Raw genomic sequence first — 72,089 nt, forward strand, 5'->3', positions numbered from 1 at the left:
GTGCGGCCCTGCGCTTAGTAACCCGATATTTACCCTGGTTACAAGTGAACACATCGCTGGATCGGTGTCACACACACCGATCCAGCGATGACAGCGGGTGATCAGCGACGAAATAAAGTTCTGGACTTCTAGCTCCGACCAGCGATATCACAGCGGGATCCAGATCGCTGCTGCGTGTCAAACACAACGAGATCACTATCCAGGACACTGCAACGTCACGGATCGTCGTCGTTTTCTCTGCAAAGTCGCTTAGTGTGAAGGTACCTTTAGAGTCAGTTGGCATTCGATGAAGGATCGCTTCAACAAGGACATGAGAGACAAGATTCGGGTTAAACGTGGTGCTGCTCAAAGGCTAAGGAAATACAAATACCACCGTATCCTTGTTTTTCTGAGGCCTGCGCTTGCTCAGCAAATGTGGCAATCAGGCACTATTGGTAACAGCGGATGTGACCGCACTGTATACCAGCATAGCACATGATGATGGTCTAAGAGCGGTAGATCATTTCCTGAGACGGGAACATCCTTCCTCACAACGCCTTCCTCTTGAGCTTACTTAAATTTGTATTAACACATAATTATTTTGTGTTTGATTTTTCATTTTACAGGCAGGTATCTGGGACCGCGATGGGTGCCCGCTGTGCTCCTTCTCTCGCCAACCTTTTCATGGGTTGGTGGGAGGAGACCAGAGTGTACCCATCGCGGGCCTACAGGGAAAATATTTTGTATTGGTTTCGGTTCATAGATGATGTTTTCTTTATTTGGACGGGCTCGAGGGAGGGTTGTGAGGAATTTCTACAGATGTTGAACAATAACTCATTCAATATTCATCTAACCTTCCAAATGTCCTTGTCTACAGTGGAATTCTTGGACCTAAAACTCGTTCGTCAAGGGGACACCATTTATACAGACCTCTACCGTAAGAGTACGGCCGCTAATGGACTTCAGGATTTTAAAAGCTTTCATCCCCATCACCTGAAGAAAAACCTACCGGTGGGACAGTTTTACAGAATCCGACGCAACGGTACTCGACAAAGTGATTTCTGCTTACAGGCTGAGTCTCTCTCAAAATGCTTACAGGCAAGAGGATACCCTAGATCTATTGTCACACATGCCCTACGGCGCACCAAATCTATCCCGAGAGAAAAATTGCTACAACCAACAAAAAAGCACTCAGATAACAGCCTCAGATTTATTACGACATTCCACAACCATTGGAGTCATGTCTCAGAACTATTCAAACAACACTGGGACATTTTAAAGACAGATCCAAAGGTAACAGATCTTCTACCAGAGCATCCCTTGCTGACGGCAAGACGAGCGCCTAATTTAAGGGACTCCCTTTCCAGGAGCCACTTTACCAGGCCACCAATGAGATTGGATAGAGGGCTTACTTTAAGAGGCACGTACCAATGTGGGGATTGTAACATTTGCCCACTAATCAGTAGGGGCTCCTCTTTCACTAACCCTAGAGATGCATCAGTGTATACTCTTAGGGATTATATGAATTGTAGGACAATGAATTTGGTCTATGTGATTGTATGTTCTTGCCCTAGGATATACGTGGGGCAGACCTCGCAGGAGCTGCGTAAACGTATTCAGCAACATATCTCAAACATTAATTGTGCTAGGCAGGATTTATCTAAGGGCAAAAGTATCTCTACGGTGGCCATGCACTTTTTACAAGTACACTCCAGCAGTACTGATGACCTACGAGTGCAGGGGTTACAAAAGGTTCCGAAGAATCTTCGGAAAACAGATCGACAGGGAGAGCTTCTTAGATTGGAGGCACGCTGGATATATCAGTTGGAATCGGTCTCACCAGAGGCCTCAATGAGGACCTGCTATATACGGGCTTTTTATTGCCTTAAAGGTTATTCTTTATAAAAATGTTTAGGATGTACAATACCGGTGCTAACAATATGAACCCAATTCCTATAGTGGCAGGTAAGTATTGGGGTCGCTGATTGATTCCGACAATTAGTGTGTGTATATACACAAAAAAAGAATGGGGGTTCGCTAAAGTTACGGTTTTGACAATTCTTCTCTACAGTTTACTCATTTGTATATTTGTTTCAATGCTCTGGAAGCTTACAACCATGTATATGCTGCTTTAAATGTATATTCCAGGTGAAAATCTAGTCTGGTTTATCGTCATGCTTTATCTTATTATTATTATTTTTTATTTATAATTAATATATGTAGCATTCAGACTTCTTGGAAAATAATTATGGTGGTTTCTGTAGATTTTTTGGAATGGAGCATGTTTTGAGGATCTGATGGTTAAACCTGTAAGAAATGATGCCCCCCACATAGGGCTGGATATCGGTTATTCCCGGTTGCTGCAAAACAGCGTGCAGTGGCTGATTTGCTATCTCTGTGTGGTGCAGGCAGACTGCCGACCACACGGCGCATGCGCCGTCCTCCTATTCTTAGCCTGGCATAAGTAATCTCAAGGATACCAAGGACTGCAGCACAGCGCACGCGCAGAGGCTGCATGAGGGCGTGAATCTAATGGTGACGCGTCCGGAGTATCCCAGTGTAGGTGCAGAGATTTTTTTGTCTACAAGTGGAGCCGGAACTACATGTGTAGACCGGCCATATAGGCAGACACAGGCTTGGGGGCGGGGTTTTTCTGTGCACAGCAGCCACATTCATTGAAATGACGTACGGCCGGTTGTTTTTCTTGCTGGGAGGCATAGATATTTAAATTACACATGGCTCAGTGCAAACCTTGGCACCGGGCTATAGCTGTTATCCATTTGAATACTTGGACTTGACATGACCTTGACGGACCGTTTCACAGGCTGTTGATTGCCCGACACAGGTGTCGGCAATCACCAGCTAAAGAAGTAAGTGCACTTACTCCTTATATACCCGACATGACCATCGGTTTAACACTTCCCCTGACGAAGCTACCAGGAGTAGCGACACGCGTTGGGAGCTAGCGGGCTCCATTTCTTTCAGTGAGTATAAGTGCTTGCCAATCTCATTATGTGCTTTGGGTAGTGCATGTAGTAGGTTTCTGGTGGAAGCACCCTCATTACTAATACATAGGACTATGGACTTCATAACTTATGCTAATAGAAACCTCAGCTTCAATCTTGTGCAATAGCCGCCATTATACATATAGTCTATAGTAATTCTATCCTTTGGCCTATGCGGCAACAGTTATGATTTTTATGCAGATAATCCATTCAGTATTTTCAATTCATTTATGATATTAGTTACATTACCGGTTGCCTGTATAACTATATCCTATAAATAGTGTTTCATCTAAGGGAAGGCATGACACCAGAGCCTACAACAGATGCACGTGCTATTTCTAACAATGTCATGCAAATTATTGTGTTTTACTCACTTCTAGGGGTTATTCTCCCCTGTGTAGCCTGCTATATTTCTTCATTTCCTCGTACCAAGAGGATATTGATTGTTGTATGTTTGGGTATGTTTTACATGTTTTTAAATGTTTTTATGTTTATGAGCACTTTTGTATTGGTCTCAATAAAGCTTTTTCACATTGAATATAAAAGGCTCTGTGTGCACCTCTGTTGCGCTTCTTTGCTTCTTCTCTTTTCTTCTTCACACATGTAGTTAAAGTGCATTGGTAGCACCCGGCTAGTGATATCTATATTACTGTAGTGGTGCCCGCTCAAATTTCTATCTCTACAGTTGAAAGTGTGTCACCGGGCTGTAAGTAGGGGGCCTGGTACAGCTACTTACAGCAAGACCCCCGGACTCAAGGGCCCCAAGACTGATGCCTTGGTTCCCTACACAAAATGAATCATTTTTATTGGTGGACAAACACACATACTAACATATTTACACTCACAGACTACAAACTCAAAATGTTGTAAAAAAAAAACTTACACTGTCACTGACAGCAAGCAAAAAAATCTTAAAAATGGTGAACATGAACAATTGAAATGTAAAGCAAATCAGAAGAAGCATAATATGCATATAACCTGGGAAATCCTCTTACAGAGCTGAGGAGGAAAACAACACAACCAGGAAGCATTATCTACAAAAAGGAGAGAACAGCACTCAAACCAATCAAATGACTAGTGTGAACACCATGAGATTGCTGTGGATTTGGTTTTGTGCCTCTGCTGTGTGTTTTGCCTCATCCAGTTTCAATTTTCATGGGTAACTTTTCTACAGTATTTCTAAATGTTGATGGAACCAGGAAAACTTCACAAAGTAATCTCCAAAATTCATTCCAGACACAAGGTGATCCAGATTGAGCTGGAGACGGAAGAACATGTGAAGATTATTAAAAGTATGGACAAGGAATTTAATGTAAGTAGTCATATTGAGAAAAGTATATGAGAAGCTTTGGTGAGGTCTTATTAAAAAAATATTTTCTGACAGTACATTTCATGATTCTGCTTTTTCAATTGCTTCCAAGTAGCAGTAAAATCAAACATCTAGAACTGTTTTTTTTTTTTTTTTTGTAAGCTAGTAGATTATGTAATATTATGTTACCATTTTAACCAAATAGCGATTATGGGGGGCTTTTCTTAGCAATATTGTCCTTTTAGTGTGTGAAAAAAAAATGAAATAACTATTTTCACGTTCAATATTTTTTTTAAATAAAGTGAAATAAAAATCCTAAAATTAAATGTGTGCTTTTTTTCCTTATTGTGAGACAATTATTATGATATATTATATATGCTCTAGTTAAAGTCACTGTGTCTGTGCCATGGGTTTGTTTGTCATTGGCAGATGGGTTTTATGATTTAGATGTTTCAGTACCACCGCTGCTTCTTTTTATGCATTGTGCTCATATGAATAATGTCTCTAGAAAGATAATGCAAAAATTCCACTTATGCCTTGTTCTATTTGAGGCTGACTGCTTCCGACATCCTGGCACCTAACCCAACCTTGTACAATCTCCTGGCAGCCATTATGGCACCTAACCCAACCTTGTACAATCTCCTGTGCAGCCATTATGGCACCTAACCCAACCTTGTACAATCTCCTGTGCAGCCATTATGGCACCTAGCACAACCTTGTACAATCTCCTGGCAGCTATTATGGCACCTAGCACAACCTTGTACAATCTCCTGTGCAGCCATTATGGCACCTAACCCAACCTTGTACAATCTCCTGTGCAGCCATTATGGCACCTAACCCAACCTTGTACAATCTCCTGTGCAGCCATTATGGCACCTAACCCAACCTTGTACAATCTCCTGGCAGCCATTATGGCACCTAGCACAACCTTGTACAATCTCCTGTGCAGCCATTATGGCACCTAACCCAACCTTGTACAATCTCCTGTGCAGCCATTATGGCACCTAACCCAACCTTGTACAATCTCCTGTGCAGCCATTATGGCACCTAACCCAACCTTGTACAATCTCCTGTGCAGCCATTATGGCACCTAGCACAACCTTGTACAATCTCCTGGCAGCTATTATGGCACCTAGCACAACCTTGTACAATCTCCTGGCAGCTATTATGGCACCTAGCACAACCTTGTACAATCTCCTGTGCAGCCATTATGGCACCTAACCCAACCTTGTACAATCTCCTGTGCAGCCATTATGGCACCTAGCACAACCTTGTACAATCTCCTGGCAGCTATTATGGCACCTAGCACAACCTTGTACAATCTCCTGGCAGCTATTATGGCACCTAGCACAACCTTGTACAATCTCCTGTGCAGCCATTATGGCACCTAACCCAACCTTGTACAATCTCCTGTGCAGCCATTATGGCACCTAACCCAACCTTGTACAATCTCCTGTGCAACCATTATGGCACCTAACCCAACCTTATACTGTGCAGCCATTATGGCACCTAACACAATCTTGTACAATCTCCTGTGCAGCCAATATGGCACCTAACCCAACCTTGTACAATCTCCTGGCAGCCATTATGGCACCTAGCACAACCTTGTACAATCTCCTGGCAGCCATTATGGCACCTAGCACAACCTTGTACCATCTCCTGTGCAGCCATTATGGCACCTAACACAACCTTGTACAATCTCCTGTGCAGCCATTATGGCACCTAACCCAACCTTATACAATCTGCGCAGCCATTATGGCACCTAACCCAAGCTTGTACAATCTCCTGTGCAGACATTATTCTATAGCATCACAGAAACACACCGCTCTGGTGCTCTAGAGAAAAGCCATGGCTGGCAGCAGCTTTGTTGTAGAGATCAAAGATGCGCTTGGCAGAGCGAGCGCTCCTGTGTATGAGAGAGCTGGGCAAGATAGCAGATACTTAAGGTGTATGGGGGGCTTTACATTAGCTTTATCTCCACAGTTTGCATCACTAACCATATTGTTTTTTGTATGTTTTTTAAAAGTTCGATTTTTGGAGCCCAGATTCATCATCGCGCATTGCCCCAGGGATGACCGTGGATTTCCATATTCATGCCAATCAGACTGAAACTGTCCTTCATCTTTTGAAGCAGAATTCCATACACCATGAGTAGGTGTCATTATATGATCAGCAGATATTTAATTATTTAATTCTAAACATTTAATTTTACTTATTAAATGGGACAAAAAATATTTAATCCAAGCAGTAAATATGTTGTTGCTCTTATAGGGGGTCTATCAGAAGGATTTCGCCCCCAAACTATTTATATCTATTCTAAACGCTGCTGCCCGACTAATCCACCTGTCCCTCCACTATTCCCCGGCCTCTCCCCTCTGTCAATCCCTTCACTGGCTCCCCATTGCCCAGAGACTCCAGTGCAAAACCCTAACCATGACATACAAAGCCATCCACAACCTGTCTCCTCCATACATCTGTGACCTCGTCTCCCGGTACTTACCTACATGCAACCTCCGATCCTCACAAGATCTCCTTCTCTACTCCCCTCTTATCTCCTCTTCCTACAATCGTATACAAGATTTCTCTCGCGTATCACCCCTACTCTGGAACCCTCTACCACAACACATCAGACTCTCGCCCACCATCGAAACCTTCAAAAAGAGCCTGAAGACCCACCTCTTCCGACAAGCCTACAACCTGCAGTAACCACCGATCAACCAAACCGCTGCACGACCAGCTCTATCCTCACCTACTGTATCCTCACCCTTCCCTTGTAGATTGTGAGCCTTCGCGGGCAGGGTCCTCTCTCCTCCTGTACCAGTTATGACTTGTATTGTTTAAGATTATTGTACATGTTTTTATTATGTATACCCCTCCTCACATGTAAAGCGCCATGGAATAAATGGCGCTATAACAATAAATAATAATAATAATAATATGCACCAGTGGCTCTTTCAAAGACAAGTTCAATGATACATTTGCATGGCCAGTCCGTTATGTTGTTACTGAGAAATCAGAGTTTGAATGAATATGCAAATAAGGCTGAAGATCTGAAACCTCTGTCACTCCAGCTCTATTCACCGCTCAAAGCTGCCTCCTCTGCTTGAGTGACGGCTCCTTTGCTTGAAGTCACACAACATAAAGGCTGTCAGTCAAGCAGAGAGAAATGGTGACAGGTGGGGAATAGAGCTGGAGTGACAGAGACTTCAGAACTACACCTTCATTTGCATATTAATTCAAATGCTGATTTTTCAATAACAGAGGGACAGACTGGCCATGTAAAAATATTGCTGGACTTGTTTTTAAAAGAACTACATGCATATAACAATAGTTTGGGGGCAAATCCCGCTGACAGATTCCTTTTAAATATCTTTCATGTAGATATTCAGTGCTGGAGAGCTGAACTACAGTATAAAGTGAGCGGGGTGATATGTTTCTTGACTAGAATAGATCACTAGACTAGAGGCGAACTTGGCCCTCCTTATTATCTGCTGTGGAACCCTATTAAAAGTTATTATTAGTTACCGTAACAATTATTTTTCTTTGTCCCTTCCAGTTTCAGAATTGTGATGTTATAGGGTTTGTGCACACGATCCAGAGTTGCTGTGGGTTGGATGCTGTGTACTTGTGCAGCATCAAACCCACTTCAGCCAGATGTTACAGCATAGTAGATGGGATTTCAAGAAATCCAGTGTCCACTATATGTCCACAGAGGCCCATGGATCACCCCCGGAGATGGACATGTGGCGCCTCTCCAGACCGCAGCATGTCTATTTCTCTTGCGGAGACCAGTGTCTGTGTCCAAAACGCTGCTACTTCCACATCATGTGCAACTGGTGCATATGTATGTATAGAAAACATATATTAAGAGTATCTGAATTACAGTAAATGCAATGTAGGGGAATAAATTAGGCAATGACAATTGGAAAGTAACATACATCGCTTATTCCTTTTTTATTAGGGTTTTATTCCATGACCTCCAAGCAGGAATTGAAGCTCAGCGGGATAATTCTAGGCATCAGACATCTAGGAAGCATAAATACAATAAGTACAATGATTGGGAAACTGTAAGAACCTTAATATATTGCATACAGATGTTTGGTGTCTGGCTTTGCAATGACTGAATGTTATTTATTTTTTCTGCTTATTTTAGTAGTATATTGAGAATTTCACTATCACCTTCCTTCAGCATGTGAGTGTTGAAAATAGCAAATCCAGCAATACTTATCCTTCACCTGATTTAGCGATGCCTCTCCGTCGTCTCTTACAGTCATTGTTTAAAGGCTGCAGGGGCGACATCACGATTACAAGTAGTAACCACTCCAGCCGCTCACTAGACCAGACCCCAGAATTAGTACAAGCTCCAGACAAGCGCCAAAAATAAAAACAGACCTAGAAGATCCCCAAAACAGGTACCTCAAACCACTTCAAAATACAGAAAGAAATTAATTTAAAGACCAAAATCCCAAAAATAAAACTGCACCCAGACCAGATTCCTATAATAAGTAAAGACCCCAATCCACACCCTAGAATAAATAAAGACCCAAACACACCACATACACAGACAATTAACACACTAAATCACTCACTTGGTCTAGGTATAACCTGTATATAGATAACACAGGATTCACCATGCACAGCAGCGGCTGGTCACAGCTGACCTCCTCCCTCAGTCCAATCACCTGTGCTCAGATCAGAGCATCCGTGCCAACTGTCACTCAGAAGTCTATGGATCAGAACCAATCTCTTTTGACTATGGTCTTCTCCAAACACTGTTAGCAGAAGCTCAGGCCAAATTCCCCTTCCCCCATAATTATGCACAAGAAATAGAATTTAATAAAATCTAAAATAAATTAGATTAAAAAGAATAAATGTTTCACCAACTGGATGTAACTAGTAAACAAATATAGGTAATGCATTTCTTTATAAGCAAAACTCCAAAAATGCAAAATGTAAATATTATGCTTAGAGCAAAACATGAGGAGGCAGCGCACCACTGACAGACCATGTACTACATCTACCTCAGGATTAATCCTTTAAAGGGACCCTGTCACTATTTTTTTGTGTCTGAACAAATGCCTCCAACGTTTCCATCTCCTGTACTGCATTCCACAAATGTGTCTATTGTTTTCTGACACTCCCTGTATACCCCCTAAAAATACCTTTTGAAATGCTCCCGCGCTGTATGTAAATCAGATGATCAGGTCCAATGGTCGTCATTGCTGCAGTATCTGTGCCTCCTCTCTGCTCCTAATGGCCAATGGCCGTCCTCCAGCTTTGATTGATGTGGATGACATGTCCTGCATCATCCAAGCCCAACAAAATCTCTCGCCTGCACAGTAGCATCGCCAGCTTGTGCAGGCGCAGTTTGCTCTGCTTTACTACGGGCAACGCATAAAACATAACTGCGCGTATGTGAAGATACGTCTGTCACAGTGTTACCACAACAATGTGGAGCCAGAAGACCGCAGCGTCTGATTGCTTCTACTACTCCAGCGCTGAGAAGAAGCACTTCTCCTTCTTTTTAAAGGTGTTTATTTCTTCTGGCAGAACAAGGGTTAATCGTTGGTGTTGGAAATCCCTGTGATAACCACTGAGCTCGATTAGCCACTCCCTTCCACTTTATAATCTGGGCTCTGTTACAAATCTTTGTCAGAGCTAGTATTTGCTGCATGGCTAACGGTGGGAGAGGAGTTCATATGAGAAGGAGAGTTGGAGGAGTTATCAGTGACTGTTGCTGGGTTTTAATGTGTGGTAATACCTTATGCTTTTCTGTTTTTGTTTATTCCCCTACCTTCACACCACGGTGCACTCCTCTGTTATCTGTAAGTGAATATTTTTTATTCCTGGAGTTTTCTATTAACCGTTGTCCGTGTTGCCTTGTTTGTCGGGTTGTTGTACTACGGTGCACAGTAGTGCCCCCTCTTCCCTGGGTGGGGGAAGAGAACAGACAGAGGGCTAACTCAGGAGATAAGACATCTTCGCCATCTGAAGTATCTCGGGGAGCAGGGCGAGCTAGGGTGCCCCTAGTGTTAGGGACAGGGAAGGAGCCCCTGGTCCCAGGTCATCAACAGCTGTGTCATGACAACGTCATTCCAGCTCCTATGTACCAGAACCAGTAGGGAAGAGCAAAATGCGCCTGCGCGAGACGGCGATGCTACTGCGCAGGTGTGTGATTTCGCTGCGCTACATGGATGACGCAGGACATGTCATCGACATCAATCAAAGCTGGAGGACAGCATTTAGGAGCAGAGAGGAGGCACAGACACTGCAGGAATGACACCCTTTGGACCAGACCAATTGATTTGCATACAGCACTGGAGCAATACAAAAGGTATTTTGGGGGGTATACAGGGAGAGTCAGGAGACAATAGGCAAGTTTGCTGTACAGGAGATATAAAAGCTGGAGGCATTTGTTCAGACACTAAGAAGTGGTCACAGGTTCCATTTAAATCCTCTGAAGGCCTTTGACATAGAACAAAATGTTTTACCTACAGGTATGTTAGTGGCAGGTTCAGCCTAAAATCTTCACTCCTTCTTAATTTTCAGACCCGCCTGAAATGCAGTTTGCAGCCTAACCTAATTTTCAAATTTTTCTCTTGCGGGAGTGTCTCTCCCTGTAATACAGGCTGATGGGAGTTCTGTGTGTAGCCAGAGTGCTGGTGTCTTCATTTGCAGCACCAAAAAGGAGCACATCTTTAATGGAAAATATTTAGAAAGCTTCTTAACTTTGTATTTTGAAAGCACATGAACAATGACAAAAATCTGTGCAAAGGTATAGAAAGCATTTAGTAATTTTGGCACATTCACTCCTAAATGTTAGTTTGTTTTATTCTACATGTGTATTAGGTCATATTTAGAAAGTTTCCTTTATTGATGCTAAATACCTCTCTTCCTTTACATGTTTGATCCAGATTGTTCAGTGGATGGGCGAGATGACTACTAAACATTCAGATCTTGTCGGACGCATTAGAATTGGTAAAACCTATGAAGGCCGTACAATGTATGTTCTTAGGGTGAGAAAATATTAAAAATATGACTTATTCTGGAAATTTCTATAGCCCTGTATGAAAATGGAATAACGGAGTTATCCACCTCTTACCAACGCCTCCTTATAGGGGGTTGCCAACACTTTTATATTGAAGCCTATCATTAGGATAGGCCACCGATATTCAGTTGGGGTTTGCGACAACTGGCAGCTGTTACTGGTGGCAATGGCCAGAAGCTTTCAGATGCTGACGGAACACAGCAGCTCCACCATTTCTATAGTGGCCATGGCAAGGTACTGCAGGTCCACCCCCTATTCAAATTGCTGGAGTTGTTTTGATGGAGCTGTTGTGTTCCAGCAGTATCTGAGAAATTCCTTCCCAACAGGGTGACTAACCCCTCTAACTCTACTCATCTCATATATTTAGCAGATAGCAGGGTTGATTTAGAGGTCAGATGCTTTTGACCATTTTAAAGGGGTTGTCCACTTTATATGGTATTTATATTAAAAAAAATGTGTTGTGGACATAATTTTGTGAGACGTAGTTTCAAAGTAATACAGGTTTTCATACTTTCTGAATTACCTCATTGTTAATACAGCCTACCTGTGTAAGGAGGTGGACAGATTGCCCAACATTAGTCCTTGAAGAACACATGTAATGTTATGTTGTGTAATGTGAATTATGACCTGTGTTAATGAGGTTAATGTTGTGTGCTGCCTGACAGTATAGAAAGTGAGAGTTAATGGTTGGGACTAGCCCAGAGTGGGAAGGGTTAAGCTAAGGGGACAGAGGTAGTTTTATGTAAGAATGTTCGAAAGGGTTTATAGTGCATAGCAAGAGGACCTAAGGTTAGATGTGAGCAGTGCTGCATGATGTGGGTGTCTCTAACTAGAGAGGAGACAGACAAAAGATAGCAAGATCCTAGAGGAGAGAAGTGACTTGTGGCGTGGGTGGGGTTATAAGGAGATCAGCATCTGCTAAATCTACAAGACAGAAAACTGAGATTCTATTATAACTGCTGCACCCAGTAAACTAAGTGATACATCTGGGGAATCACAGTCTCTGACCCATTATTATACTGCTGTCAGATTACATAGCTAAAGCCTGCTGATATATTCACTTGAAGCTCCATAATATGAGCGGTATTGACTGATTAAATATTTCAGAATCATATAATCATTATAGGATATGGATCTATTTCAGTAATTCAGTATTTTACCTTCTAAATCAGTAAAGCGGCTTCCAAGACACGACTTGGCGCTATTATTTTCAGACCACACTTAATGCACAGCTAGTTCATTTGCTGCATTATGAATAACACTATTATTTAGCGGACATTTTTAATCCTGGAAATAATTTAAATTATTCAAATTGTGTAATTGAAAGCAGGGAAAACAATCAAGAGATTGATGGATAACAAAGGGCTTTTGTGCTAAGTAATCAGTCCAATAATGCTACAAAAATTCAACATCTGCTTGTTAAGTAAATCCTGTGTTAGGCCGGTTTCACACTGGCGTTTGGAGCAGCTGCGGAGGGCTGCGGACTTCCTCCGTGAAGCCCCGCCCTCCGACGCTAGCTCCGCCTACTTCTGCATGCGGCCGGCATGCGGCCTGTGTACCTATATTTAACATTAGGTACGCAGGTCGTGCGGCTGTATGCGGAGGCTGCCGCATGCGTCGTTTTGACTCTGCGGCGGCCAGCGTAGGACGCAGCCTGTAGCATTTTTTTATCTGCAGCGTCAAAACGACGCATGCGGCAGCCTCCGCATATAGCCGCACGACCTGCGTACCTAATGTTAAATATAGGTACACAGGCCGCATGCCGGCCGCATGCAGAAGTAGGCGGAGCTAGCGGCGGAGGGCGGGGCTTCACAGAGGAAGTCCGCAGTCCTCCGCAGCTGCTCCAAACGCCAGTGTGAAACCGGCCTTACAGATTCTGAAACAAAGGTTTAGAAACGATAACAATAGAAAATGCTTGTCATGTTCTGTACAGTATAATACAATGTGTATTTATTGTCTGGAAAGGTTGGGAAATCAAGCATCGAAGGCCCGGCCATCTTCATGGATTGTGGTATACATGCCAGAGAATGGATCTCACCTGCCTTCTGTCAGTGGTTTGTTAGAGAGGTTAGTAGAAGTAGAAGTATCCAAAGGCACAGTGGCTCATACATTACAAGGTAGTGCACTACGTTCTCCTTGCAATACAGGGGTCTTTCCAATGTGAATTTCCAATATTGATAAAAATAAGGACCTTTTTCTAGAAACAGTGACATTTTAATCCACAGGCTGTCTGCTATCAAGGTGTACTATCAGATGAATTCATGATTGTATGTGGTGATGTTTCATGAAAATATAACTTTTTTCATCATCTCAGACAATCCCTTTAACAGGTTGTTTTAACACAGCAATATTTTATTACAGCATATAATCATCTGAGAGGGTTACCCTACTCAAGACCTCGTCTATAAGACACAGGAGAGCCACTAAAATATTAATATTGTATTTCTCCTGTCCAGGCCACCACAGAGAGAATGTGTGGCTGTATAGGCTCAATCAACAGGGCGTCCTCTACATATAAGGCCTTCTTTACACGTCTGATATTTCCGGTGCTGCAAAACAGTAGCTTGTGCTTTCCATGTCCATTTGTCCGTGTGCCATCTGTCTGCACCATCCATGTGACACATATTGGAATGGAATGCAGAATAGAAATGAGAGATGTGTTAGATGTGCAAAGATAGAGATGATAGATAGACAGATAGATATCCGTGATTTATAATTAGTGCTTTGCGTGTATAGTTTACTGTACTTGTATTTAGCTAATAAAAAATCAAAAACATGTGGTCCCCCTAATTTTCATAAACAGTCAAGGTAAAGCAGAAAGCTACTGGTTCATATTATCAGGATGGGAAGGTCCCTAGTTAATGGGCCCTTGTGAGCCTAAAAATTTTGGCTCTTTGCCCGCCTCTTTCCTATTGCACTGATGCAGTGGCAGTCGGGGTTGTGGGTGATGACAGCTGTCATTTGTTAAAAATCAAAGCTGCCATCAACTCTTGCTGTTAATAATGGAGAAGTGTTAGACACCCCCATTACTAAGCCTGTAGTAAAAAATAAAAACACAATCACAAAAAACACTTTATTTGAATAAACACTCCCACACTCTATCTCTCACCAATTTATTAAAAAACAAAAGTTAAAAATCCCATACAGGTCCGCAGTAAACCACCGAATCCGAAGTAGTCCTGTTATGGTATAGGATATGGTTCATGTTCTGCTCTCCCAGGGTTAATATTGCTGGCCTCTCTTTGGATCTGGGAGGAGTATTTATACACACTCCAGACTAGGATTCCCTGTCAGCTATACTTTAGTTTAGTCTGTGTGTCTGACCCCTTGAGTGTGTGCTCGGTTTGCAATTGCGTGCTTTGCTCTCCGTACTTTTCTCTGCTTGTTTGTTCTTTTGGCTTTCTGATCTTTGGCTCCCTTTCTGACTATCCCTCCATCTCAGCCATTGGTTACCTCGTTATCTCCTGGTTTTGATTTTGGCACGTTTTACTACTCTCCAGTATATATCGTCTCCTCTTCACCCCGGTGTCTGGCGCCGTCCTCGACCACCTCTTTTCCTGGTCAGGTCCTGTTTGCAACCCGTGAGTTCCCCGACGCTCTGCTCTCAGCTCCCTTGCTGCAGCGCACAGCTCTCCACGCAGCAGTAATACCTGGGAGTCTTGACAGTCCAGAAAAGGATACCTGAAAACATAAAAAGACAGAAATAGACACAAGAGACATTCACCAATTTATCATTCAATATATTCCCATGAATCTGGCTCTGACAGGTGTGAAGAGCCATAAAGTAACCGCTATTCACAGGTGCTGGGTAGTGACATTAACGCTCATCACCATTGCTTGGTCTCTCTGAGCGCAGCAAGACTCGGCGGCTCTGAGGAACTTTGTAGTCAGTACCTGTGTGAGCTGGTGACTTTGATGAGTGGTGACATCAGTAGACAGCGACTGTGAATAGCAGTAAGATTACCAGGGACTGATTCGGAGAACGCTGGACTATGTCGTGGGTACGTGGGTACATTCTTTCTAATAAATTGGTGTGTTTTTCAGGTATCCATGGGATTTTTTTAAAATAAATTGGTGAACCAAGGGAACTATCAACTCCAAACTCCAATGCCCCGATTTCCAATGAGCCAGGGCAATTGGAAAGAGCTAAGGCAAAGCAATTGCCCTGGTTGCATGTGATACGCCACTTCTGTGGTGGCTGCAGGCTAGTATTTTTAGGCTGGGAAGGGCCCAATAACCAGGCACCTTCACCCTGGGTGGGAAAGAGAACAGACGGAGGGCTGATTCAGGAGATAAGGCAAGGGTGGCGGCCCCAGCATCTTCACCTTTAGAAGTGTCTCGGGGAATAGGGCAAGCTAGGGCGCCCCCTAGTAGTAGGGACAGGGAAGGTGCACCTGGTCCCAGGTCACCCAACAGCTGGGTTGTGACAGAGACAACCTGTTATGGTGATTATAAAGGTAATACAACTTTTAACAATTTAATTACAAATAACTGTCAATGGCAATCAATATGTTCATAGCAGTTAACCAATTAATGATGATAGATGGAAATTTTATTTACAAAAATGTATAGAATTTCTCTCAAAATGTCCACAGGTGAAACCACCATCATCACATAGAAACCCATTCTTACTCTTTTAGGGATATTTTTATGATATATTAATGTAAAACAATTAATGGACCATTCAAATTTGCCGAGATCTTTTGATTTTTTTCCCCTAAAATTAGGTTTGCATCAGATCAATTCACCCTAAATCCCAATATGGAAAAGCCTTGAATCATCCTGTTAAGATAGGTGTAACACTGTGAAGTCTCCTCAACAAACTAGGGATAGAGGGCACCATCTAGCTAATATTTCACGATGTTCAACCCACAGCATGTCAAACACATACAATATACCAAAAAGAAAGAGACATGCATAACTGCAGGGATCATCAAAATCTATCAAATTTTATTAAGTCATAGTCCTAAAAACCACACCACTAGAATTTTTAAAAAACATTTAAAAACACATTACATACAGAATCTACCCAAAAGGATAGTGGGAAGACAGTTTTTATACACGCAGGTATAGACCCTTTATCCAGATACCTCCATACTCAAAAATACAACAGATTATTCTCTATGAAAAAAGCTACAATAAAGCTGGATTGGTACCCAATATATAGAAATTCAATAAATATATATGAGAACAATCATGTTTTGACCGTATAAAACATTAGCATAGTGCCTAAGCTAAGTGCATAAGAGGCTCCACAGATGACCCAACTATAAGGCAAGATAAAAAATCTAGAAGCAAGCACTACTTATGGCAAACCATATATACGTTCCTAATGGACATGCTCATACCACAAATGCGGCCATGGAGGCTGAAATGAAAAAGGAGAAGGGACCGGCTCCTGCGTGGTCAACCCGACGCGTGTCGTCACCGGAGTGACTTCATCAGGGGTGAGAATGGTATGGTGACTCAAGGACCCCAATATATAGTACTCACAATTTGTCATCTTCGATACAGCTGCAGCAAAAGGACGCGCTGACACACACACTGGCTTTCTCGGCGTCCCGGAAGTCGCTACTGCGCATGGTTTAGGCGTTGCCAGGAATACCCTGTGATGCGTATTTCACTGCGCAGGCGCTTCCACTTAGACACTTCCCTACAGGTAGCCTGCTAGTGCGCATGACCAAATAAATACGATGTATAACAATAGTCACCTCTAGTACGCGCGTGCAATGGCTTAAGCGGCACCGCCAGTGAATTTACTGAATACCTAAGGGCAGGTACATGGTAACACGTAATCAATTCTTATCATAAATATTCTCTATACTATGACCCGCACCTCAGTAAGAAAAGCCATAACAAGCCAAAAACAGCGTTATCATGCACTATATGGTTCACTAAATTATCAAAGAAAAAAGGGATATTAACATGGTGGAGTGCAACAATATTTTTGATAGAGAATACTTATAGTATACACAACCTAAGAATAAGTTGTTTGCAAATTCATTTCAAATTTGTTAGAAAATCCTCAAGTACATGCAGCACTTCAAGAGGAACCACAGGGGAGAAAATCGCCAACAACCTCCCAAAGAATCCGACATATAAAATCTAAACTTATGGACAATATGCTTTACCAAAGGCCAATATGCTTTACCAAGTTTCGGATACCTTAGGAGAGTAGACAATTTATTAAAAAGTAAACGCTTATTGAGACCAGACAGCAAAATATATTAAGAATACATACAAAAGGCTATATTGGGTACCAATCGCATGAGGAAGAATTATAACTGTTTATAAAAGCCGGTAAAGAGGAGTTCTTCATTAAGCCCAACCGGTGTAAGACTCCGTAGTTTATAAATCCATTTGGACTCACATCTTAACAATTGGTTGGTTAAATTGCCTCCTCTGATGGTTTCATTTATACCCTCCAGTCCAATAATTTTTAAGCCTCTGGTGTTACTGTTATGTACTTGAAGAAAATGTGCCGCTACTGAGGTTAATGTCTTCCCCTTTTCCCGATCTCTTTTGGCCAAATTTATGTTGGAAAGATGTTGTTGGCACCTCTTCCTCAGCTCCTGCGATGTCTGGCCCACATAGAGCTTGGGGCAATCGCATAGAATTGCATAGACGAGATTTCTCGACCTACAGTTAAAAAAAGATTCCGATTTTATTGGGAAAGGTAATAAGGTGATAGACACTTCCTCCTGTGCAACTAGAAATTGACATATATTGCACCCCCCACAGGGATAAGTGCCACGAGTCCTTTTACCGATTCTCAATTCCCTCTTTGGTCTCTGATAGTGGCTGTGGCAAAGTTGGTCCTTCAAGTTCTTAGCTCTTCTTGCCACCACTTTAGGGGTAGGTGCAATAAGTGAAGAGAGTTTTGGCTCACATAACAAGATGTTCCAATTTTTATTCAAAATCCCATATAAATCCGTCCATTGGTTGTTATATGTGGTAATAAGGGACAAGGGTCGATCTACATCACGCACCTGTTTAGTGAAGAGGCTTTGTCTCTCCCTTTGCTCAGCTTCTTGAAAGGCTCTTGACACAATTTTCCTGGGATACTGTCTGTTGGTAAAACGGGTAGTTAGATCTTTCGCTAGTCTATGAAAGTCCGCCGTTGAGCTACAGTTTCTACGGAGTCTCAAAAACTGACCTTTTGGTATTCCGTTCTTCAAATGAGTCGGGTGGAAACTGGAGTAATGTAAAAGATTATTTGTTGCTGTCTTTTTCCGATAGAGGCAGGAGGAGACCCGATTCTCTTCAACCGTTAACTTGATGTCCAAGAAATCCACAGTCGATTTTGATATGGTGGAGGTCAGATGGATATTCAAAGAATTGTCATTCAAATCAGCCACAAACTTTTCGCATTCTTCAAAAGTTCCTGTCCACAAAAACAGAACATCGTCTATATAACGTCGCCAAGTGGCTATTTTACTGGAAAACATTATATGTTGATAGACGACCAACTCCTCCCACCAACCCAAAAACAGGTTTGCGTATGAGGGCGCACAACGCGCCCCCATAGCAGTCCCAGTAATTTGCCTGTAAAATTTCCTATCGAAGGTGAAATAATTTTTATCAAGGACAAAATGAAGCAACTCCAACAAGAAGAGGTTATGCTCACCATTATTTTGCTGTCTTTCCAGAAAAAATGCAACCACTTGAATTCCTTGATTATGGGCAATGCTCGTATATAAAGACTCCACATCGAGACTAACCAACAAAGTTTCCTCTGGGACTTCCAATTCTTCTAAGTGCATCATTAGATGTGCCGAGTCTCTTATATAGGAGTCGAGGGAAAGGGCTATTGGTTGAAGAAAATGATCCAAGTATAAACATGGCCGTTCCATAACACTTCCAATACCAGACACTATTGGTCTTCCTGGAGGCGACGTAAGTGACTTATGCACTTTAGGCAGAATATAGAAAGTAGGGACTACCGGATGATGAGTAACCAAAAAGTCAGCCTCTTTTTTATTGAGGATACCTTCATAGGTTGCATTTCGTATCAAACGGTCCAACTTATCTTTAAACACCCCCGTAGGGTCTGAAGGAAGAATATGATAATTGTTAGTATTACTCAGTTGCCGCAATACCTCCTCAATATACATCTCATGTGGCCACAAGACCACGTTCCCTCCTTTGTCGGCTTCCCAGATTACAAATTGTTTGTTATTGCGAAGCCCAAGTAAAGCTTTTTTCTCCCCGGCACTCAAATTGTTGCCCTTGTTGAGGGTCTATTTTTAAAGCCTCAATATCTTTACAGACACTTTCAAAAAAGATTTGTACCGCAGGAAAAAGTGAGAGAGAAGGGGTCACCTGTGATGGAGATCTCCTGGTAAATCTTGTTTTATCAGATGCTCTCTCATTCTCCTGTAGAAGTTCCAGAAGGTCACGGAAAGTCTGTTTATCATTTTCCGGAAGTGAGTCCACCAAGGAAGGTTTATGATACAGTAGCTTAAATGTCATCTGTCGGCAAAACAAATATACATCTTTAACCAATGTGAATTTATCCAGGGGGTTCATGGGTGAAAAAGACAGGCCTCTCATCAATACAGATTTTTCGAGATCTGATAGGGTATAAGAAGAGAGGTTCAACACTTGTAGTTCCTCAGTTAATGGTTGTGACGACATACCCAATCCGTTTAACGTTTCCGGTTGAATCTGGTCTCCCTCATATGTGTTGGTGACCAATTCCGATAACCCTTCCCTCTTCTCTTGTTTGTTGTTTGTCTTACGTCTCCCCCTCCTCCTCCGCCTCGTGTGGCTCCCTCCTGGTCGCTTTGGTCCGTAGATAAAAAATCACTAGAAGATAGCTCATGTCTTAACGGTAATGTATTAGGGTTGCCACTAGAGTTAGGTTGATCACTCCTAGTATAACGTCTGTTACCATGATGTACCCATTTAAAGGCTTGACCCCTATTGAAGTCCACCTTATCCCTCTGAAATTTACTCCGTTTTCCGTTAATAATGTCTTTTTCAAATTGGTCTATTGTAATTTTTAATTTGAAAGGAAAGGGATGACCAATGTTTCCTTATCAAAAGACCCCAAATTGGCCTCACTAGTTTTTATATCCTCCCTGATTTTAAACAAAAGAGCCTGATCGTGTTCAATGAGCATGTCCATTAGGATACCCGAGCACTTCAACAGACCAGTATCCCATGTTTGTTTGAAAACTCCCGTAGCCTCCCATGCTGGAAAGATCTGCACTCTGAGACCTCTTGGCACAAAGCCTGCCTTTTTATACTCCTCTAGGCTTCTCACGTTCCACCAAACCCGAGTCAACGTCTTATGTAGATTAGTAACCTCTGTAGATACAGTGTGAAAATCTGGATTTGTCATTGCTAATACTCCACTGTCACTTGAAGCCGAAAAAATACCATGTGCTTGCTGACTCCAAGCGCTTTCTCTAGCTGCAAGATCCATAATATCTGTACAATATTATACTAATAGCGATGTGCCAACACTCAAGAATAAGTGGTAAAGAACCACCTTTAAACAATTATCAACAAACTAGGGATAGAGGGCACCATCTAGCTAATATTTCACGATGTTCAACCCACAGCATGTCAAACACATACAATATACCAAAAAGAAAGAGACATGCATAACTGCAGGGATCATCAAAATCTATCAAATTTTATTAAGTCATAGTCCTAAAAACCACACCACTAGAATTTTTAAAAAACATTTAAAAACACATTACATACAGAATCTACCCAAAAGGATAGTGGGAAGACAGTTTTTATACACGCAGGTATAGACCCTTTATCCAGATACCTCCATACTCAAAAATACAACAGATTATTGTCTATGAAAAAAGCTACAATAAAGCTGGATTGGTACCCAATATATAGAAATTCAATAAATATATATGAGAACAATCATGTTTTGACCGTATAAAACATTAGCATAGTGCCTAAGCTAAGTGCATAAGAGGCTCCACAGATGACCCAACTATAAGGCAAGATAAAAAATCTAGAAGCAAGCACTACTTATGGCAAACCATATATACGTTCCTAATGGACATGCTCATACCACAAATGCGGCCATGGAGGCTGAAATGAAAAAGGAGAAGGGACCGGCTCCTGCGTGGTCAACCCGACGCGTGTCGTCACCGGAGTGACTTCATCAGGGGTGAGAATGGTATGGTGACTCAAGGACCCCAATATATAGTACTCACAATTTGTCATCTTCGATACAGCTGCAGCAAAAGGACACGCTGACACGCACACTGGCTTTCTCGGCGTCCCGGAAGTCGCTACTGCGCATGGTTTAGGCGTTGCCAGGAATACCCTGTGATGCGTATTTCACTGCGCAGGCGCTTCCACTTAGACACTTCCCTACAGGTAGCCTGCTAGTGCGCATGACCAAATAAATACGATGTATAACAATAGTCACCTCTAGTACGCGCGTGCAATGGCTTAAGCGGCACCGCCAGTGAATTTACTGAATACCTAAGGGCAGGTACATGGTAACACGTAATCAATTCTTATCATAAATATTCTCTATACTATGACCCGCACCTCAGTAAGAAAAGCCATAACAAGCCAAAAACAGCGTTATCATGCACTATATGGTTCACTAAATTATCAAAGAAAAAAGGGATATTAACATGGTGGAGTGCAACAATATTTTTGATAGAGAATACTTATAGTATACACAACCTAAGAATAAGTTGTTTGCAAATTCATTTCAAATTTGTTAGAAAATCCTCAAGTACATGCAGCACTTCAAGAGGAACCACAGGGGAGAAAATCGCCAACAACCTCCCAAAGAATCCGACATATAAAATCTAAACTTATGGACAATATGCTTTACCAAAGGCCAATATGCTTTACCAAGTTTCGGATACCTTAGGAGAGTAGAGAGTGAAGTCTCCTAGAACTGTTTCTAACCCTCCACAAGCTCTTTAACACCAACACAGCCAAAGTAATGTCAGAATGACCTCACTAAACAGCTGGATGGTAACTAGTAGTGACCAACAACCCAATTAATAACACAACACACTGACAGACATTTCATGTTTTGTTTTTTTAAATTAACATACAGTACAAAAATTATTTTCTTAGTCATGTGTGATTAGACAGACCATAACTCAAACAATAACTCAAACTGACTGCGTCGCTATCAGAGGTAACATCTTCTGTGATTGAGATGAGTGATATGCCATATATTCCTTAACATCCTATGCTTCCCCCCCACTAATGCACTTGCTGGGGGTAAAGGAGGACAATTATGGCATGCATAGGTAGTTCTACAGCCCAAATTACTATTGCAATTGGTTGTAATGGCGATTCTGCCTCTGGTGGCTCACACATTCTTTTACTATACATTTTATACGACAATATAATGAACTTTTTTATTTTTTTTAACCTTAGTTATTCAGCCCTTGCCAAAAAGGATACAATAAGAAATGTTAGTTAGGTACACATATTAAATTAAAATGTGTCAAGAAGCCACAATATAGGTGTAGCGCATATGATTATTAAATTTTTTAACAAAATTCACCCCTTTCACAAAAAATGATATGATAAGAACTGCTAGGTAGATACATTTCCAAAAAGCTAGCACCTACAACAGGGCACTGTATTGGTGTGGTGGACACAAATTTAAAAAATGACCAGTAAAACAGACGTACAAAAAAGTCTTGGGAAAAACACACTTTGTGAGGTAAACAGTTGCAGTTCAATTTTGGAGAAAATTGTTATTGCTTTAAAAAAAAAAAAATCCCCCCCCTTTAATATAATGCATTACATAAGAAATTAGAAATATTGTGACTATCGAGAACACCATTTCTGACTAATCCTGATTCTATTTTTTCTCTAAAAAATATTGTGTTGGCTTGCTGCTACTGCTACTTTGCAGTGTATTATGAGTTAATAAAAAAAATGTAACAGTAATTCAAATGCAGATACAGTAGATGCCACCTACACCAACTCACTGGTCAATCACTGGAACCCCTCCTATTTCTCTCCCCATATCAACTGAGTCTCTATTTTGTTTGCAGACAATTACTCTCTTCTTTTGAGTGCCATACTTGTACTGCATATTACTGGAGGATTTGTCTAATGTTTTAGGACTTTCTCTTCCTGTCTCCATGGAGGTTGTCTCACTATCCTAAATCAACCTAAAATGGTTATACAAGCTATGATAGTCCTTCCTGATTGGCTGTGATATACCATGTGATATGATAGCTGCAATGCCTTACAGGGAAACCTGCACAGCTAAGGCTCAGGTCATGTCTGCAATGTGTAAAACATTAATAATTTGCGTGAACTGAATTGCAAATTACTCAAATTTGCTGGTACCTTCACAATTAAAGGATACCTGTCAGTAGGATCAACCTTCCTAAGCCATCTATATGGGCATGCAGGTCATAGAAAGCTAAATAAAAAAATACCAGTGAACTAAGGACCAGGAGGTGCTAGAGTGGTAGTCATGGCCGACAGTAATCCTTGTATGACTCCCTGGTCCCTTCCCCATAAAAGTTCACAATTCTCTGCTGCGTTACCTCTGTGCTGGCTTTCTGCATCATCTGGACTTGCCCGGTATGGAGATGGTTTCCTCACAGACGGCTCCAGAATAAAAGAGACACACTCCGGGTTAACTTCAGTGATAACTTCTTTACTTAACACAACTTGATCAATTACATGCACTTCGGGTAATGCATACAACACATTCTTCTCTGTCCCTGGCCTGTCCTTCCCTTCTTTGCATTCAGCCCCACGTCGAACCGCTTCTCTCGGTCCCCCAGAGTCTATTCCATCTGCAATTTTTGCCTCACATGGGCGAGTCCTATACCGTTTCACCCTGGTTCTAAGTAAGGTCTGCCACATCTCGTGTTTAATGACCGTGGCAACCTGTCTTCTTGCTCTATAGGGACAGATTTCCTTCAGCTGCATCAGCAGCACTTCTGTTCTCTTTTCCTCCTAGAGGAATCCTTTCCTTGTAACTCTTCTATGCTGAGCCCCTTCTTAAACGTTGCGGGGCACAGCAACTTCTGGCTAGGCAGCCCTGTGAGCTGCACGGGTGCTCAGGCCTTGACTCCAACTAACTAAAAGCAGGAAGCTCTCACTAACTTATGCACTGTGCCCCTCCTACTCTAACTACATACTACAGAGCCCCTTCTAGTGGCCAATTACGGACACTACGCCCCTGACACTAAACTGGGCCCGGGGACAAACTTTCCCTAACAAATGTGTAGACATGGCATACACAATATGCATGGAGTAATACACAGGAGGTGTAGCAGTACTCTGGTACACGGTGTTAATACACTTTATGTGTAGCAGTACCACCGTGTACGAACACATTAGTCATATTTACATTCTTAAAGGGGTTGGGGAGAAAAGGGAGCATCATGTATTTCACATCCCCTACACCTTGATAGCTGCTTATCCAATGTATTATTACAGAGAAATCCATGTTTTTCTTATTTGTAAATGAGCTGTTCAGGACTACGGGCTGCATGAGAATCTTCCTCCAGAGATTATGGATCACCCCCACGCAAGGGCAATGGGGTACTCGGCACCGGGTCCCTTGGTTCGGTGGATGTCACGGTGGCCCGACCCGGCCCGTGGCCCTTTTAGGGGCGTCCAGTATTGACAGGACAAAAGTTTATAGAATTAATGTTCGTGACGCCACCTGTGGTATTCGGTCAGGGTGACCGACGCTGCTTAGGGGTCCGCTGGGGTGATGTTATGGCAGCTTGATGGTAGTGCACATATAATCCCTTTAAAACTTAACTTTTAATATTAAAATTGTAAAACCCTGACCCAAAACAAACTTGGTTAAATACCATACATAATATAAATGCCACAGATTAGGTCACCTGTTGAGGTACTACACTACGACCTACCGCTCTCACCTGCCTTGCTGTGGAGGTTGGCACCCTAAGAAACGATTTATTGGCGCCCCCACTCAACACAGGCTATCCCTCACTTCCCTACGATATCCCTCTCAATGTAGGTGGGAAAACAATATAGTGAAGAGCAGTGGTGAAAAAAGGGTTAAACAAATATATAGATACAATTAGTACCCCCAAAAACAAAAACTCAGCAGGCACCCCCAAATAACAAAATGATGATCCAACACATCACTAAACGATAAATAAATTGTCAAAAATTAATATTCTGTCCAGCCATTAGCCGTATATGTTCCATGTCCATCATGGACGAAACATTGTTGCTCACCATATCCAAAAAGGGACCAGCCCAGAAGACCAGAATATAATAAATGACGATAAAGGATAACTTAGCGTGTGCTGGAATCGCCCCGACGCGTTTTTTCCCGTTAGCACGGTTCATCAGGAGGGAATCGTGTGGTCATCAATACCGCCGGATGCCATGGAGATGAATAGCATAAGCCCGCGGTGGTAGTGTGCGAGCATAAGCATAGCTTGATGGTATACCTTCCCACAGGTGAAGTGTATCCCCAGGGCTTCCCAGAGTGTAGATGGTGATGGTGGATGGTGTGATGCGCAGTGAATAACGAGGACACAAGGTTGCAGTCTCTTTACCTTTTATTGAAGGATTCAGTGTCCGCAGTCCAGGGCACCGGATCACAGGGTTGGCAGAGTCCGGACGGTCTAAATGCAAATCCAGAGTCTCCTTGTCCAGGTGGAATGCAATAGCCTTCCTATGCACCCAGTAACACAATAGGTCCTCACTTGCTTAAGCTCTAATGAAGTCCTCACTGTTATCACTCTTCTCTCTCTGTTCCCCGTGGTTGGATAGAACAAAACCCGTATGACTGATGGCCTGAGGCTTGTTTATAGGGACCCTAGAGACGCCCCGACCCCCACAATTTGCCACCTTGTCTTCTTAGGTAATAAGGTCGGGCAGCCAACTTGGAATTGACTGTCCTGCCAGTCTCTGAAGCAATGGCGTAGAGCACTTTACTCCCTCGGTATTCTGGCTACCGGAACGCGTACCAGAAGGATGCAGCTCCTCTCGTCTACTATCCTCTCTGGTATTCACTTGTTGCTATGCCTTCGTTTCTCACTCACTACAACACACTTCTTTTCAATGTCTCTCTCTTTGGGATGCTGCTGCACGTGGGGCAGGCGCAGTTCCGTGGACCCTCGTTCTCCACAGACTGCAGTCTGGATCTGGCTGGAACCCACTCCTGCCAGCTTCTGCCAAACTCCGTCGGGATCTGACTGTCTCTGCGAAGCCCAGTCAGCTTCTGTCTAACTTCCTAACCAACCCACCAGTTTTACCTATCTGTGAGGAGTGGCCTAATAGATAGAACCTTTGCTCCCCCTGGTGGACTGGAGTGTGAAGTGTGTGGCGTGGTTGTGATACCTGGACAGAAGATCTCCTTTATTGCCATCAGATGTAATATTGCTCCCCCTGGTGGAAGAACAACATTCCTGCAACGACCAGAACTCTGGGGCGCTGCAATTATTTTACAAAAAGGGCAGTTACCATGTGTAATGGTTACCAGTGTGACATGTAATGGCTGCTCTCTACTCTCGTTCTCTCGCTGCAGAGCTGTGTGTGAATATACCTTGCAAAAAGACAAATTTTATTTATCCTATTCTTTGTTAATTACATATCTCACACTGGTAACCCCTTTTTATTTAAAACAAGATCTAGAGTCAGATTCTCAGAGAGATCAGTGTTCGGCCCATAGTCATAAACAGCTCATTTACATATTAAGAAAATCATGGATTTCTCTAAAATAAGACATCGGATCACAGGTATCAAGTTATCATTTTATTCAGCTTCCTATGAAGTACATGCCCATATAGACGGCTTAGAAGGGTTGATCCTACTGACAGATTCCTTTTCATAGAATTTTGCTCAAATTCAATTTGTATAAAATACATTTGCTTATTTTGGCCAAACCCTCTCAACTCTTATTTGCTTCAAGTCTTCAGATCTGTATTCCACAAATATTTTGTCATGATAATAGAAATACTTTTTTGATCTTCTTTGCTGCTGCAATGTTTGTCCTGGTATATTGTCAGTAAATAACAGCACATGTGCCAAGTCATATTAGATTACATTCTGCAAAAATGATTATTGCTCAACGAAAATGCAAAGCACAAACACAACACTTACCTACATTACACTTCCATAAGTGAAAAGATTTGTTGGATATGTGTTACTCTTATTCAGAAGATACTAGCTTGATCATGGACAATGCTTTCTAACATATTGATGGAATGTCAACTGTCCTTCCAATAAACCATGGTCAAGGTCTTGAGAGAATCTGCTAGAATCTACTTACGGGTAATTCCCAAAGTAATGTAATATCCCTTATCTATGGTATAGGGAATACTTTACTGATCGCTAGGGATCGAAACTCATGGACACCCAGCAGTTCTGAGATTAAGCCTCTTGAACCCCAAGAACAGCCCTGTACTTCATGGTGTGGAGGTGCTCATGCTCGGCCTCCAATGCATCCATTGTCAGTGGTGACTGCTGGAAATAGCCAAGTACTGCACTCAGCAGTCCCATAGACCATAATGAATTGTTGGGGGTTCCACAGGTAAGACTTCAGAGATTAGTGAGTTATCCCCTACCAAATGGTTAGGTGATAACTTGTTTTTTAGGGAGAATAATTGCTGAGGGTCCCTGAATCCCCGATCAAATGGATAGGGAATAACTTGTTCATTTTTTGGGGGGGAGGATAACTGACTAAATGTATTTCTAAAGTACTGATCTCATAATTGCTGAAGAGTCCAAAGGTCAGACCCCAACAATTGGCAAGAACACCCCCTACCAAATGGAGAGGGGATAACTTTTTTAACAACTCCCGTGTTCTATTAAAATTCCTCTGGACCTGCTGTTCTTTAGACTTCCATATTATTAAAGGATGAGATAAAATATAATAAATGTGGAATAAATTAGTTACACTCTTCTCTTCAACGATAATATTCTACAGAATTTGTACAGCTTGTGCATGTTCAAACCTGCATTTAGTTTAGTCATAAAGATAAAAAGCGTATTAGATTAATGTCTGAATCCACTGATTTTCATGCATCAGACAACTGTTTAGCATGCCTTAACATTCCTGGCGCTTCCTGTCTGACAGCTGTGTGATTGGATGACATCAGCATTCAGCACGCGCCTGTGTCAGATAGAAAGCTGCCAGTGACAAAGATGCTGCGGCTGTGGGGAATGTGCAGAGAGGTGAGTGGTGGTGTGTGTGTAGGCAATGTTGGGGGTGGTGATGGATGTGGGGTAGATGGCAATGATGGAGGTGGTGGAGAAGGCAATGATGGAGGTGGCAAAGAAAGCAATGATGGAGGTGGTGGGAGAGAACAATGATTAGAGTGGTGGAGAGGGTAATGATGGAGGTGGAGGAGAGGGCAATGATGTAGGTGGTGGGTGAGGACAATAATTGGGGTGGTTGGGAGAACAATGATTAAGGTGATGGGGAGAACAATGATTAAGGTGGTGGAGAGGGCAATGATGGAAGTGATGGGGAGGGCAATGATTGGGATGGTGGAGAGGACAATGATTGGAGGAGTGCATAGGGGAATGGTGGAAGTGATGGGGAGGGCAATGATAGAGGTGATGGGGAGGGTAATGATGAAGGTGACGGGGAAGGGCAACGATGGGGGTGGTGGAGAGGGCAATGATGGGGTGGTGGAGAGGGCAAAGATGGGGGTGGTGGAGAGGACAATGATGCAATCCGGGGGTAAGAGGACAAAGAGAGATGTAGGAGATTAGGATGGGAGGAAGGGGGACCTTAGATATGGATGTAAAATGAATTGGGTGGTGGAAGAGGGTGCTAAATCTCTGATAGTGTCCTCCTCCATCTCACAATTCATTGTGATGCTCTCGGGGGACTTAAAATTTATTGGGGAGTGGGAAAGGAGGCAAAAAGGTGCATAGGACCCTTTATAATGAATTGAAAGTTGGGAGAAGACCCTGTCAAGGACTTGTAATGAATTGGGAGGTGGCAGAGGATGTTCAGTACCTGATGGTGTCTTCTCCCACCCCCAAATTCATTATGATGCTATCAAGGACCTATAATGAATGGAGGGATACAAGACCGGGACTAAGGCTATGCGCACACGTTCAAGATTTGCAGGAGAAAATTCTGCTGCATATCCTAATGTGTTGGCAGGAAGAAAGTTGCTTAAAAAATACTTTTTTTTTCCACGTTTCCCATGCTTTACGTATTTTCTCCCATTAGTACGGGTGAAATACACTGCATGAATTGATATTTTGAAGATTTTAATCTGCTGCAAATCTGCAAGGAAAAAATAAGCGACGTGTGCATGAGACTTCAGGGATCTCATTCACTTCACTTGTACTGTAAAACCTTGCATATTTTCCATGTGCACATAGCCTTACAGTAAATTGGGGAGTAATTTATATTATTGGGGGGTCAAACATTATGTTTAATTATTGACACAGTGCTGCTTATCACTTTATATTTTTAATGGTGGGGTACAAATCTGTATTCAGGGGGAGACACATGTATGTATACAATGTATGTGACCTTGTTATTTTCAAGGCTGTGATGATCATCGCGACAAGATGAGTTGTGGCTGGGATATGTTAACATGAAGGTCTGACCAGATGGAGAAGAAACAGGAGAATGCAGCTCTAATCAGAGATAAATGCCTCGATGTAAATATTATTCTGTATCTGCACTGTGTGAATTGGAGTGATAATGTTATTTGTAAAATCCCTTATTCTACATTCTCACATTTGTACGAAATGTCCATATGCTTCCAGGTTTTTTTATTGGATGGCACACGGGCTCGTAGAGTTTTATAGGTCCATTCACACATACATGAAAATCACAGATCTGAGAATGAGATCCATGAGGGTCTGAGAATGTTCTGTTGTGATCCAATTTTGGGGATCAGAACAGGACATCAAGACATCTTCAATGCATCTGTAAAAGCTCACTGCACACTGACACTGCATACAGATACATGTATGTAGCCTCATTACGTATAGCAAAATCTCTTAGTATATAGTGTACTCGCCTCCCCCTCACGCGACTTTCGCCTCTCCAGTCTATCCTTAATGCAGCAGCCAGGGTCGTCCATCTGGCTAATCGTTACTCGGACGTGTCCGCTCTTCGCCAGTCATTACACTGGCTGCCCATTCATTACAGGATACAATTCAAAGTACTTGTTCTCACCCACAAAGCTCTCCATAGTGCGGCACCCCCTTACATCTCGTCCCTCATTTCGGTCTATCGGCCTAGCCGACCGCTGCGCTCTGCAAACGACTTTCGACTAACCTCTGCACTAATCCGTACCTCCCACTCCCGACTCCAAGACTTCTCCCGTGCTGCGCCAATCCTCTGGAATGCTCTACCCCAAGATATTAGGACCATCCACAACTTGCATAGCTTTAGGCGCTCACTCAAAACTCATTTGTTCAGAGCGGCCTATCACGTTCCCTAATCAGTCATTTTATGTTTGTGTGTGTGTGTAGCCCATTCACTATCTCATCTACCCCCCACCCCCTGAAGATGGCTGGACCATCATTGTAAATACATCATTGTAAATACACACCTGTACTTTGTATCTCCCCACCTCATTGTAGATTGTAAGCTCTCACGAGCAGGGTCGTCTTATTTTGCTTTATTGCTGTATTGTTAACATTGTTACCTATGACTGTTGTGTTTGAAACTGTTAAACTGTAAAGCGCTGCGGAATATGTTGGCGCTATATAAATAAAGATTATTATTATTATTATTATTATTACTCACTTATTATGTATAGCACAGTCCCTTAGTATATAGTGTACTCACTTATTATGTATAGCACAGTCTCTAAGTATATAGTGTAGTCACTTATTATGTATGGCACAGTCTCTTAGTATGTAGTGTACTCACTTATAATGTATAGCAAAGGTACTTAGTATATAGTGTAATCACTTATTGTGTATAATACCGTCCTTAGTTACATAGTTTCTTCTTTTATTATGTATAACACCATCCCTTATTACGTACCTTCCTCTCTATTTATACAACCCCTTGGAGGATGTTCATTCAGTTGTTTAATTTTGTAGGAAAAAAGCAGATCACAGACATGGCACAAAACTAAAGTCATTTCAAATGGCAACTTTCTGGCTTTAAGAAACACTAAAAGAAATCAAGAACAAAAAATGTGGTAGTCAGTAATGGTTACTTTTTTTAACCAAGCATAAGGGAAAAATTATGGAATCACTCAATTCTGAGGAAAAAATTATGGAAACACCCTGTAAATTTTAATACCCAAAAACAACACCTGCATCAAATTAGATCTACTCGTTAGTCTGCATCTAAAAAGGAGTGATTATACCTTGGAGAGCTGTTGCACCAAGTGGACTGACAGGAATCATGGCTCCAACATGAGAGATGTCAACTGAAACAAAGGAGAGGATTATCAAACTCTTAAAAGAGGGTAAATCATCATGCAATGTTGCAAAAAATGTTGGTTGTTCACAGTCAGCCGCGTCTAAAATCTGGACCAAATTCAAACAACATGGGAAGGTTGTTAAAGGCAAACATACTGGTAGACCAAGGAGGACATCAAAGCGCCAAGACCGGAAACTTAAAGCAATATGTTTCAAAAACAGGAAATGCACAACAAAACAAATGAGGAACGAATGGGTGGAAACTGGAGTCAACGTCTGTGACCAAACTGTAAGAAACCACCTAAAGGAAATGGGATTTACAACAGAAAAGCTAAACAAAAGCCATCATTAACACCTAAAGAAGAAAAAAACAAGGTTACAAAGGGATAAGGAAAAGCAATCATGGACTGTGGATGACTGGATGAAAGTCATATTCAGTGATGAATCGCGAATCTGCATTGGGCAAGGTGATGATGCTGGAACTTTTGTTTGGTGCCGTTCCAATGAGATTTATAAAGATGACTGCCTGAAGAGAACATGCAAATTTCCACAGTCATTGATGATATGTGGCTGCATGTCAGGTAAAGGCACTGGGGAGATGGCTGTCATTACATCTTCAATAAATGCACAAGTTTATGTTGATATTTTGGACACTTTTCTTGTCCCATCAATTGAAAGGATGTTTGGGGATGATGAAATCATTTTTCAAGATGATAATGCATCCTGCCATAGAGCAAAAACTGTGCACACATTCCTTGAAAAAAGACACATAAGGTCAATGTCATGGCCTGCAAATAGTCCGGATCTCAATCCAATTGAAAATCTTTGGTGGAAGTTGAAGAAAATGGTCCATGACAAGGCTCCAACCTGCAAAGCTGATCTGGCAACAGCAATCAGAGAAAGTTGGAGCCAGATTGATGAAGAGTACTGTGTGACACTCATTAAGTCCATGCCTCAGAGACTGCAGGCTGTTATAAAAGCCAGAGGTAGTGCAACAAAATACTAGTGATGTGTTGAAGTGTTTTTTTTGCTTGGTTTTAATGATTCCATAATTTTTTCCTCAGAATTTAGTGACTCCATATTTTTTCCCCTATGCTTGCTTAAAAAAAAGTAACCATTACTGACTACCACATTTTTTGTTCTTGATTTCTTTTAGTGTTTCTGAAAGCCAGAAAGTTGCCATTTGAAATTACTTTAGTTTTGTGCCATGTCTGTGATCACATTTTTTTCTACAAAATTAAACAATTGAATGAACATCTTCCAAGGCCGGTGATTTCATAATTTTTGCCAGGGGTTGTATATGGTGCCATCCCTTATTATATAGCTTCCTCTGCTGTTATGTACAGTGCTGTCTCTTACATAGTGTATTCTTATTTTTCTTATTCACAGTGCCTTCTTTTATTAAATAGTCCCCTCTCTAATTAGAAATAAAATGACTGCTGATGGAGCAGCCGGTGACCAGACGACCAGTCCATCAGCTCCTCCATTAGAAAATAACCTTTCACATGCTCCATCAGCCATCATTGAATTGCAATATATATCTAACAAGACAGGACGGTATGTAATAAAGGGGGCACTCTAAATACCCAATATGTAAAGGACACTGCTGTACATAACAAGAGAGGGTACTGTGTAATAAGAGACGGCAATATGCATAATAAAGGAGTGTGGGTGTGTGTGTGGGTGTGCTTATATATATATATATATATATATATATATATACACACATATATATATATATATATATATATATATATATATATATATATATATACTGTATATATATATATATATATGTAGCTTTGTCTCCATAAAAGGAGGAGGGCCCAGACAGATTTCTTGCACAGGGGCCCCAAGCTGTCAGTGTCCACCCCTGGGTGAGAGAACCTGTGGCAGATGTTGATGCCTTAATAATAATAATCACCTGTGCAATATTAAGGAAATCCTGAAAACATGACGTGCTATGGGCCATGAGGACTGGAGTTTTGGATACCCTCGTCTGGAGGAACAACTGTTGGCCAAATTAGCATCCGTCCAAGCAAGCTCAAGCAGCAACTCATCTACATTGTGCAATGTGTTCTGGACTCAGCTTCACCTACTCACTGTGCATTGGATAGAAATGGAGCTGGCTTGTAATGCCAAGAAATAATTTTTTTTTTCCTCCATGCTCAGAGGCTCATTTTGGATAGAGAATAGGAGACATCTTTAGAGAGCAACTACTAACTTGTATAACAGTATGGTGGCAGGAGAGGGTCAGTCTGTTTCATAGCAGGTTCCCTTTAATTCTTGAATTCATTCTTATCCTGCTGGTCAAAAGTGAGAGTTATATCCTGTGCAAATATATTTAAAACTCCTATTTAATCAAAACACTATAAAGTCACTTAATGATCATTCACCATCAATATACTTCTAATTGTGCATTTATCCTGGTTAGTATGAAGGGTACATTCCCACGTTTAGAATTTTCTGCGGTATTGACGCCGCATATTTATGCAGGGTGAAAACCACAGCTGCCAGATGTTCCAGCATAGTGGATGGGATTTGTAGAGACCCCATGCCCACTGTGTGTCTATGTGCACCTGCAGATCACCCACGGAAATTGACATGCGGCGCGTCTTTTAGATCCACAGCATGTCATTGCGTGTCCGCAACAGAAATTTCCACATCAGAATGTATTGGACGCGGTAAATCCACATGGTTCAGAATACGCCGTTTCCAAAATGCTGCTACTACCGGATCATGAGCACATAGCTTCATGAGAATGTTTCATGTATGTAGGTTGGTTTACCAAAATGTATTGAGTTGTGGTTAGATATCTAGGAAAAATTTTAACAAGCTTATGACTGTGTAAATCATTCCTCTTCAGCTTGTTTCAGGTTATTCCAAAGATGAAGGAATAAAGAAACTATTGACAAACTTGAACTTCTACATTCTCCCTGTAATTAACATAGATGGTTATATTTACACCTGGACAGAGGTAATAACGTCTTATAACTAATGTTAAGATCACATACAATGGCCCTCGACCAACACAAACTTAAAATCTGTAAAAACAAAATACGGTACGTTTTATAGGATCGTATGTGGAGAAAGAATCGCTCACCAGCATCAGATGGACCCTGTGTTGGCACAGACCTCAACAGGAACTTTAACATTTCATGGTGCGGTAAGTAAGCAATATATAATTCATACCAAATTTCTCAATTATTTGTATGGGCAACGAGAGACACTTATGGTCACATCTATGCACTTAAACAGCTTTTTGTCTGCACTTCAGCACAAAAATCATCTGAATTTAGAGATATTTATTGTTAAAATGTCTACAAATCAAAATATAATATACTCTTTGGATTATAATATATAGATATAAACCAAGCAAATGCTTTCTGTAGAGATGATACATTTCTTAATGTAAATCTAATAATCAAGTAAAAAAAGTGACAATTTGGAAGCAAAGATGAATGGAGCAATCAGCATCAAAAGTAGGAACTAGAGATGAGCAGAGCAATTCGCAGAAACCTGTTCCAGCAGCCAGGTCAAAACTTTGTGGCCATTGGAAGGAGCCCTGCAAACCCCCTCCAACCTGATGGAACTGTGGATCCTCTTTTGATTAGCCTGCCTGGCACAATGTCATCGTCAAGAAGCACAGAGAACTTCGTGCAAGACAGCTAATCGAAAGAGGATGCCTGAAGATGAGGTAGTTCCCAGGGCTCCCGTGCAATGGCCATGGAATACCCACCTGGTTGCTGGACCAGAGTGTGGACAGTTTCTCCAAAGCAGCAACTTGGGAGGTATGAACAGTGTAATGCATAATTTGACACTGTACAAAGTTTTACTTATCATTTAGAAAGAATCACAATCACATAACAAATATTTCCAGAATGGCAAATGCTTTCTTGAATATCAAGTCAGCGGGCATGTAGGGTCCGGTAAGGAAACAGAGATGTTCACTGTTATGCTGGCCACCCTGAGAGAATAGACAAGCTGATAATTCCCCTTTGATCAATACAGTTTTCCAACTTAAAGGAAACCTGTCACCGGTTTTTTTACTTAGAAACTACAGTAGGTGAAATAAGTATTTGATCCCTTGTTGATTTCGTAAGTTTGCCCACTGACAAAGACATGAACAGTCTATAATTTTAAGGGTAGGTTAATTTTAGAGATAGGATGTCAAAAATAAAATTCAGAAAATCACATTGTATAAATTATATAAATTAAAAAAACACAACACAAAAATTGAGCTTGGATTAAGTTGGTATACATGCAGCACATAAACGCATGTTCACATTGGCCATAAAGCACACAAAACCTGCAAGAAACAAAATGAGCAAAAAAGCTGCTGTAACTATAGAAGTACTACCGTACTATAAACTATCATATATACTCGAGTATAAGCTGACCTGAGTATAAGCCGAGGCACCTAATTTTGCCATGGAAAACTGGGTAAGCTTATTGACTTGAGTATAAGCAGGGTATGCATTATCCCCTCATTCCTGTCTCATGCATGGCTCCTCTGTCCTTGTCCTGGTATGCATGGCTCCCCATGGCTGTCCTGGTATGCGTGGCTCCCCGGTTCCTGTCATTGTATACATGGCTCCCCGGTCCTTGTTCTGCTATGCATGGCTCCTTGGTCCCTGTCATTGTATGCATGGCTCCCCCATCCTGTCCTGCTATGCATGGCTCCTCCATCCCATCCTGGTATGCATGTCTCCTTATCCCCTATCCTACTCACCCTCCAGTGTGCCCTCGCAGCGTCTCGTTGGTCCCGGTGCCTTTGCAGCATCTCAATCATTCCGGCTTCCTGCATCTCTTCCTGTGCTGAGCGATCACATGGTGCCACTCATTAAGGTAATGAATATGGCCTCCACGCCTATGGGAATGGATATGCATGCAAATTCATTACCTTAATGAGTGGCACCATGTGATCACGCCAGAAGAGCTGCTGGAAGCCGGGACCATGGAGATGCTGCGAGGGCATCCTGGTGAGTGAGTGGGATGTCATCTGGAAGCCGGCGGTGTCACTGTGCGGGCACAGTTACAGCCACAGCTGCCGGCTTCTTCCTCTGTGACCCGCTGCTCCGCCGCTCCCCCTCCCCTGGCGGCTTTCTGGACAATTGACTCGTGTATAAACTGAGGGGGGCGTTTTCAGCACAAAAAAATGTGCTGAAAAACTTGGCTTATACACAAGTATATATGGTAAGTAAAAAGCAAGTGCATTTAAATAATTCAGGGTTCTTAGAATCTATGGACACCAGTCTGGGGAAGCTTTTAAATGTAATTATCAGCTCAGAAAAGGGAGGCCACGCCCCGGCTTGCACAAAATGCAAAAATACAAAGAAAAACACAAGAATTGGGCTTGGATTAAGTTGGTTATACATGTGAGTCGCCCTATCAGGGCAGCGGGGTACTCGGTACCGGGTCCGGTCGCTATTAGAGGGGATGTCACAGTGGCTGCGACCCGGTCCATGGCCCTGGGCGCCCAATTAAAGGGGAAAGGTCTTTTAAGGGAAATTGTGATAAAGTCTGTTGTGACGCCATCTGTGGAGTTCAGTCAATAGGGGGACCGACGCTGCTTTAAAGGGGACCTCTGGGGGATGTTGTTGCAGCAATGATAGTAACACTTCCCACAGGTGAAGCGGGGTCCCCAGGGCTCCTAAGGTGTGTGGCAAGGTGGTGTATGCTGATGAATAAGTGGAGAACACAGGTTGTAGTCTTTACCTGGTTTACTGAAGATGTAGTAGTCCACAGTCCAGGGTACCAGACACAGGTGTCCTTTGGTCCAGCCAGCTCAGAGGCAATGGGAGAAGCTCCTTCTCAGTTGATGTCCGTGAGCCTTTCCTACTTGCGCTTTTGTATGAGGTCCCTGCTGCTTTGAAGCTTACTGGCAAAGTCCTCTGTTCCCCTGTCCTTGAACAGGTACCTGCATGATGGGCAGTTTGAGCCTTTTTATACAGTAGGTACTCTATCATGCCCTGGGCTCTTCAGGTGCTGTTGTGTCTCAGGTGTGGTGCGCGCTAGTGACTTAAAGTTCTTAGTCCTCAGGTTCTGCCAAGTGTCCTAGAGTCCCACTATAGCCTCGGGCTCCAGTACCCGGTTTCTGCGCTCTGGCTCTGAGGGTGCCCGGTAACAGTTCCCCTCTGAGCCCTGTTTGTCTCTCCTCTGCGCCTTTCCTCTGTAGCTCCACCACATTCAACCCCTCGGGTTATCTGTCCTTCCTGGAGCTGCCTGACCTGATAAAGAGAAATCCATTGCCTCCAAGCATGATATTGCCCTCCCTGAAAGGAAGGCAACATCACTACAACAACCGGTTAACGCATGTTCACATTCTGTAATGCTGTAGATAAGCCCCCGATGTATCCTAAAAGATGAGAAAAATAGGTTAGATTATACTCACCCAGGGGCGGTCCCGGTCCCGGTCCGGTCTGATAGGTGTCGCGGTCCGATCCGGTGCCTCCTATCTTCATCAGATGACATCCTCTTCTTGTCTTCAAGCTGCAGCTCCGGCACATGCGTACTTTGTCTGCCCTGTTGAGGGCAGAGCAAAGTACTGCAGTTCGCAGGCGCCAGGCCTCTCTGACCTTTCCTGACACCTGCGCATTGCAGTACTTTGCTCTGCCCTCAACAGTATGCCTGCGCCAGAGCCACAGCATGAAGACAAGAAGAGGACGTCATCGTAAGAAGATGGGAGGCCCCGGACCGGACTGCGACGCCCATCGTACCTGGACCGTCCCTGGGTGAGTATAATCTAACCTCTTTTTCTCATCTTTTAGGATACATCGGGGGCTTATCTACAGCATTACAGAATGCTGTAGATAAGCCCCTGATGCCAGTGGGCTTAGTTCACCTTCAATTTTGGGGGTGACAGATTACCTTTAACTTAAACTAAAAGACTTTGTAGTAATAAAGAATGGTAAAAGTACTTGATACTAGTTAGCCTGAGCTAGTTGAAGATGGAAGAAGAGCTCCAGCTGAAGAGATGCTGATTGTTTAAGCTGTTTGATTTCTTGCAAGAGACCCTCAAACAGTTAGTTAAAATAAGGTTGTTGTTGTTAATTTTTAAAAATGTAATGCCAAAATAACAATGTTCAACATGTACACAGGGTTACACAACTTTCATTGCCTTTCCCAAAAGGGCAGTTACAGGGGAAAACAGTTGTCAGAACCAGTGATACTGAAACCTTGGGTGAGGTAGACATCCCACAAAGAGGAAAAATTATCCTAAGCTCCTAAGGGCTGGTTAGACCAACCAGAACTAAGAGGAGTGTCAGGGAAGACATTAAATTAGTAGGGAAGAGTGTGACAAGTAGAAGCTGCATTTATGATTTAGAATTATCCAGCAACTAGAGGGGGGAAAGTGGTTACAGGAGCTGGGAGTGTTTAGGACAGCCCTGGGGTATTCTGGGAAAGATGTTGTGGACCTGCCTGAAGAAGCATTGTGAGAGTCTCCTGTCAGACTGAGCTATGATAAGCTGAGAAAACCAGTTCTGTCAGGGAAGTGACTGCAGTCAGGACAGCCAGGAGCCATCATTGTTGCTTCAAGATAAGGGTGTGAGATAGTAGACACCGGACTCATCCACCCCCTCCACCTCACTGCATGATGAATATATGCAGTAATGGTTTTCTGTATATAGACACTGTGTGTGAAGAGAATTTGTCCGTGAAGAGAATTTCATATATGGTTGCTGGAAGCATTGTACGAAGAGAAGTGATTCTGTGTAATGGAAAGAAGCTTGATTAAAACCTCATAATGAACCTCTGCCTAGAAACGTTTACCTTCCATCAACTGTGAATGATTCTGGTTAATGGTAGCCTTGAGTAAAAACCCTTTGAAATTCCAAAGAAACCATGTTTCTTTGTCCTGTCTCCATATACTAAGTGCGGACATACAACAGCATTATTCAAGGTTTACTGTCAACTGTGCTACATGAGAAAACCCCACACAGTAGTTTTGAACAACTGGCCCGGCTAATCCAGCATTGATGATCATGTCTCATTCTAAGTTTGTAAGATTGTTTGATTTTCCCATGCTAATTCATACTGAAGCTGATCCACAGAAATCTTGCTCACTTGATTTTATGTTGCCCTCCTGCGGTCACATATTCAATTTCCATAGAGGAAATCTCCAATAGTGAAACACCAGGTGCCTCTAATAAAGTGGCTAAATTGCTCAAAATATATTTCAAATTATCCAAAATATTAACTGAAGTTCACTTATGTCTTGTAGAGATTGGATCATCAGATTATCCCTGCACTGAAATCTACTGTGGAAAGTCACCAGGGTCTGAGGAAGAAACAAAGAATGTAGTCAATTTTATCTCCAACCGCCTAAAGTCAATCAAAGCCTACATAAGTATCCATGCATACTCCCAGTTGTTGCTGTACCCCTACTCCCACACATTTAACCCAGCCCCAAATTCGCAGGAACTGGTAAGTAAACTGTTAACATAACTAACTTCATTCTGGAGCCAGAGTTATGGAAAAAAAACCTAGGGAAGAATCATTTTCCATTGTCTATACTTATATCTATAGTGATGAGCGAATGTGACAACATTTATCTGTTCACTTGAATTTTGTAACAAATTTATTCTGTATGAATCAAATTGATATTATTATTCTTGGAGGTCTCTCCAGTGTACTAATCCGGTCCTTACCTCTCCCACCGCGCAGCCCTACCTCGGTCTTGCCCTTTTCTTTAACTGCAATGATATTGCATGGCATTCGAAACATAATGTTATGACATTGTTGGGTAGAATGTAGTGATGAGCGAATATACTCGTTGCTCTGGTCTCCCCGAGCATGCTCGAATGGTCTCTGAGTATTTTGGCGTGCTCCGAGATTTAGTTTTCATTGCCTTAGGCTAGGTTCACACATGCGTTAACGGGCTGCTGTTGACGCAAGTGCCGGTATGGCATCGCGCTAGCGCAGATAGAGCTAGCAGATGCTCTATCTGCGCTAGCAGTGACGGACTCGGAAACGCTGCAGCCCGCGTCCCAGGATCCATCACTCAATGACGGCACATCACTAGCGCACCCCCACAATGGGCGTCAGATTATCCGACATTGAACTAAATGGCGGCGTTAACAGACTACGTTACACCGCGTTATGCCGCGGTGTAACGTAGTCCGTCTAACGGACGACTAAAATGTAATGTGAACCTGGCCTTAGCTGCATGATATATGGCTATTAGACAGGCTGAATACATGTGAGGAATGCCTGTTTGTTAGGGAATTCCCACATGTATTCAGCCTGTCCAGCTGCCGTAAATCATGCAGCTGAGGCAACAAAAGCTAAATCTCCGAGCACGCCAAAATACTCGGAGACCACCTGAACATGCTCGGGGAGACCCAAGCAACAATGCTATTCGCTCATCACTAGTAGGAAGCACAAGAGATTTCATATTTACCAAGCACCAGAAAATGTCAAAGATGGCCAAGTGAAGATCGCACCTGTGACTAGGACAAAATAGAAAGATAAGATCCTGGAATCTAGGAAAATAACATCATTTTCGTGGGTTTGTGCAAATTAAGACTATGTTCACACGTTGCATTTTTGCTCCTTTTTTATGCAAATTTTAAGCTGCAGTACAGTACCTTCAAAGCCTATGAGATCTCCGAAATCTCATGCGCACATTGGTTTTCCTGACTCATTTGGAAAACTGCTGCAATTTAAAAAACTGCAGCATTTCACTTCTTTCAGCGATTTTGCAGTATTTTTTCACCCAGGAGACAACAAAAACTCAGCAAATACACTGTAAAACCTGCGGGTTTTTTTAGTAGCTTCCAGAACATTTTGAATGCAGAAACAAAAATGCAGCTTGTGAATATAGCCTAAATTTTAAAAAATTTGGATTCTTGGAAAAGACAAAAAAAAATAGTGAAATTCAAGGCTAATTGAATCTCATTCAAAGCAATTCACTCATCTCTACATATCTGTTTATCTGACAATAAATCCATACATAGCAATACATTGATGTTCCAGTAATGGATCCCTGACTGATGTTATTACTCCATTGGATAACTTTACACTTTACAATAACTTCTGCACTGAGACGACAGACCACCCCACCATTTATGTGGTAGAAAGGCACCACAAAACGCTAATGATCTGAAAATATTTCACTGTTTTATTTATTACCATAGTAAAGAAAATGTTCTGTTTTTACTCAGGATGAGATAGCTAAAGGAGCCATAGAAAAATTATCCAGTCTTTATAAAACATTATACTTCTACGGACCCTCCGCATCCACCATTTGTAAGCCACTCACTTTCTAATTTTTGTATTTTAATGAATATTGCTTTTATATTTGTTCTCCATTGCTTTTAGTACTAAGAGAAATTAGAGGAAAATGGCTTCATTTCTGTAATATCATATAATAGTAATAAACATTAGTAACATAGGAATATATAGTACATAGTAACATATGATAGACTGTCAATGCCACAGAATAACTCTGGAAATAATATTATCATCCTAGTTTACAAGGTGCCAACATTAAAAGCAGATTTGCAAATTCTATAAGATAATATATTTGTCATAAGACATACAGAAAATGGACAAGAGTGCACAAGAGTTTCCTTTCTACATAAAGAAGAGAGCCAAGATGCGATATTATAAGGGGTTAAGCCGATGTGACAAATTGTAACAAGATAATACTAATCAAGGTGAATAGGAAATATTGAGGAAGTCGGAGTTTCTTGGACTTTATTAAAGGGATCCTGTCACCCCCAAAATCGAAAGTGAGCTAAGACCACCGGCATCAGGGGCTTATCTACAGCATTCTGTAATGCTGTAGATAAGCCCCCGATGTATCCTGAAAGATAAGAAAAATAAGTTAGATTATACTCACCCAGGGGCTGTCCTGCTGCGGTCCGGTCCGATGGTACTGCAGTGCGCAGGCATGGGGAAAGGTCAGAGAGGCCCGGTGCCTGCGCACTGCAGTACTTTGCTCTGCCCTCAACAGGGCAGACAAAGTACGCCTGCGCCGGAGCCGCAGAGTGAAGACAAGAAGAGGACCTCATCCTATGAAGACCGGACCGCGACGCCCATCGGATCGGACCTCCTGCCCCTGGGTGAGTATAATCTAACCTCTTTTTCTCATCTTTCAGGATACATCGGGGGCTTATCTACAGCATTCCAGAATGCTGTAGATAAGCCCCTGATGCCGGTGGGCTTAGCTAACTTTCGATTTTGGGGGTGACAGGTTCCCTTTAAACAAGATAAATGAGATAATGCTGCTATTTTAAGAACGAGTTTTACAGGATAGGTGCAGCACAAGAGAAGACATATAATTGTGTGTGGAGAAGGTTATAAAAGGAAATAAATAGAACATGACAGGAGTGAAGAAAATAGGGGAGCTGTTATGGCTAAATAGATTGTCTACCTTTTCTTATTTAAATGCAACTAATTGGGGCTAAAAATAACTTTAGTAACTGGGTTTATGTCACGATTCCTCCGCTCAGTGAGCAATTGTTATGCTGTCTTATGGAAACTGGGTCACACTGAGTTGTCAGTGTTTTGATTGATGGCTTGGCTGTCCAACCTTGTGATGGGTGTGGTGAGCTGTTTGTGCTTTGATTGGCAGCTCGGCTATCCAATCTGTGACTGGGAGGTGCTGGACTTTCTCCAGGTGTTCAGTGTTCTTCAGACTGTCCAAGCTATTTAACTGAGCAGTCTGCCCCTGATCCCTGGAGCTTATATGTCTTTTTCTGAGCTCCCATAAGCTGATTTATGACTACGACCACATCAAAGTTGATGCAAAGAAGCTGTAAAAGCAAAACGGTGCAACATTTTTAATAAAACACAGTTACAAAAATATTTTTTTTGCCACACATACATGTATTTAAGTCTTAAGATAAATTAATTAATTAATAAATTTAAAAAAAAAAGTCCCTAAAGGTAGACAACCCTTTTATGGTGTGACATGTAGGGGTGTAAGTGACCTTTATAGCATCTTAAACTAACAGTATATAAAGAGTGATTGGGAAATAAAAAGGTGTGGAGGCAGAGATCTTTATAGACTGTAAATTGTAGAGATCAGACAGGAGAATATTTAATTAATAAATGGCCGTAAACATCAGTGTGAGTAAAAACGATAGGAATCTAGAAAGTTGATATTTTGAAGTGATAAAAGAATATTCCAATCTACAAAAATGATCACCTATCTATTGGATAGGTTATAATTGTAAGATTGCTGGGACTGGGACCCTCACTGATCACGTGATTTGAGATCTTCTGTTCATTTTTTTCCCCTTGTTTTCTTCAGGCTGCAAACTGGAGTTAATTTGAGCCGCGGATTGTACGTGTGCCATAGACATGAAGATAGCCCAGTAGATTTTTTATGAATTGGCAGGGCTTATGCATGACCTGCTGCTTCATTCAACTGTTTCAGGCCACAGTCTTGTAGTAAGGGAAGAATAGGGACAAAAGTCCCTGGTATTGGCCATCAGTGGGTATCTCAGCAATGGGTATCACACAGATCTAACAATTACCCCTATCCAGCAGGTAGGTGTAAACCAGACCTCTCCTTCATGCAAGTGGAAACAGAAACAGCACATTAAAAGACATTGTAGAAAAGAGGAAAAGAAAGGGTGGGCTAAGTGAATGGCTAAACAGATATTGCTGACCTGTGAAGGAATTCAGCAAGTGCATTTCTAGTTAAGGTCACGTAGGCTGTTTTTCTTCTGGAAGTGACTTCTATTTATGGCAAATGAAGCAAAAAAAAAAGTTTTAAAAAATTACAACATAAAGAGACAATACTATTAGTGAATATAATACAATTAATGCAGTGAAATTACATCTTCTAGATCCCACTTCTGGATCGTCAGATGACTGGGCCTATTCACAAGGAATCCAGTATGCCTTCACCTTCGAGCTGCGGGACACGGGCAAACATGGCTTCCTCCTCCCTGAGTCTAAGATAAAAGCAACCTGTAAAGAAACTACACTGGCCGTCCAATACATCGCCAATTATGTTCTGTCGCACATTTCCTAACAAGTCTTGTCACAGTTATTGTATTCTTCACTGAGCATAAATCATAAAAATAAATGGCTTATCAGCAGCTTTGTCATTGGGAGATACTTATTTATAAGGTATGTACAGGTATTGGAACGATGAGGGGTTTTTCTTACTACTGGAAAATTTAATATGGCTCCTGCTGTGTTGGTGATTAGTCCTATATTATATGAAGAACCGTAAATAATATAATTAGATATCATAAAGGAAATCGAATATAATACATGACACTCAAAACTATATGAATATTCTTATAAGCACAGTTTTTATTTATAAAGACGATGTACCATAAATTGAATTATTACATTTTCTTGTTAAATTGGGAAAAACAGAAACACTTTTAATATGGTATCATGTGAAATGCATGGACTGAGAGACGTTGATGCAGTGGAACTGGACTTGCCACATGGTACATGGCCAACAGACCACGATATATAAGATGGCATGTGGATCAGTGGAGCTGGAAGTACAAGATTTAGCAGAGACCAATGTGCAGACAGCGCCTTGATGCAGGAGTAAGAATGACACATGGGAGCAGCAGAGTTGATTTGGAAATCAGGTACCTTGTTAAAAGAGTGCAGATAGCAGTAAGGAACAGCAGAGTTGAGTAGGAAATCAGCACACAGGAACAGCAGACTTATATAGGAAATCAGCACACATGGAACAGCAGAGTTGTATAAGAAATCAGCACACAGGAGCAGCAGAGTTGAGTATGAAATAAGCACACAGGAGCAGCAGAGTTGTAGAGGAAATCAGCACACAGGAGCAGCAGAGTTGTAGAGGAAATCAGCACACAGGAACAGCAGAGTTGTATAGGAAATCAGCACACAGGAACAGCAGAGTTGTATAGGAAATCAGCACACAGGAGCAGCAGAGTTGAGTAGGAAATCAGCACACAGGAACAGCAGAGTTAAGTAGGAAATCAGCATGCAGGAACAGCAGAGTTGTATAGGAAATCAGCACACAGGAACAGCAGAGTTGTATAGGAAATCAGCACACAGGAGCAGCAGTGTTGAGTGGGAAATCAGCACACAGGAGCAGCAGAGTTGAGTAGGAAATCAGCACACAGGAACAGTAGACTTATATAGGAAATCAGCACACAGGAACAGCAGAGTTGTATAGGAAATCAGCACACAGGAGCAGCAGAGTTGTATAGGAAATAAGCAGACAGGAACAGCAGAGTTGTATAGAAAATCAGCACACAGGAACAGCAGAGTTGAGTAGGAAATCAGCACACAGGAGCAGCAGAGTTGAGTAGGAAATAAGCACACAGGAGCAGCAGAGTTGTATAGGAAATCAGCACACAGGAACAGCAGAGTTGTAAAGGAAATCAGCACACAGGAACAGCAGAGTTGTATAGGAAATCAGCACACAGGAGCAGCAGAGTTGAGTAGGAAATCAGCACACAGGAGCAGCAGAGTTGAGTAGGAAATCAGCACACAGGAACAGCAGAGTTGTATAGGAAATCAGCACACAGGAACAGCAGAGTTGTATAGGAAATCAGCACACAGGAGCAGCAGAGTTGAGTAGGAAATCAGCACGCAGGAGCAGCAGAGTTGAGTAGGAAATCAGCACACAGGAGCAGCAGAGTTATAAAGGAAATCAGCACACAGGAACAGCAGATTTGTATAGGAAATCAGCACACAGGAACAGCAGACTTATATAGGAAATCAGCACACAGGAACAGCAGAGTTGTATAGGAAATCAACACACAGGAGCAGCAGAGTTGTATAGGAAATCAGCACACAGGAACAGCAGAGTTGTATAGGAAATCAGCACACAGGAACAGCAGAGTTGAGTAGGAAATCAGCACACAGGAGCAACAGAGTTGAGTAGGAAATCAGCACACAGGAGCAGCAGAGTTGTATAGGAAATCAGCACACAGGAACAGCAGAGTTGTATAGGAAATCAGCACACAGGAACAGCAGAGTTGTATAGGATATCAGCACACAGGAGCAGCAGTGTTGTATAGGAAATCAGCACACAGGAGCAGCAGAGTTGAGTAGGAAATCAGCACACAGGAGCAGCAGAGTTGAGTAGGAAATCAGCACACAGGAACAGCAGAGTTGTATAGGAAATCAGCACACAGGAGCAGCAGAGTTGAGTAGGAAATCAGCACACAGGAGCAGCAGAGTTGAGTAGGAAATCAGCACACAGGAGCAGCAGAGTTGTAAAGGAAATCAGCACACAGGAACAGCAGAGTTGTATAGGAAATCAGCACACAGGAGAAGCAGAGTTGAGTGGGAAATCAGCACACAGGAGCAGCAGAGTTGAGTAGGAAATCAGCACACAGGAGCAGCAGAGTTGAGTAGGAAATCAGCACACAGGAACATGTTGTGAATTCCGCTTTTGGGCTCCCTCCGGTGGTTGTAAGTAGCACTTTTGTGAATTCTGCTCTTGGGCTCCCTCCTGTGGTTTTGAGTGGTATAGCTGCTTCTTGGATTTAGCATCAGCAGCTGCTTCCACTGATCGTCTTTCTGGCTCGGCTATTTTAGTCTGGCCTTATCCCTCAATCAATGCCAGTTGTCAATTGTTCCTGCTTGGAGCCACTGCTCTTTTGGATTTCCCTGACACTCTGTCCAGTTCTCAAAGATAAGTCCTTGTTTGTTCTTTTGCAGTCCACTTGTTGTGGACTTATTGTTCAGCTCATTCTATGTTTTGCTCATTTGTCCAGCTTATCAGTATGGATCTATTTAGCTAAGCTGGAAGCTCTGGGCTGCAGATTTTGCCCTCCACACCTTTAGTCAGGTGTGGAGATTTTTTGCATATCTCTGCGGTGGACTTTTTCTAGTTTTTATTACTGACTGCACAGTGTCCTTTCCTTACTGTCTATCTAGCTAGAAGTGGCCTCCTTTGCTAAATCTTGTTTCATACTACGTATGTCATTTCCTTCTCCTCTCACAGTCAATATTTGTGCAGGGCTGTCCTATCCTTTGGGGATTTTCTCTGAGGCAAGATAGCTTTCATTTTTCTACCTTTAGGGGTAGCTAGTTCTCCGGCTGTGACGAGGTGTCCAGGGAGTGACAGGAACATCCCACGGCTACTGCTAGTGTTGTGTTAAGATCAGGAACTGCGGTCTGTATAGTTACCACCTGCTCAGAGCTAGTCGCATGTCGCTCCTAAATTACCAGTCCATAAAAGTACAACTGGCCAAAAATGAGTTGAATGCATCTCAAAGGAAGGAAAAGAAAAAGAGTTCTGAGCCATTTTTTTTTTCTTTAGTCTGTTTTGTCTTTTTCCTTCCTCTTAATCTCTGGGTGGATTTGGGCGCGGACATGGATGTTCAGGGTTTGTTTTCTCGTGTTGATCTGCTTGCTGCAAGAGTTCAGAGTATCCAAGATTATGTTGTTCAGACTCCAGCATTAGAGCCTAGAATTCCTACTCCAGATTTGTTTTACAGGGATAGATCTAAGTTTTTGAACTTTAAAAATAACTGCAAATTGTTTTTTGCTCTGAAACCCTGTTCCTCTGGTGACCCCACTCAGCAAGTTAAAATAGTTATTTCTCTGCTGCGTGGTGACCCTCAGGACTTGGCATTCTCCCTTGAGTCAGGGGATCCGGCATTGCTTAATGTAGATGCATTTTTTCAATCGCTCGGATTATTGTATGACGAACCTAACTCTGTGGATCATGCAGAAAAAACCTTGTAGGCTCTGTGCCAGGGTCAGGAAGCGGCAGAATTATACTGCCAGAAATTTAGAAAATGGTCTGTGCTCACTAAATGGAATGAGGACACTCTGGCAGCAATTTTCAGAAAGGGTCTTTCTGAAGCCCTTAAGGATGTTATGGTGGGGTTCCCCACGCCTGTTGGTCTGAGCGAATCTATGTCTCTAGCCATTCAGATCGATCGGCGCCTGCGCGAGCGCAAAGTGGTGCACCTTATGGCAGCATCCTCTGAACAGAGTCCTGAGCCTATGCAATGTGATAGGATTCTGACTAGAGCGGAACAGAGGGGATACAGACGTCAGAATGGGCTGTGTTTTTACTGTGGTGATTCAGCTCATACTATCTCTGATTGCCCTAAGCGTATTAAGAGGGTCGCTAGATCTGTTACCATTAGTACTGTACAGCCTAAGTTTCTCCTGTCTGTGACACTGATTTGCTCACTGTCATCTTTCTCTGTCATGGCATTTGTAGATTCAGGCGCTGCCCTGAACTTAATGGACTTGGAATTTGCCAGGCGCTGTGGTTTTTCTTTGCAGCCTTTGCAGAGCCCTATTCCTTTGAGGGGTATTGATGCTACACCGTTGGCCAAGAATAAACCTCAGTATTGGACTCAGCTGACTATGTGCATGGCTCCAGCACATCAGGAAGATTGTCGTTTTCTGGTGTTGCATAATTTACATGATGTTGTTGTACTGGGTTTTCCATGGTTACAAGTACACAATCCAGTGTTGGATTGGAAATCGATGTCTGTGACTAGTTGGGGTTGTCAAGGGGTACATAGTCACGTTCCTTTAATGTCAATTTCCTCTTCCCCCTCTTCTGATGTTCCTGAATTTTTGTCAGATTTCCAGGATGTATTCAATGAGCCCAAGTCCAGTTCCCTTCCTCCACATAGGGACTGTGATTGTGCTATTGACTTGATTCCAGGCTCTAAGTTCCCTAAGGGCCGACTTTTCAACCTGTCTGTGCCAGAACATACCGCTATGCGGAGCTATGTTAAGGAGTCCTTGGAGAAGGGGCATATTCGGATGTCTTCATCACCATTGGGAGCGGGATTCTTTTTTGTTGCCAAGAAGGATGGCTCCTTGAGACCCTGTATTGATTATCGCCTTCTTAATAAGATCACGGTCAAATTCCAATACCCTTTACCTTTGCTCTCTGATTTGTTTGCTCGGATTAAGGGGGCTAGTTGGTTTACCAAGATTGACCTTCGAGGGGCATATAATCTTGTTCGTATTAAACAGGGTGACGAATGGAAAACTGCATTTAATACGCCCGAAGGCCATTTTGAATACCTGGTGATGCCTTTCGGGCTTTCTAATGCTCCTTCTGTATTTCAGTCCTTCATGCATGACATTTTCCGCAATTATCTTGATAAATTCTTGATTGTGTATTTGGATGATATTTTGATTTTTTCCAATGATTGGGAGTCTCATGTGAAGCGGGTCAGGATGGTATTCCAGATCCTTCGTGATAATGCTCTATTTGTGAAGGGGTCTAAGTGCCTATTTGGAGTTCAGAAGGTCTCTTTTTTGGGGTTTATTTTTTCTCCTTCGTCTATAGAAATGGATCCTGTTAAGGTCCAAGCTATTCATGACTGGATTCAACCCACATCTGTGAAGAGCCTTCAGAAATTTTTGGGCTTTGCTAATTTTTATCGCCGTTTCATTGCCAACTTCTCTAGTGTGGTTAAGCCTCTGACCGATTTGACGAAGAAAGGCGCTGATGTGACAAATTGGTCCTCTGAGGCTGTTGAGGCCTTTCAGGAGCTTAAGCGCCGATTTACTTCTGCCCCTGTCTTGCGTCAGCCGGATGTGTCTCTTCCTTTTCAGGTTGAGGTTGACGCTTCTGAGATTGGGGCAGGGGCCGTTTTGTCACAGAGGAATTCTGATGGTTCCTTGATGAAACCATGTGCCTTCTTTTCCCGAAAGTTTTCGCCTGCGGAACGCAATTATGATGTCAGCAATCAGGAGTTGTTGGCTATGAAGTGGGCATTTGAGGAGTGGCGACATTGGCTTGAGGGAGCCAAGCACCGCGTTGTGGTCTTGACCGATCATAAGAATTTGATTTACCTCGAGTCGGCCAAGCGGCTGAACCCTAGACAGGCTCGATGGTCCCTGTTTTTCTCCCGTTTCAATTTTGTGGTTTCATATCTTCCGGAATCTAAGAATGTTAAAGCGGATGCCCTCTCTAGGAGTTTTTTGCCTGATTCTCCTGGAGTTCTTGAGCCGGTTGGCATTCTTAGGGAAGGGGTGATTCTTTCTGCCATCTCCCCTGATTTACGGCGGGTGCTTCAGGAATTTCAGGCTGATAAACCTGACCGCTGTCCTGTGGGGAAGCTGTTTGTTCCTGATAGTTGGACAAGTAAGGTAATTTCTGAGGTCCATTGTTCGGTGTTGGCCGGTCATCCTGGGATTTTTGGTACCAGATATTTGGTGGCTAGGTCCTTTTGGTGGCCTTCCTTGTCGCGGGATGTGCGTTCTTTTGTGCAGTCCTGTGGGACTTGTGCCCGGGCTAAGCCTTGCTGTTCCCGCGCTAGTGGGTTGCTTTTGCCTTTGCCTGTCCCTGAGAGGCCCTGGACGCATATTTCCATGGATTTTATTTCGGATCTTCCTGTGTCCCAGAGGATGTCTGTTATCTGGGTGGTTTGTGACCGGTTCTCTAAAATGGTCCATTTGGTACCTTTGCCTAAATTGCCTTCCTCCTCTGATTTGGTTCCATTGTTCTTTCAGCATGTGGTTCGTTTGCATGGCATTCCGGAAAATATTGTGTCTGACAGAGGTTCCCAGCTTGTTTCCAGGTTTTGGCGGGCCTTTTGTGCTAGGATGGGCATTAATTTGTCTTTTTCTTCCGCGTTCCATCCTCAGACAAATGGCCAAACTGAGCAAACTAATCAAACCTTGGAAACCTATTTGAGATGCTTTGTGTCTGCTGATCAGGATGATTGGGTGGCTTTCTTGCCGTTGGCCGAGTTTGCCCTTAATAATCGGGCCAGTTCGGCTACTTTGGTTTCGCCTTTTTTTTGTAATTTTGGTTTCCATCCCCGTTTTTTCTTCTGGGCAGGTTGAGCCTTCTGATTGTGCTGGTGTAGATTCTGTGATGGACAGGTTACAGCAGATTTGGACTCATGTGGTAGACAATTTGACGTTGTCTCAGGAAAAGGCTCAGCGTTTTGCTAACCGCCGTCGGTGTGTTGGTCCTCGGCTTCGTGTGGGGGATTTAGTCTGGTTATCTTCTCGTCATGTTCCTATGAAGGTTTCTTCCCCTAAGTTCAAGCCTCGGTTTATTGGTCCTTATAAGATCTCTGAGATTATCAATCCAGTGTCTTTTCGTTTGGCCCTTCTGTAGGGGACAGGGACCTGGTGAGCTGTGCAGACGGGTGGAACCATTGTTGCCGGGAGTCGGGGTTCCGGGGGACGGATTTGAGGGGTGCATGGGAAGCCAGGCTCATGTGACAGGAGGAAGAGTGACGCAGGGAGAGGAGAGGATAAAAAGCAAAACGCGCGAAAGAGAAAGAGAAGCGCGGGAAATCTCTGAGGAGAGGAAACTGCAGCGCAGTTGTTGTGAGTGTGCAGGCCGCAGTGAGACTTGCTGGAAGCAGGGGGAAAACGTGCAACAGACACTGCGGGCAACTACCAGAGCCCCCAAAAAGAGGCGCATTCGTCGTCAGCGACCCCCCAGGCAGAGGGGTAGTGCTGACCAGCTCAGGGACAGTATTACCGCGCTCCCTGAGAGCACCTTGCCAGAGAGTGCTACGGACTCGCATGGTTTCGTCTCAGCTGTGACTGATACTGATTATTCTCCTAATTCTCCTCAAAAAGACTCTTCTCTGGACTGGGAGGCTGTTACCTCAGATCAACGTCCGCCTGCAGGAGGGAACGCAGCACCGCAAAAGACATTCTGGACTCAACTCTACGCCTGGGCCCGTCGCCAGAAGACACCTCCTTCCTCCGCCATCAGGACTACGGCGTTGTCGGAGCCTCACCGTCAGGACTACATCGCTGAACCAGCACTGATAAGTGACCGTTGTTGACTTTATCTTAGTAGGGAGTCACTAGTGAGGCGCTGCCGCGTTCTACGGGTATAGTTCAGGGCGGTCATATAGTAATTAGGATTTACTGCGAGATTGTGTTCTTGTATATAAGTTCCCTGCGTGGAAAAACGTTTGTCATCTTTTTGGTTGGAAGTTAAAAAGAAAGTTAAAAACGCTATTTGCTTTCTGGCTCCTATTTGTCCCTACATCCTTCTTTACCTGCGGTCCCTACATTTGGCGTAGTCGGCAGGATGCAGGATCCAAAGAAGGAGCCAGAAGATACGGAGGATGGGGCTGGGCCTAGAGCTTCTCTCTCATTGGGGGCCATGTTAAACAATTTGCCCAAGTTTAATGGGAGCAACATGTTGTTGTGGAGCTGGACTGAAAGGATGAGGGGGCTGTTGAGAATGCATCCTATGACCCCAGCCCTGGAAGCAGAGGTGGCCATTATGGCCTTAGACGGAGAGGCTCGGGATTCAGTGATGTTGAGACCCCCCACAGAGCGGAATACTTTTACCGGGGTGTTACATGTGTTAGAGGGGACACACGGGGATCCCACCGACGTGGGAGAGCTGCGGGCCCGGTTGTTTGGACGGCGACAAAAAGAGGGCGAGACTGTCACTCAGTACATGAATGCTCTGCAAGAGCTAAACATTGCAATCGTGCGGAAAGATGGTATGGGGATGGGACATGTTGACGTGACCCTGCGCGACCAACTGGTGACGGGACTGCGGGATGAGTTGACCAAACAGGCTCTACGTGAACGAGTGCGGGTCGACCCGCGCCTGACTTTCTCCGACATAGGCAATGAGGCCCGCACCCGGGAGCAAGAGAGGGGGGTGACGGTCCTGACAGGAGAGGCTCGGGTTATCCAGACCGCTGCACCAGGAGGGGGTGAGCCGTCGTGGGTTCAGGAGATGCGGCAGGAGCTCAAACAAATCCGAGAGGAACTGGCCGAAGTAAAAAAAAATGCGCGAAGCCCAAGGGAGCTACCCCGGGGGCAAGGGTCTGGGAGTCCAGCTCGTGGCGCTCGTTCAGGATATTATCCGGTCCCGGTGCTTGCTATGGTTGCGGGGAGGCAGGACATTTCGCACGGGAGTGCCCCCGGAGAGGGAGGGCCTCGTCACGGCGGCCGTTAAACTAGAGGACTCCGAGCTAAGGGGACGACGCTCGGAGTCAGAATCCCCGCGGATGGGTGGTGAAAGTCCCGAAAATTTGGTTGCCAGCTGCCCCCTGGTTTGGGCAGAGTTTGAAGGGCGGGCTGTACGTTGTCTGGTGGACACCGGATCTCAAGTCACGACGATGCCCGAGGCCTATTTTAGAAAACACTTCCCTGTGTCAGTCAGACCCCAATGGGGCCCCGTAATCCGGTTGCAGGCCGCCAATCAGCTGCCCATCCCAGTGGAAGGGGTCACCTGGATGCAAATATCTTTATGTGGGAAAGACCTGGGCCGCCGGGGGGTTGTGTTGACGCGGGGGGATCCCAGCCCACAACATATCGTGACTTTGGGGATGAATGTATTGAAGGACTTTGGCAGTTTGCTGTTAGGGGAGACCACACAAGAGACACTCAATCAGTGGGGGACCAGTACACCTCAAGGCTCCGTGTTCAGACAGTTAGTGAGGGAAGTCCGTGTGCAAGAGACCTTTCAGGAGGGAGACATACTAGGGAAAGTAATCACCTCCCCGACAGCAGAAGTGACGTTTCCCCCAGGACAGACTGTTATATCCCTGCCCATCCAAGCTCGCATCCCTCTGGAAGGAGTGCAAGTGCAGGTTGAGCCCACCTTTACGTCCCCTTTGCCCACAGGACTGCTGGTGGCCCGATCTCTGGCTACTGTTAAAAATGGGGCCGTACCAGTGCGATGTGTGAATGTGGACGAACACGATGTCGTGCTACGGGTCCGAAGTGAGATGGCCAAAGTGTTACGACCGTTAGAAGTGATGCCTCCTCCAGATACTTTACAGTTATAGGTGGATTCCCCTGATCCCTGGATGGTCAGTGTCCGGTCTACACAGGATCCTGAGCTGATAGCGTTCCGAAAAGGTCAAACTATTCTGGAACATATGCGAGCAGAATTACCGGGTCTGGATCCATCACAAGTCTCGCGAGTGCAGCGGCTCCTTGGACACTATGCTGAAGTGTTTGCGCAACATGAAGATGATTTTGGCTGTACCACGGCCATCGAACATGGAATTCCGACCGGAGATACAGTGCCCATCAGGGAGCGGTACAGACAGATTCCCCCGCAGATGTACCAGGAAGTAAAGACGTTGTTAGGCCAGATGCTACAAAAGGGAGTTATCCGCGAGAGTCAGAGCCCGTGGGCTGCCCCGATCGTGCTGGTGCGGAAAAAGGACGGCACGCTCCGGTTCTGTGTGGACTATCGTAAGCTAAATGCATGCACCGTCCGAGACTCTTATCCACTTCCCCGTATCGAGGAGTCTCTCTCCGTGCTGGGTCGGGCCAAATATTTTTCCACCTTAGACCTAGCCAGCGGATACTGGCAGGTCCCGATGACAGAAGCAGATCGTCCTAAGACAGCGTTCATCCTTCCCATGGGACTATTTGAGTTCAATCGAATGCCGTTTGGGCTGGCCAACGCTCCAGGCACCTTCCAACGATTAATGGAGCGGTGTCTGGGGGATTTGAACTTCGAGGCCACTCTCATTTATCTGGATGACATCATCATCTACGCCCCAACATTCGAGGAACATCTGTGCCGACTGGAACAGGTACTAGACCGGTTGCTGAAATACGGGCTTAAGGTGAAGCCCCAGAAGTGTCACTTGTTCCGGGAACAGATCGAGTACCTGGGGCATGTGGTGTCCGCCGAAGGAGTCCGGCCATCGCAGGAGAAGATTGCTGCAATCCAGGAGTGGCCCACACCGGAGACCGCTAAGGATGTACGGGCGTTCTTGGGCCTCGCTGGGTACTACCGGCGCTTCGTGAAGAATTTTGCTCGCCGTTCTCACAATCTACAAGTCCTGCTGAAAGGAAGCTCCCCCAAGGAACGGGGAAAGAAGATACAATGGCAGGAGTCACAAGAAGCAGCGTTCCGGGACTTGAAGACAGCTCTCATGGAGCCGCCGGTGTTGGCTTATGCGGACTTTTCGCAACCGTTCATCCTACACACCGACGGCAGCTCTCAGGGATTGGGGGCTGTGTTGTCTCAGGTTCAGGATGGGCGGGAGAGAGTGATCGCCTATGCGAGTCGGTCTCTTCATGACTCTGAGTTGAACCCAGACAATTACAGTTCTTTCAAGGTGGAGCTGCTGGCCGTGGTGTGGGCTATGACAGAGCGGTTCGCTGAGTACCTGGCCGGTTCCGAGGTGCTGATACGCACGGATAACAACCCATTGGCACATCTGGAAAATGCAAAATTGGGTGCCCTAGAACAGCGCTGGGTAGCCCAGATGGCCAAGTACAGATACCGTATCCTTTACAAGCGAGGAGCGGAGAATGTTCATGCTGACGCATTATCTCGTCTGCGGAAGAATCCCCCAAGGACTAACCGAGATGAGGAGCTGGAGGGAGAAGAAATCCCCTACGCCATCGGGGGCGCTACTCGGACGGCTGTGAGCCGGGAACAGACCGGGAACGGAACGGCTACAGGACTGTTGGTTCAGAGTCGGGACGAATGGATACGGCTGCAACAGGAAGACCAGGAACTAGCTCCATTGCGACAGTGGATAACGAATGGTCTATTGCCCGTGAGAAGCCCTGGACAAACTCTCCCGTCAGACCTGAACCTTCTTCTGCGGCAGTGGGAGCGCCTAACTCTTCAGGACGGGCTCTTATGCCACTTAACCATGGCTCAGGCAGATTCCGAGCCGACCTGGCAGATGGTCTTACCAGGGCCCGTGGTGGCCGCAGTTGCTAAAGAAGCTCATGAGTCCGGGGCACACTTCGGAGTGAAGAGGACGTTTAAGTGGCTGCAAACTCGGTTCTATCATCCTCGGCTGCTTGCGGAAGTACAAACTGCCTGTAGACAATGTCGACAATGTGAGCTAACCAAGTCACCGGAGGAAATGGCGCCTGTGCAGAGCATCACGATGTCTGCCCCTTTTGAAGTATTAATGATAGACTACATTACCATTGGAGCAGCGCATCAAGGCTACGAACACTGCCTCGTTATGGTAGATCATTTTTCAAAATTCGCGGTAGTCACCCCTACCCGTGATCAGACAGCTGAGTCGGCGGCGAGCGCTATCTGTAAGAACTTTATTCAAGTTTACGGCTGTCCGAGGCGAATACATTCGGATCAAGGCGCCTGTTTCTTGGGCAAAGTCATGGAAGAGCTGCATCGCCTCTACGGCATTGATAAGTCACGCACCACACCGTATCATCCCCAGGGAAATGGGGCTTGTGAGCGGTTTAACCGGACTTTGCTTCAAATGCTGCGTGCGCTAGAACAAGATCAGAAGGCCCGCTGGCCGGAGTATGTGTCGGACCTAGTGTGGGTCTACAACAATAGAGTTCATCAAGTCACAGGACGCACCCCGTATGAAGTGGTCTTTGGGCGCCCAGGAAAAGGCATGACAGATCTGGAACTGTCTTCGGAGGAAGAAGGCCCCCGAACAGGGATGGCTTCGTGGGTGCGTGATCATCGGCATCGGCTGCAGACCTTACACCGACTGGTACACACTCGAATTCGGGAAGTGGAGCATCGGAGCACCCCTACAGCAAAACCCCCAGAGTTCCGGCCAGGTGATCGAGTACTCGTTCGAGAGCAAAGACCGCAAAACAAGTTAGACCATCGTTGGGAAAAAACACCCTATCGGGTGCTTCGCCGTATAGACCCGCATGGACCTGTATATGAAGTGCAGTCTGAGGCCCTCGGAAGTACAGGTACTCGCATTCTTCATCGCAACATGCTCCGGTTGTGTCGCTCTGTTGACTCGGACACCCCGGAATCCGCAATCAGGGAAGAGCCACCTACGACTGAATCCCCCAACAACCATTGGTGGGATGAAGAAGATGATGAAGAAGAAGAACGGCGTCAAAATACTCCCCCTATCTTGACTACTACACTACCCCTGACCAGTCACTCTTCCGCTGACGACATTTCCCCAACACCCCCTATACAAGGACCCGAGCCACGACGTTCTGAACGTTCTACTGCCGGTAGACCCCCAACTCGCTACAGTCCTGACTTACACACCAGACTGTCATGATTCTCAATGGCGAGAGAACATAGCCCAGCAAATATGAGAACTAGCTCTTGGAAGATGGAAACTATACTGACCATGAACTAAACCTGCCGCACAACTAGAAGTGGCCGGGTAGCATGCCTACGTTTTTTAACCCTAGATGCCCAGCGCCAGCCGGAGAACTACCTAATCCTAGCAGAGGAAAAGACAGTCCTGACTCACCTCTAGAGAAATTTTCCCAAAAGGCAGACAGAGGCCCCCACATATATTGGCGGTGATTTCAGATGAAATGACAAACGTAGTATGAAAATAGGTTTAGCAAAATCGAGGTCCGCTTTCTAGATAGCAGGAAGACAGAAAGGACACTTTCATGGTCAGCAGAAAACCCTATCAAAACACCATCCAGAAATTCCTTTAAGACTCTAGCATTAACTCATAACACCAGAGTGGCAATTTCCGATCACAAGAGCTTTCCAGACACAGTAACGAAACAGCAGCTGTGAACAGGAACAAAATGCAAAAACACACAAGGACAAAAGTCCAACTTAGCTGGGAGTTGTCTAGTAGCAGGAACAAGCACAGAAGGCTTCTGATTACATTGTTGACCGGCAAGAAACTGACAGAGGAGCAAGGTTATATAGCGACTCCCACATCCTGATAGGAGCAGGTGAACAGAGGGGATGATGCACACAAGTTCAATTCCACAAGTGGCCACCCCCAGAATCCAATTTCACAACAGTACCCCCCCCTCAAGGAGGGGGCACCGAACCCTCACCAGAACCACCAGGGCGATCAGGGTGAGCCCTATGAAAGGCACGGACAAGATCGGAGGCATGAACATCAGAGGCAGTGACCCAAGAATTATCCTCCTGACCGTATCCCTTCCATTTGACCAGATACTGGAGTCTCCGTCTGGAAACACGAGAGTCTAAGATCTTTTCCACAACGTACTCCAACTCACCCTCAACCAACACCGGAGCAGGAGGCTCAACGGAAGGCACAACCGGTACCTCATACCTGCGCAACAATGACCGATGAAAAACATTATGAATCGAAAAGGATGCAGGGAGGTCCAAACGGAAGGACACAGGGTTAAGAATCTCCAATATCTTGTACGGGCCGATGAACCGAGGCTTAAACTTAGGAGAAGAAACCCTCATAGGGACAAAACGAGAAGACAACCACACCAAGTCCCCAACACAAAGCCGAGGACCAACACGACGACGGCGGTTGGCAAAAAGCTGAGTCTTCTCCTGGGACAACTTCAAATTGTCCACCACCTGCCCCCAAATCTGATGCAACCTCTCCACCACAGCATCCATTCCAGGACAATCCAAAGATTCCACTTGACCGGAGGAAAATCGAGGATGAAACCCCAAATTACAGAAAAACGGGGACACCAAGGTGGCAGAGCTGGCCCGATTATTGAGGGCGAACTCCGCCAAAGGCAAAAAAGCAACCCAATCATCCTGATCCGCAGACACAAAACACCTCAAATATGTCTCCAAGGTCTGATTAGTCCGCTCGGTCTGGCCATTAGTCTGAGGATGGAAAGCAGACGAAAAAGACAAATCTATGCCCATCCTAGCACAGAATGCCCGCCAAAATCTAGACACGAATTGGGTCCCTCTGTCAGAAACGATATTCTCAGGAATACCATGCAAACGAACAACATTTTGAAAAAACAGAGGAACCAACTCGGAAGAAGAAGGCAACTTAGGCAAGGGAACCAGATGGACCATCTTCGAGAAACGGTCACACACCACCCAGATGACAGACATCTTCTGAGAAACAGGCAGATCCGAAATAAAATCCATCGAGATGTGCGTCCAAGGCCTCTTCGGGATAGGCAAGGGCAACAACAATCCACTAGCCCGAGAACAACAAGGCTTGGCCCGAGCACAAACGTCACAAGACTGCACAAAGCCTCGCACATCTCGTGACAGGGAAGGCCACCAGAAGGACCTTGCCACCAGATCCCTGGTACCAAAGATTCCAGGATGACCTGCCAACGCAGAAGAATGAACCTCAGAGATGACTCTACTGGTCCAATCATCAGGAACAAACAGTCTACCAGGTGGGCAACGATCAGGTCTATCCGCCTGAAACTCCTGCAAGGCCCGCCGCAGGTCTGGAGAAACGGCAGACAATATCACTCCATCTTTAAGGATACCTGTGGGCTCAGAATTACCAGGGGAGTCAGGCTCAAAACTCCTAGAAATGGCATCCGCCTTAACATTCTTAGAACCCGGTAGGTACGACACCACAAAATTAAACCGAGAGAAAAACAACGACCAGCGCGCCTGTCTAGGATTCAGGCGCCTGGCAGACTCAAGGTAAATTAAATTTTTGTGGTCAGTCAATACCACCACCTGATGTCTGGCCCCCTCAAGCCAGTGACGCCACTCCTCAAAAGCCCACTTCATGGCCAAAAGCTCCCGATTCCCAATATCATAATTCCGCTCGGCGGGCGAAAATTTACGGGAAAAAAAAGCACAAGGTCTCATCACGGAGCAGTCGGAACTTCTCTGCGACAACACCGCCCCAGCTCCGATCTCAGAAGCGTCGACCTCAACCTGAAAAGGAAGAGCAACATCAGGCTGACGCAACACTGGGGCGGAAGAAAAGCGGCGCTTGAGCTCCCGAAAGGCCTCCACAGCATCAGGGGACCAATCAGCAACATCAGCACCCTTCTTAGTCAAATCAGTCAATGGTTTTACAACATCAGAAAAACCAGCAATAAATCGACGATAAAAGTTAGCAAAGCCCAAAAATTTCTGAAGACTCTTAAGAGAAGAGGGTTGCGTCCAATCACCAATAGCCTGAACCTTGACAGGATCCATCTCGATGGAAGAGGGGGAAAAAATGTATCCCAAGAAAGAAATCTTTTGAACCCCAAAAACACACTTAGAACCCTTCACACACAAGGAATTAGACCGCAAAACCTGAAAAACCCTCCTGACCTGCTGGACATGAGAGTCCCAGTCATCCGAAAAAATCAGAATATCATCCAGATACACAATCATAAATTTATCCAAATAATCGCGGAAAATGTCATGCATAAAGGACTGGAAGACTGAAGGGGCATTTGAAAGACCAAAAGGCATCACCAAATACTCAAAATGGCCCTCGGGCGTATTAAATGCGGTTTTCCACTCATCCCCCTGCTTGATTCGCACCAAATTATACGCCCCACGGAGATCAATCTTAGAGAACCACTTGGCCCCCTTTATACGAGCAAACAAATCAGTAAGCAGTGGTAACGGATATTGATATTTAACCGTGATTTTATTCAAAAGTCGATAATCAATACACGGCCTCAAAGAGCCGTCTTTCTTAGACACAAAGAAAAAACCGGCTCCTAAGGGAGATGACGAAGGACGAATATGTCCCTTTTCCAAGGACTCCTTTATATATTCTCGCATAGCAGCGTGTTCAGGCACAGACAGATTAAATAAACGACCCTTAGGGTATTTACTACCCGGAATCAAGTCTATGGCACAATCGCACTCCCGGTGCGGAGGTAGTGAACCAACCTTGGGTTCTTCAAAAACGTCACGAAAGTCAGACAAGAATTCAGGAATCTCAGAGGGAATAGATGATGAAATGGAAACCAAAGGTACGTCCCCATGAGTTCCTTTACATCCCCAGCTTAACACAGACATAGCTCTCCAGTCGAGGACTGGGTTATGAGATTGCAGCCATGGCAATCCCAGCACCAAAACATCATGTAGATTATACAGCACCAGAAAGCGAATAACCTCCTGGTGATCCGGATTAACACGCATAGTCACTTGTGTCCAGTATTGTGGTTTATTACTAGCCAATGGGGTGGAGTCAATCCCTTTCAGAGGTATCGGAGCCTCCAGTGGCTCCAAATCATACCCACAGCGTTTGGCAAAGGACCAATCCATAAGACTCAAAGCAGCGCCAGAGTCGACATAGGCGTCCGCGGTAATAGATGACAAAGAACAAATCAGGGTCACAGATAGAATAAACTTAGACTGTAAAGTGCTAATTGAAACAGACTTGTCAGGCTTCTTAGTACGCTTAAAGCATGCTGATATAACATGAGTTGAATCACCACAATAGAAGCACAACCCATTTTTTTCGTCTAAAATTCTGCCGCTCGCTTCTGGACAGAATTCTATCACATTGCATATTTTCTGGCGTTTTCTCAGTAGACACCGCCAAATGGTGCACAGGTTTGCGCTCCCGCAGACGCCTATCGATCTGAATAGCCATCGTCATGGACTCATTCAGACTCGCAGGCACAGGGAACCCCACCATAACATCCTTAATGGCATCAGAGAGACCTTCTCTGAAAATCGCCGCCAGGGCGCACTCATTCCACTGAGTAAGCACAGACCATTTGCGGAATTTTTGGCAGTATATTTCAGCTTCATCTTGCCCCTGAGACAAGGACATCAAGGCCTTTTCCGCCTGAAGCTCTAAATGAGGTTCCTCATAAAGCAACCCCAAGGCCAGAAAAAACGCATCCACATTGAGCAACGCAGGATCCCCTGGTGCCAATGCAAAAGCCCAGTCTTGAGGGTCGCCCCGGAGCAAGGAAATTACAATCCTGACCTGCTGCGCAGGGTCTCCGGCAGAGCGAGACTTCAGGGACAAAAACAATTTGCAATTATTTTTAAAATTTTGAAAGTGAGATCTATTCCCCGAGAAGAATTCAGGCAAAGGAATTCTAGGCTCAGACATAGGTGCATGAACAACAAAATCTTGCAAATTTTGTACCTTTGTGGCGAGATTATTCAAACCTGTAGCTACACTCTGAAGATCCATTTGAAACAGGTGAACACAGAGCCATTCAAGGATCAGAAGGAGAGAAAGAGAGGAAGGCTGCAGCATAGGCAAACTAGCAAGTGATTCAATTAAGAGCACACTCAGAACTAGAGGGAAAAAAAAAATAAAAATTGTAGCAGACTTCTTTTTTCTCTCCTTTCTCAGCCAGTAATTTAACCCTTTTTTGGGCCGGTCAAACTGTCATGATTCTCAATGGCGAGAGAACATAGCCCAGCAAATATGAGAACTAGCTCTTGGAAGATGGAAACTATACTGACCATGAACTAAACCTGCCGCACAACTAGAAGTGGCCGGGTAGCATGCCTACGTTTTTTAACCCTAGATGCCCAGCGCCAGCCGGAGAACTACCTAATCCTAGCAGAGGAAAAGACAGTCCTGACTCACCTCTAGAGAAATTTTCCCAAAAGGCAGACAGAGGCCCCCACATATATTGGCGGTGATTTCAGATGAAATGACAAACGTAGTATGAAAATAGGTTTAGCAAAATCGAGGTCCGCTTTCTAGATAGCAGGAAGACAGAAAGGACACTTTCATGGTCAGCAGAAAACCCTATCAAAACACCATCCAGAAATTCCTTTAAGACTCTAGCATTAACTCATAACACCAGAGTGGCAATTTCCGATCACAAGAGCTTTCCAGACACAGTAACGAAACAGCAGCTGTGAACAGGAACAAAATGCAAAAACACACAAGGACAAAAGTCCAACTTAGCTGGGAGTTGTCTAGTAGCAGGAACAAGCACAGAAGGCTTCTGATTACATTGTTGACCGGCAAGAAACTGACAGAGGAGCAAGGTTATATAGCGACTCCCACATCCTGATAGGAGCAGGTGAACAGAGGGGATGATGCACACAAGTTCAATTCCACAAGTGGCCACCGGGGGAGCCCAGAATCCAATTTCACAACACCAGACAGACCCAAGTGTGGAACAATCCGTCAGGTGGGCGACCTGTCAGTGCGAAGGCCTCGCCCAGGGACTGGCGAGCATACAGGGTGGGGGAATGTAGGGGACAGGGACCTGGTGAGCTGTGCAGACGGGTGGAACCATTGTTGCCGGGAGTCGGGGTTCCGGGGGACGGATTTGAGGGGTGCATGGGAAGCCAGGCTCATGTGACAGGAGGAAGAGTGACGCAGGGAGAGGAGAGGATAAAAAGCAAAACGTGCGAAAGCAGGGGCAGAGAAGCGCGGGAAATCTCTGAGGAGAGGAAACTGCAGCGCAGTTGTTGTGAGTGTGCAGGCCGCAGTGAGACTTGCTGGAAGCAGGGGGAAAACGTGCAACAGACACTGCGGGCAACTACCAGAGCCCCCAAAAAGAGGCGCATTCGTCGTCAGCGACCCCCCAGGCAGAGGGGTAGTGCTGACCAGCTCAGGGACAGTATTACCGCGCTCCCTGAGAGCACCTTGCCAGAGAGTGCTACGGACTCGCATGGTTTCGTCTCAGCTGTGACTGATACTGATTATTCTCCTAATCCTCCTCAAAAAGACTCTTCTCTGGACTGGGAGGCTGTTACCTCGGATCAACGTCCGCCTGCAGGAGGGAACGCAGCACCGCAAAAGACATTCTGGACTCGACTCTACGCCTGGGCCCGTCGCCAGAAGACACCTCCTTCCTCCGCCATCAGGACTACGGCGTTGTCGGAGCCTCACCGTCAGGACTACATCGCTGAACCAGCACTGATAAGTGACCGTTGTTGACTTTATCTTAGTAGGGAGTCACTAGTGAGGCGCTGCCGCGTTCTACGGGTATAGTTCAGGGCGGTCATATAGTAATTAGGATTTACTGCGAGATTGTGTTCTTGTATATAAGTTCCCTGCGTGGAAAAACGTTTGTCATCTTTTTGGTTGGAAGTTAAAAAGAAAGTTAAAAACGCTATTTGCTTTCTGGCTCCTATTTGTCCCTGCATCCTTCTTTACCTGCGGTCCCTACACTTCCAGCCTCTTTTGCCATCCACAATGTTTTCTATAGATCTTTGTTGCGGAGATATGTGGTACCCGTTGTTCCCTCTGTTGATCCTCCTGCCCCGGTGTTGGTTGAGGGGGAGTTGGAATATGTGGTTGAGAAAATTTTGGATTCTCGTTTTTCGAGGCGGAGGCTTCAGTATCTTGTTAAGTGGAAGGGTTGTGGCCAGGAGGATAATTCTTGGGTGGTTGCCTCCGATGTCCATGCTGCCGATTTGGTTCGTGCTTTTCACTTGGCTCGTCCTGATCGGCCTGGGGGCTCTGGTGAGGGTTCGGTGACCCCTCCTCAAGGGGGGGGTACTGTTGTGAATTCCGCTTTTGGGCTCCCTGGTGGTTGTAAGTAGCACTTTTGTGAATGCTGCTCTTGGGCTCCCTCCTGTGGTTTTGAGTGGTATAGCTGCTTCTTGGATTTAGCATCAGCAGCTGCTTCCACTGATCGTCTTTCTGGCTTGGCTATTTTAGTCTGGCCTTATCCCTCAATCAATGCCAGTTGTCAATTGTTCCTGCTTGGAGCCACTGCTCTTTTGGATTTCCCTGACACTCTGTCCAGTTCTCAAAGATAAGTCCTTGTTTGTTCTTTTGCAGTCCACTTGTTGTGGACTTATTGTTCAGTTCATTCTATGTTTTGCTCATTTGTCCAGCTTATCAGTATGGATCTTTTAGCTAAGCTGGAAGCTCTGGGCTGCAGATTTTGCCCTCCACACCTTTAGTCAGGTGTGGAGATTTTTTGCATATCTCTGCGGTGGACTTTTTCTAGTTTTTATTACCGACCGCACAGTGTCCTTTCCTTACTGTCTATCTAGCTAGAAGTGGCATCCTTTTCTAAATCTTGTTTCATACTATGTATGTCATTTCCTTCTCACAGTCAATATTTGTGGGGGGCTGTCCTATCCTTTGGGGATTTTCTCTGAGGCAAGATAGCTTTCATTTTTCTACCTTTAGGGGTAGCTAGTTCTCCGGCTGTGACGAGGTGTCCAGGGAGTGACAGGAACATCCCATGGCTACTGCTAGTGTTGTGTTAAGATCAGGAACTGCGGTCTGTATAGTTACCACCTGCTCAGAGCTAGTCGCATGTCGCTCCTAAATTACCAGTCCATAACAGGAACAGCAGAGTTGTATAGGAAATCAGCACACAGGAGCAGCAGAGTTGAGTAGGAAATCAGCACACAGGAACAGCAGAGTTGTATAGGAAATCAGCACACAGGAACAGCAGAGTTGTATAGGAAATCAGCACACAGGAGCAGCAGAGTTGAGTAGGAAATCAGCACACAGGAGCAGCAGAGTTGAGTAGGAAATCAGCACACAGGAGCAGCAGAGTTGAGTAGGAAATCAGCACACAGGAGCAGCAGAGTTGTATAGGAAATCAGCACACAGGAGCAGCAGGGTTGAGTAGGAAATCAGCACACAGGAGCAGCAGAGTTGAGTAGGAAATCAGCACACAGGAGCAGCAGAGTTGTATAGGAAATCAGCACACAGGAACAGCAGGGTTGTATAGGAAATCAGCACACAGGAGCAGCAGAGTTGTATAGGAAATCAGCACACAGGAACAGCAGAGTTGTATAGGAAACCAGCACACAGGAGCAGCAGAGTTGTATAGGAAATCAGCACACAGGAGCAGCAGAGTTAAGCAGGAAATCAGCACACAGGAACAGCAGAGGTGAGTAGGCAATCAGGCCCATTTTAGGATGTGGATCACACAGGAGCAGCAGAGTTGAGTAGGTGATCAGTCACTTTATTTCAGAAATGCAGATAAGCAGAGGAACATCAGAGTTGTATATGCAATCGTGCACCCAATGAAGGAGTGCTGATAGCATACAGGTGCCGTAGAGTTGAGTAGACATTCAGTTTCGTAGTTGCAGGAAAGTTGAGGGTGTGGACAGCACCATAACATAGCAGAGAAGAGTAGGCTGGCAGGTACTTTAATACAGCACAGTTGTGCACCAGAAACAGTGGGGCTCAATTGGAAGTAGGAGCTTGATGCAAGATAGCACATAGGACTTGTTGAGTATATAGCCATCTGATTGCAGCAGTGTGGATTGACCCCATAGAAAGCACGTAATAGCAGTGTGCACTACTACCTGAATACTCAGGTGGCTGCCTTAACAGGCTCTAGATGATGAAATTAAGAGGTGGAAATTAGGTTACAATAGTAACACAGTACTGATTAGCACAGAGTGCCAACCATAGAGAAACGGAGAAACAAAGCTCGAAATAGGTGAGTAAGCAAGAAACAGGACAGATGAGTAACAGCTAATGCTGTTAAATTCTTGTCATGGCACCCTATGGTGTTCTTTTTATTTCCTTATATCAACATCCAACTAACACCAGATGTACTTTTTGGTTATACTGAGAAGGAATCCAAAAAATCATGAGGCTCCATAAGAACCATACTTGACACCATAGAAGCACTTGGAAAAAAATCCAATTACACTGCATGATTTGTTTTGCACCAAATTCATCTTTCCATTTGCATCTTTATTGTAGCCTATTTCATATGGGGTTTTTTGTTTACCACTGTGGGCAGGGTTTAGGGATCTCAGATGTTTTCACCTGATTCATCATTTGTGACTGTATTATATGATCTCAGAAGTAGATTATTCTGAATGTTTCCCACTAGAGGGCGATGATGCTTCACTTTCAAAAGAATGAGCATTATTCCTCTATGTAGGATCCGCACCATATTGTGATCATTCATAGTTTGGAGTCTTCTAAATAGCATAAAGCAATTCTAATTGTACTAGAGAATGAATGCTTTATTTATATTAAATACATACAGTCATGGTGGAAAGTGTTCACACTCTTGAAATTGCTCCAGAAAGTGAAGTATTTCTCCCAGAAAATTATTGCAATTTCACATGTTTTGTTATGCACATGTTTATTTCCTTTGTGTGTATTGGAACAACACAAAAAACTGAGAAAAAAAATGCAAATTGGACATAATTTCACACAAAACCCCAAAAATGGGAGGCACAAAATTTTTGGTATCTTTCTAGAAATATGGGTAAACAATTTTGTTCTACGCATGTGATTCTCATTGAAACTCACCTGTGGCAAGTAACAGTTGTGGGCAATATGAAACCTAGAACAATTTCAAGTGTGCCAACACTTTTGGCCATGACTGTAATATGGAAAGCAGTTATCCTCTACAACAGGTGCCCATTAAACAGTTTATTAAATACTTTTATATTATTTAATGACCAAAGTTATTGCTCATGCACAAAATAGCAATTGCTGTCTTTACTTTAAAGGGATTGCGTGGGATAGAAAAAAATTGTACTACAACATCACTCCACTCCAATCCTTTTTTCCGTGAAAAAAATATTTTATTAAATACATACAGATCCCAAATTTTACACACATAGTACTAAAAGTATTAGACACTGACATCTATAAATCTGTTCTGCAAAGGTTTACTGTATGTAAACCATGTCTCCTATCCTGTCGGCTTCTGCAATGATTTTACAGAAGCTGACAAATGAATTATCGGCTATTCTGCTATCTGTCTATGAAATATAAAGATATATATGTGTCACTGACATATATATTTATGTATTCTATGTGTATATATCTATTCTATCTTTTCTATTCTTAACCTGTCAGTGTGATTTTACTGTACGCCGGACATGAATTACCGGCTTTTCAAAGGACACCGGTGCGAGTGCTGTGCGATTTTTTTCTCGCACCTATTGACTTACATTGGTGAGTCTCCTCCGAGAATTGCAGCAATACGCATCATGCTGTGATTTTTTTCTCAGTCTGATTTCAGCTGAGAAAAAAAATCGCAGATGAGAGGTAACTCGTTGAATAAAATTGGTCTGAGTGCAATCCGATATTTTATTGGGTTGCACTCATCCGTTTTTCTCGCAAATGAGTATGAGCCCTAATGGGTAGTATGGTCGACCCCTCTTAGGGCCTATGTGACGTCTTGTGTTGCATAGATAGTGACGACAGTGATGGGCCTGATAGTGACGGTGATGCCCTTTAGGTTGGGGTATAAGGACTAAGGGCTGTCCCACACGTCCAGATAATTCCGGTACCGGAATAAATCGGTACCGGAGTTATCCGTGTCCGTGTGCCTGGGAACTCACGGAGGCCATACGGGCGGCACACGTGTGCCGCCCGTATGGCGAGTGGGTACCACACGGAGCGTGTGGTACCCACTCTGCATCATGCTGAAGCCGCGATTCATATGTTCCCTGCAGCAGCGTTTGCTGCAGAGAAAATATGAATAATAGTGTTTAAAATAAAGATCTATGTGTCCGCCGCCCCCCCACCCCCTGTGTGCCCCCCCGCTGGTCAGAAAATACTTACCCGGGTCCCCCGTCGGCTGTCGCTCCTTCCTGTTCTGGCCGCGGCTTCTAGTGTATGCGGTCACGTGGGCCCGATCATTTACAGTCATGAATATGTGGCTCCACCTCCCATAGGGGCGGAGCCGACTATTCATGATTGTAAATGATCGGCCCCACGTGACCGCATACAGTAAGCCGCGGCCAGATCAGGAAGGAGCGACAGCCGACGGGGGACCCGGGTAAGTATTTTCTGACCAGCGGGGGGGCGCACAGGGGGTGGGGGGGCGGCGGACACATACATCTTTATTTTAAACACTATTATTCATATTTTCTCTGCAGCAAACGCTGCTGCAGGGAACATATGAATTGCGGCTTCAGCACCATGTGGGGGGGACAGCGCTTACTGTAGCGCTGTCTCCTGCACGCACACGGACCCCAGACGGAGAATGTCCGTGTGAGGTCCGTGTTTTACACGGACCCATTGACTCTATTGGGTCCGTGTAATACGTGCGCTCCCACGAACACTGACATGTCTCCGTGTTTGGCACACGGAGACACGGTCCGCAAAAAATCAATGACATCTGAACAGATGCATTGATTTTTATGGGTCTACGTGTGTCAGTGTCTCCGGTACGTGAGGAAACTGTCACCTCACGTACCGGAGCCACTGACGTGTGAAACCGGCCTAAGACATCATTGTAATAATAGAATGATAGTGTGTAAGTAGCATTGTGTTAATATCTTGTTTATCAGAATTGCTGTATATTCTTTGTAACATAATTTGCTTCATTTTCAGCATTTTATTAGTCCCTGATATTGTGCCATAGGCATCCCTTTGATTGTCTTAATCAAATAAATAGTTGTTGGTCTAAGGACTACTGTTTCCTCATTCTCAGCGCTGTTGAATCCTCGTACCTGTTAACCAAGGTATACGCTAGGAATTCTTCTAGTCTCATCTGAAGTAATGAAATGTGAGCAGAGGTATCATTATTTTTCTATTCAAAGTAAATGCTGCTGATGTAGTCATGTTAATATTCTGAGCTATAAGTCATACTTACCAACTTTGGACTAGCAAGTCATGTCTCTCCAAGTCCCCTCCACAACCTCTTTCTCATTAACCCATGCCCGTGGCTGTGCAATTGGACATCGGGGCTCCAACTCATAACAGCACATACTGTCAACACACACAAGAAACCTTCCATAAGCAGTGCTCTCCGTGATGTTATGGAAGCTTTTGTGACTCATGGGAGATTTGTAATCTTTTCCGATAGTCATGATCTCTCTTTTACTAGCAACCTCAGGGATAGTTGACAAATATGATATAAATGGATAATACTTACCATTCTTGCTAAATATGAGCAATTTTTAAAAAAGAAATAATTTTAAGTTTGATATATCAAAGGTGGCTGGAAAATTCAGAGGAAATTGATTTAACACAGAGCGAAATTACCCCCAAAAGATATTTACTTTAATCTAAGATTCTTCAGCCCTCAAGGCAGGAGTGGAGTGAAGGAGATAAAAAGCAATAGGACTATATTCTTCTGGGCTCGGCCCCCACCTCACCAGTTCTGCTGCTGTAGATCCCCTCTTTCCCCTTGTCCTTTGTTTTATATCTTTTGTCCTACAGCCGTTGGGTCTTCTAGTGCTTAATAGATCTCATGCGGTCACGTGGGGTATGACAAATGGCATTGAAAATCACCGGCAGGTAGATCTGAAGCAAAGACTGGGGGACTGGACAGGGAGCTTCAGCAGAAGGAAAGGTGAGTATTATTATTATACATTTTTATAGCTCTATTTATTCCATAGCACTTTACATGTGAAAAGGGGGCAAATATAGACAAATACAATAAACATGAGCAAAAACAAGGCACTAACAGGTACAGAAGGAGAGAGGACCCTGCCCGTTAGGGTTCACAGTCTACAGGGGATGGGTAAGGATACACTAGGAGAGGGTAGAGCTGGTTATGTGGCAATTCAGTAGGTTGAGGATCACTACAGGCTGTAGGTTTGTCGGAAGAGGTGAGTCTTCAGGTTCTTTTTGACGGTTTCCATGGTAGGCAAGAGTCTGATGTGTTGGGGTAGAGAGTTCCAGAGTATGGGGGAAGCACGGGAGAAGTTTTGGATGTGGCTGTGGGAAGAACAGATAAGAGGGGAGTAGAGAAGGAGATCTTGTGAGGATTGAAGGTTGCGTGAAGGTAAGTACAGGTTGTGGATGACTTTGTATGTAATAGTAAGGATTTTGAACTGGAGTCTCTGGATGATAGGAAGCCAGTGAAAGGCTTGGCATAGGGGAGAGGCTGGGGAATAGTGGGGAGACAGTCAGGCAGCAGAGTGAAGGATGGATTGGAGTGGCGCCAGAGTGCTAGAGGGGAGGCCAGAGAGTAGGAGGTTGCAGTAGTTAAGGCGGGAGTTGATAAGGGCATGCACTAGTGTTTTTGTGGTTTCGTGGTCAAGGAATGTACAGATCCTGGAAATATTTTTGAGCTTGAGATGGCAGGAGTTGGTAAAAGCTTGGATATGTGGCACGAGGATCACCCCGAGGCACCGGGCGTGTGGGACTGGGGAAAGTGAGCAGCCATTGACATTGATGGATAGGTCTGGTGGAGGGGTAGAGTGAGATGGGGAAAGAAGATGAATTCTGTTTTGCCCGTGTTCAGTTTTAGGAAACGAGCAGAAAAGAAGGCTGAGATAGCAGACAGACAGTGTGGGATTTTGGGGAGTAAGGAGGTGAGGTCAGGTCTGAATAGGTAGATCTGCATGTCATCGGCGTAGAGATGATACTGCAAAATGTGGGATTCTAGGAGCTGTCCGAGGCCGAAGGTGTAGATGGAGAAGAGTAGGGGTCCTAGAACTGAGCCTTGAGAAACACCGACAGACAAGGGGTGAGTTGAGGAGGTGGTGTGGGAGAGGGAGACACTGAATGTTCAGTCTGTTAGATAAGACGAGATCCAGGATAGGGCTAAGTCTCCTGTAGCAGGAGAGAGTAGTTCACAGTGTTAAAGGCAGAAGACAGGTCCAGGAGGAGGACAGAGTAGTGTTGCTTGCTCTTGGCGGTTAGTAGGTCATTGGTGACTTTAGTTAGGGCAGTGATAGCTAGACACAGAGGATGGGTCGAGGGAGGGCTTTTTGAGGATGGGTGTGATCGAGTCATGCTTGATTTATGAGGGGAAGACACCAAATGTGAGTGAGAGGTTGAAGAGGTGTGTTAGGGTTAAGATGAAGATTGTGGCAAGGTTAGGGATGAGGTGGGACAGGAGTGGGTCAAGTGTGCAACTGGTGAGATATGATCTTGATAGAAGGGTGGAGAGCTGATCTTCTGCCATGGTGGAGAAGCTGGTTTTGGAGGAACAGGGTTGAGCAGCTAAGAGTGGCATTGGGTGCTGTGGGCCAAAGCTTTCTCTGATCGTTTCGATCTTCTGTTTAAAGAAAGAGGCAAAGTCTTCAGCAGAAATGAGAGGAGAGGGAGGAGGTGCTGGCGGACGGGGT

General features: G+C 44.2%; 1 protein-coding gene across 1 annotated transcript; it reads left to right on the forward strand.

Moving 5' to 3' along the window:
* Positions 1-2,752: 2,752 nt before the first annotated feature.
* Positions 2,753-44,727, forward strand: LOC143808309 (carboxypeptidase B-like). The gene is made up of 12 exons (XM_077290827.1): positions 2,753-2,849; positions 3,982-4,143; positions 4,221-4,296; positions 6,320-6,444; positions 8,255-8,360; positions 11,208-11,309; positions 13,307-13,408; positions 34,536-34,646; positions 34,745-34,835; positions 39,894-40,096; positions 41,836-41,920; positions 44,473-44,727. The coding sequence occupies exons 2-12, from the start codon at positions 4,055-4,057 to the stop codon at positions 44,658-44,660; spliced, it is 1,278 nt and encodes a 425-aa protein (XP_077146942.1). The 5' UTR covers positions 2,753-2,849; positions 3,982-4,054; the 3' UTR covers positions 44,661-44,727.
* Positions 44,728-72,089: the final 27,362 nt, after the last annotated feature.

This window comes from Ranitomeya variabilis, chromosome 2 (genome assembly GCF_051348905.1).
Source record: "Ranitomeya variabilis isolate aRanVar5 chromosome 2, aRanVar5.hap1, whole genome shotgun sequence".
In the NCBI taxonomy this organism is placed as follows: domain Eukaryota; kingdom Metazoa; phylum Chordata; class Amphibia; order Anura; family Dendrobatidae; genus Ranitomeya; species Ranitomeya variabilis.

Excerpts from the sequence above, each read along its gene's own strand:
- LOC143808309 (XM_077290827.1), top strand. The coding sequence starts at position 4,055 with ATGACTAGTGTGAACACCATGAGATTGCTGTGGATTTGGTTTTGTGCC. Across the intron at positions 4,144-4,220 it reads TCCAGTTTCAATTTTCATGG|ACACAAGGTGATCCAGATTG; the intron begins GTAACTTTTCTA and ends AATTCATTCCAG. Across the intron at positions 11,310-13,306 it reads GTACAATGTATGTTCTTAGG|GTTGGGAAATCAAGCATCGA; the intron begins GTGAGAAAATAT and ends TTGTCTGGAAAG.